The 71,817-nt window shown below is 41.5% G+C and overlaps 3 protein-coding genes, 1 long non-coding RNA gene and 1 pseudogene across 5 annotated transcripts in view; 3 read left to right on the top strand and 2 right to left on the bottom strand.

Moving 5' to 3' along the window:
- The window catches only part of LOC115138233 (WD repeat-containing protein 20), a 17,149-nt gene extending 11,085 nt beyond the window's left edge, over positions 1–6,064 (top strand). The window contains exons 2-4 of the mRNA XM_029674884.2: positions 1–36; positions 246–1,556; positions 5,144–6,064. The exon at positions 1–36 is cut by the window's left edge and continues 147 nt beyond it. Coding sequence (XP_029530744.1) covers positions 1–36; positions 246–1,556; positions 5,144–5,194 — 1,398 coding nt within the window. The 3' untranslated portion in view covers positions 5,195–6,064. The remainder of the gene's footprint in view (positions 37–245; positions 1,557–5,143) is intronic.
- A 7,275-nt stretch (positions 6,065–13,339) lies between these two features.
- LOC115138234 (MAPK/MAK/MRK overlapping kinase-like) lies at positions 13,340–21,445 on the bottom strand. Of its 2 annotated transcripts, none has more exons than XM_029674885.2 (12): positions 21,085–21,445; positions 20,167–20,281; positions 19,739–19,828; positions 19,569–19,639; positions 19,365–19,443; positions 19,178–19,226; positions 18,890–19,068; positions 18,560–18,661; positions 18,265–18,438; positions 18,010–18,133; positions 17,596–17,796; positions 13,340–13,675 (listed from the first exon to the last, which is right to left on the bottom strand). In XM_029674885.2, exons 1-12 carry the CDS (start codon positions 21,368–21,370, stop codon positions 13,598–13,600), a joined length of 1,548 nt encoding a protein of 515 aa, XP_029530745.1. In that variant the 5' UTR covers positions 21,371–21,445; the 3' UTR covers positions 13,340–13,597. The 2 variants fall into 2 exon arrangements, with proteins under 2 accessions (XP_029530745.1, XP_029530746.1); XM_029674886.2 differs by having other exon boundaries at positions 21,338–21,413.
- Positions 21,446–21,487: 42 nt separating this feature from the next.
- On the top strand, positions 21,488–55,907 carry LOC115138231 (ribosome quality control complex subunit NEMF). Its single transcript, XM_029674882.2, has 32 exons — positions 21,488–21,679; positions 22,068–22,136; positions 22,292–22,394; positions 22,488–22,613; positions 22,803–22,954; positions 33,980–34,047; positions 34,183–34,272; positions 34,402–34,475; positions 34,573–34,640; positions 34,774–34,849; positions 35,017–35,157; positions 39,362–39,570; positions 41,208–41,381; positions 41,535–41,598; positions 41,696–41,784; positions 42,029–42,132; positions 42,413–42,475; positions 44,203–44,315; positions 44,414–44,471; positions 44,571–44,629; positions 44,751–44,871; positions 44,964–45,231; positions 48,546–48,585; positions 49,816–49,871; positions 49,963–50,113; positions 50,284–50,361; positions 50,580–50,771; positions 52,173–52,211; positions 52,333–52,439; positions 52,691–52,734; positions 53,686–53,765; positions 54,450–55,907. Exons 1-32 carry the CDS (start codon positions 21,522–21,524, stop codon positions 54,525–54,527), a joined length of 3,312 nt encoding a protein of 1,103 aa, XP_029530742.1. The 5' UTR covers positions 21,488–21,521; the 3' UTR covers positions 54,528–55,907.
- Positions 54,660–60,453, bottom strand: LOC135574112 (kelch domain-containing protein 2-like; annotated as a pseudogene).
- A 3,637-nt stretch (positions 60,454–64,090) lies between these two features.
- On the top strand, positions 64,091–70,679 carry LOC135574328 (uncharacterized). Its single transcript, XR_010465354.1, has 2 exons — positions 64,091–64,818; positions 67,595–70,679. It is a non-coding gene; the product is annotated as an uncharacterized LOC135574328 (long non-coding RNA).
- Positions 70,680–71,817: the final 1,138 nt, after the last annotated feature.

Below are 71,817 nucleotides of genomic sequence, written 5' to 3'. Positions count from 1 at the left end.
ATCAAGAAGGAGACCAGCAAGCTCTTCAATGAGGAAGTAAGTCGGGACGGAAAGTAAAAAAGAAAATAAAGCAAAAGTAAAAAAAGTAGAGAAAAAAAAGTAGAGATGGAAATTACATTGGAACTAGCCTCAAATGTTATGTTTTTGACATATAACGCAATGAATGCCATTGTTGCTTACAATTGAAATGTAACATTTGTGCCTTCTCTCCCTCCTCACTTTCTATCCCAAACCGCTTTCCCCAGAGACTAATAGACAAATCCAGAGTAACTTGTGTAAAATGGGTGCCAGGCTCGGAGAGTCTGTTCCTAGTCACTCATTCTAGTGGAAACATGTACTTGTACAACATGGAGCACACGTGTGGCACCACGGCACCTCACTACCTGTTGCTCAAACAGGGTGAGAACTACTCAGTGCACACTTGTAAGAGCAAGTCCATGCGCAACCCCTTGCTCAAATGGACGGTGGGCGAGGGAGCCCTTAACGAGTTTTCTTTCTCACCTGACGGGAAGTTCCTGGCTTGTGTGAGCCAGGACGGCTTCCTTCGGGTCTTCAACTTTGATGCGGTGGAGCTGCACGGGACCATGAAAAGCTACTTTGGGGGTCTGCTGTGTGTGTGCTGGAGTCCAGACGGAAGGTACATTGTCACGGGGGGCGAGGATGATCTGGTGACCGTGTGGTCGTTTTTGGACTGCCGGGTTATTGCACGCGGTCACGGACACAAGTCGTGGGTGAGTGTGGTGGCGTTTGACCATTACACAACCAGTGTGGAGGATGCGGACCCTATGGAGTTCAGCGGCAGTGACGAGGACTTCCAGGACCAGATCCACTTCGGTCGCGACCGGGCCAACAGCTCGCAGTCCCGACTCTCTAAACGCAACTCCACGGACAGTCGGCCGGTACAGGTCACATACAGGTTTGGTTCAGTGGGCCAGGACACTCAACTCTGCTTGTGGGACCTCACAGAAGATATCCTTTTCCCCCACCTCCCGCTTTCCCGGACAAGAACGCACACCAATGTGATGAATGCTACCAGCCCCCCGGCGGGAGGGGACGTGGCTGTGGGAGGCGGGGTAGGTGGTGGCATAGAGAGTATTAACCCTAGCACTAACGGCACCAACACCCCTGGTAACCCCCTCCCTACTCCCCTGCCACGCTCCAACAGCTTACCGCACTCTGCAGCTATGACCGCCAACAGCAAGAGTAGCGTCATGGACAACACTATTGCCGCAGGCGTAAGCAAGTTTGCCACACTCTCCATTCACGATCGCAAAGAGCGGCACCACGAGAAGGACCACAAATGGAACCACAGCATGGGCCACATTATCAGCAAGAGCAGTGACAAGCTCAACATGCTCACCAAAACCAAAACAGACCCTGCAAAGACACTGGGTACGCTGCTCTGTCCCCGCATGGAAGACATACCCTTACTAGAGCCCCTCATCTGTAAAAAAATAGCACATGAGAGACTGACTGTCTTAATATTTCTTGAAGACTGTATAGTGACAGCTTGTCAGGAGGGATTTATTTGCACATGGGCAAGGCCTGGCAAAGTGGTAAGTTCTTTGAATAGAAATTAAGTTCTGCTAAATTCCTGTGCATTTCTTTGTAGTCTAAATTGCAAGGATCCATTTAGAAAAGTTAGTATTATTGTGGACATTTTAGACAGCATTGTGACATTACCTACTGTAGATGAGTATGGGAATCTCTTGCACTTGCAGTGTTACATCTCAAACTGTCTGCATGTACACTTCCCTACATATTTATTTGGACAGTCAATCTAAAATGTTTAATTTGGCTCTATACTCAGCATTTTTTATTTGAGATCAAATGTTTTATATGAAGCTACAGTACAGAATGTCACCTTTTATTTGAGGGTGTTTTCATGCATATCTATTTTACCATTTAGAAATTAAAGCATTTATGTATCTAGTCACCCAACTTTTAAGGTGTCAAGTATTTGGACATATTCACTTAGTGTATTAAAATTTGTCAAAAGTATAGTAGTTGGTCACATATTTCTAGCACTCAATGACTCCATCAAGCTTGTGACTCTACAAACCTGTTGGATGCATTTGTAGTTTGTTTTGGATTTTGCTTGCCTAATAGAAATGAATGGTAAATAATGTGTAGTCATTTTGTCAGTTTTATTTTAAATAAGAATACTTCTACATTAATGTGGATAATCATGAATATATTGTGAATAATGATGAGTGAGAAAGTTGGAGGCATAAATGTCATTCCCCCCCAAAATGCTAACCTCTCCTGTTATTGGTAATGGTGACAGGTGAGCATGTTTTTGGGGCATGATCTTTGCATCTAACTTAATCACCCATCATTATTCATGATTCATTCATGATTGTCTGTAATCATTTTAGCATCCACATTTATGTATTTAATTTTTTATTTGACCTTTATTTAACTAGGCAGGTCGGTTGAGAACAAATTCTTATTTACAATGGCGGCCAAACCCTAACCCCGGACGATGCAGGGCCAATTGTGCGCCGCCCTATGGGACTCCCAATCACGGCCTGTTGTGATACAGCCTGGAATCGAACCAGGGGCAGTAGTTATGCCTCTAGCACTGAGATGCAAGTGCCTTAGACAGCTGCTCCACTCGGAAGCCCCAAATGTAGAAGTGTTCAGAACATACAGTGCCTTGCGAAAGTATTCGGCCCCCTTGAACTTTGCGACCTTTTGCCACATTTCAGGCTTCAAACATAAAGATATAAAACTGTATTTTTTTGTGAAGAATCAACAACAAGTGGGACACAATCATGAAGTGGAACGACATTTATTGGATATTTCAAACTTTTTTAACAAATCAAAAACTGAAAAATTGGGCGTGCAAAATTATTCAGCCCCCTTAAGTTAATACTTTGTAGCGCCACCTTTTGCTGCGATTACAGCTGTAAGTCGCTTGGGGTATGTCTCTATCAGTTTTGCACATCGAGAGACTGAAATTTTTTTCCCATTCCTCCTTGCAAAACAGCTCGAGCTCAGTGAGGTTGGATGGAGAGCATTTGTGAACAGCAGTTTTCAGTTCTTTCCACAGATTCTCGATTGGATTCAGGTCTGGACTTTGACTTGGCCATTCTAACACCTGGATATGTTTATTTTTGAACCATTCCATTGTAGATTTTGATTTATGTTTTGGATCATTGTCTTGTTGGAAGACAAATCTCCGTCCCAGTCTCAGGTCTTTTGCAGACTCCATCAGGTTTTCTTCCAGAATGGTCCTGTATTTGGCTCCATCCATCTTCCCATCAATTTGAACCATCTTCCCTGTCCCTGCTGAAGAAAAGCAGGCCCAAACCATGATGCTGCCACCACCATGTTTGACAGTGGGAATGGTGTGTTCAGGGTGATGAGCTGTGTTGCTTTTACGCCAAACATAACGTTTTGCATTGTTGCCAAAAAGTTCAATTTTGGTTTCATCTGACCAGAGCACCTTCTTCCACATGTTTGGTGTGTCTCCCAGGTGGCTTGTGGCAAACTTTAAACAACACTTTTTATGGATATCTTTAAGAAATGGCTTTCTTCTTGCCACTCTTCCATAAAGGCCAGATTTGTGCAATATACGACTGATTGTTGTCCTATGGACAGAGTCTCCCACCTCAGCTGTAGATCTCTGCAGTTCATCCAGAGTGATCATGGGCCTCTTGGCTGCATCTCTGATCAGTCTTCTCCTTGTATGAGCTGTAAGTTTAGAGGGACGGCCAGGTCTTGGTAGATTTGCAGTGGTCTGATACTCCTTCCATTTCAATATTATCGCTTGCACAGTGCTCCTTGGGATGTTTAAAGCTTGGGAAATCTTTTTGTATCCAAATCCGGCTTTAAACTTCTTCACAACAGTATCTCGGACCTGCCTGGTGTGTTCCTTGTTCTTCATGATGCTCTCTGCGCTTTTAACGGACCTCTGAGACTATCACAGTGCAGGTGCATTTATACGGAGACTTGATTACACACAGGTGGATTGTATTTATCATCATTAGTCATTTAGGTCAACATTGGATCATTCAGAGATCCTCACTGAACTTCTGGAGAGAGTTTGCTGCACTGAAAGTAAAGGGGCTGAATAATTTTTGCACGCCCAATTTTTCAGTTTTTGATTTGTTAAAGTTTGGAATATCCATATCCGTTCATGATTGTGTCCCACTTGTTGTTGATTCTTCACAAATAAATACAGTTTTATATCTTTATGTTTGAAGCCTGAAATGTGGCAAAAGGTCGCAAAGTTCAAGGGGGCCGAATACTTTCGCAAGGCACTGTATTCTATTCTTATTTACTGTAAGGGACTCCAAAATGACACTACATTTTTTACCATTAATTTCAACATAATCTGAAACATAACCAAAACCTAACTGCAAATGCATCCAATACTTTAAAAAAAATGCAAGCTTGATGTAGTCACTGTTCTAGGAATATGGCACAAAATACTAAACTTGACTAAATTTAAGTGAATTTGTCTTAATACTTATTACACCTTAAAATGGGTGTGCTGGATACAATGAAGTGCATTCATTTCTAAATGGTAAAAACTAATATGAAAATACCCTCAAATAAAATGTGACATGCTGTACTGTAGCCTCATATAAAACATTTGATCTCAAATCCAAAATGCTGGAGTATAGAGCCAAATGAAACATTCTAGCTTCACTTTCCAAATAAATCAGTAGGGGAGTGGTTTGTGTTCATCTGCCACCCCATGCAAAGCCAATACATTTTCAAAGAAATCAATAATGGTAAGAATCTCGTATGTCAAGTACAATCAAGTCACCTGGTGGATAAGTAAGTGCCCTTAGGTAGCCCTCCTTATCAGTGGAAAGAAGACATTGATCCCAATTGAGTATATTTGTATGCATCGGCTCCATATTAAAACAAACATATTGGAGCATTACCATCCCACAGGGCACCGCAGCATAAATAAGCAAGTCATCTTTACGCTCACCCACAACACTCTCAGATTCTTTATGAGAGGACCTGTTTATTTGCCAAACAGCGTTCTATTAATGCATTACATTCACTGCGTCATCCACTAGCTAACTGCTGTGCACTGGCCATTTTGAAGGCAGGAAGATGGGTGTGCTGAATTTGATGCTTTGTGAACTTTCCCCAATGCAAATCTCCTTTTTCTTTCCAGGGTTTGTCATCCCAAAACCAAGCCAGCTCTCCTAGTGGAACTGTAGTATAGCCCACATTATTTATGCTGCTAACCTGCATCACAGAGCTGTATTGTCAACAGAGCCTGGTGCTGCTTTTCACCCTGCAAAGCACTGCAAGTTTATTTTATTTTTGGTTATCATACACATGGCCTAGATGGTGGAAGTATTCAAATACAGAAATGGAAAGGGTGTGGTGCAGTTTTGGACAGTGGCTCTGTCCTTTTCTGGAATTTTGTAAAATATTTTTTTATCATTTGTCTTCTCTCGCTCATATACGTTAGGCTGTTTTTATGGACTTCGAGCTTGGCTTAGTTGATGAAACCATTCATATTATGCTTGTGTTTAAAAGGATAGTTCACCCAACAACTTTTATCATTCCTGTTTCTTACCTTGCAAGTTGTCCATGGGCCAGGAGTGACTGCCACAAGCTGTCACAGGCTAAAGTTTACTGAATTACACAAAAACAGCAGTGTTCCATAGTGCCCACTATCCATTGTCTAAAAGTTGCACACTAAAATCATGTCCTTCATCTACATTAGCCTTTATGATTTGGAATATGTGCATTGTCAAAGGGTACTACAGTTGCTAAAGTGAAACTATGTTCTTGACCTACCTACACACTATCACATATTTTGGTGTGGCTTGTCTTCCGTTCAGAAGGTGGTTTCGGTCATCGTAGGTGTGGTTTTTGCAGTCAGTCCAGGCTCAGACTGCATTCAAGGTAAGAAAAAGATTAACCAAAATTAAATTAGTGTAAACTATCCCTTTAAGTCCAAGAATGTGGGTATCTAAGGATTTGCTTTCATCCAAAGTATTTTTAATTTACTGAACAAAAATTTAAACGCAACATGTAAAGTGTTGGTTTCATGAACTGAAATAAAAGATCAACGAAAAATGTTCCTTGTGCACAAAAGGCTTATTTCTCTGTTGTGCACACATTGGTTTACATCCCTGTTGGTGAGCATTTCTCTTTGCCAAGATAATCCATCCACCTGACAGGTGTGGAATATCAAGAAGCTGATTAAACCGCATGATCTTTACACAGGTGCACCATGTGCTGGGGACAATAAAAGGCCACTTTAAATGTGCAGTTTTGTCACACAATGCCACAGATATCTCAAGTTTTGAGGTAGTGTACAATTGGCATGCTGACTGCAGGAATGTCCACCAGAGCTGTTGCAAAATAATTGAATGTTAATTTTTCTACCATAAGCTGCCTCCGACGACATTTTAGAGAATTTGGCAGTGCATCCAACCGGCCTCAGAACCGCAGACCATGTGTAACCACACCAGCACAGCACCACATCCAGCTTCTTCACCTGCGGGATCGTCTGATCGTCCCGGATTGACGAAACTGTAGGTTTGCACAACCAAATAATTTCTGCAGAAACGGACTCAGGGAAGCTCATTTGCGTGCTGCTTGTCCTCACCGGGGTCTTGATTGCAGTTCGGTGTCGTAACCGACTTCAGTGGGAAAATGCTCACTTTTGATGTCCACTGGAGAAGTATTTATTATGGATCCCCATTAGCTGCCAAAGCAGCAGCTACTCTTCCTGGGTCCAGCAAAATTAAGGCAGTTTATACAATTTTAAAAACATTACAATACATACACATATTTCACAACACACTATGTTATCGTGTGTATGCATGTGTCTGTGCCAATGTTTGTGTTGCTTCACAGTCCCCGCTGTTCCATAAGGTGATTTAAAAAAATAAAAACATTTAAATGAAATTGTACTGCTTGCGTCAGTTGATGTGGAATAGAGTTCCATGTAGTTATGGCTCTATGTAGTACTGTGTGCCTCCCATAGTCTGTTCTGGACTTGGGGACTGTGAAGAGACCTCTTGTGGTATATGCATGGGTGTCCGAGCTGTGTGCCAGTAGTTTAGACAGACAGCTCGGTGCTCTTCACTGATCAATCCTGGTTTCAACTGTACCGGGCAGATGGCAAACGTATGGTGTCGTGTGGGCGAGCGGTTTGCTGATGTCAATGTTGTGAACAGCTTGCCCCGTGGTGGGGGTATGGGCAGGCATAAGCTACGGTCAACGAACACAATTGCATTTCATCGATGGCAATTTGAATCCACAGAGATACCGTGATGCCATTTTTCGGCCGCCATCACCTCATTTTTCAGCATGATATTGCACGGCTCCATGCCGCAAGGATCTGCAAACAATTCCTGGAAGCTGAAAATGTCCAAGTTCTTCCATACCAGACATGTCACCCATTGACTATATTTTCGTATGCTCTTGATCTTCGTGAACGACAGCGTGTTCCAGTTTAGGCCAATATCGAGCAACTTCTCACAGCCATTGATGAGGAGTGGGACAACATTCAACAGCTTGATCAACTCTGTGATGGAGAAGCAAATGGTCACACCAGTACTGACTGGTTTTCGGATCCACGCCCCTAAACAAAAAAAAATATATATATCTGTGACCATCAGATGCACATCTGTATTGCCAGTCATGAAATCCATAGATTAGGGCATAAAATATATTTCAATTGACTGATTTCCTTTATGAACTGTAATTCAGGCAAGTCTTATTTAAAATATTTTTTATATCTATATTTGTGTTCAGTGTAGACTCCCCTTTGAGAACTTTGCACTGATTTTAATTCGTTTTGTAACTACTGGAACGGAACAAAATACAGAGAGGTTTGAGGGTGGCCTTTATTATCATTACACTAGTGGAAGTTTGATCATTTAAGGAATTAGGGATATTTCTAAAGTAGAAAAAATGTATACTAATATTAAACCCTTGAATATGTAGGTTGCAGGTTTGTACATCCAGATGTACACTATATATACAAAAGTATGTGGACACCCCTTCAGAAATGACTGAATTCTGCTATTTCAGCCACACCCGTTGCTGACCGGTGTATAACATTTCTGCCCTGCTAGAGCTGCCCCGGTCAACTGTAAGTGCTGCTGTTGTGAAGTGGTAGGCCACACAAGCTCACAGAACGGGACCTCTGAAGCGCGTAGAGTGTAAAAATCGTCTGTCCAAGTTACAAACTGCCTCTGGAAGCAACGTCAGCACTAGGACTGTTTTTTTGGGAGCTTCATGAAATGGTTTTCCATGGCCCAACAGCCACACACAAGCCTAAGATCACCATGTGCAATGCCAAGCATCGGCTGGAGTGGTGTAAAGCTCGCCGCCATTGGACTCTGGAGCAGAGGGAATACATTCTCTGGAGTGATGAATCAAGCTTCACCATCTGGCAGTCTGATGGACAGATCTGGCTTTAGCGGATGCCAGCAGAATGCTACCTGCCTGAATGCATAGTGCCAACTGTAAAGTTTTGTGGATGAGGAATAATGGTCTGGGGCTATTTTTCATAGTTCGGGCTCGGCCCCTTAGTCCAGTGAAGGGAAATCTTAACACACCAAGCATACAATGACATTCTAGACGATTCTATGCTTCCAACCTGTGGCAACATTTTGCGGAAGGCCCTTTCCTGTTTCAGCAAGACAATGCCCCGTGCGCAAAGCAAGGTCCATACAGACGGTTTGTCAAGATTGGTGTGGAAGAACTTGACTGGCCTGCACAGAGCCCTGACCTCAACCCCATCGAACAACTTTGGGATGAATTGGAACACCGACTGCGAGCCAGGCCTAATCGCTCCCCACAGCAATATTTCAACATCTAGTGGAAATCCTTCCCAGAAAAGTGGAGGCTGTTATAGCAGCAAAGGGTGGACCAACTCCATATTAATGCCTCCGACGACAATATCATATTGGAATGAGATGTTTGAGTAGGTGTTCACATACTTTTGGTCATGTAGTGTGTTTTGATGTAGGAAATTTAACATATTAAATGCACTCATCTCCAGGAAGGAAACACCAAAAGGAACATGAAACACACTTTCACTATGCTTGTTCCCATACATTATTGTAAGTGCTGGGACACATGTATATACAATATGCATTGCATCTAAAGTGCCTTCAGAAAGTATTGGTTCCCCTTGACTTATTCCACATTTGTTACAGCTTGAACTCAAAATGGGTTAAACTGATTTTTGTTTCTCACTCAACACACAATACCCTATAATGACAAAGTGAAAGTGTTTTAGAAGTGTTTGCAAATGAAATACAAAAATAATTTACATAAGTCCTCACACCTGTGAGTCAGTACTTTGTAGAAGCACGTTTGGCAGTGATTAAAGCTGAGCTTTCCACACCTGCAACTGTGCAACATTTGCCCTTTTATTATTTTCAAAATTCATCAAGCTATCAAATTGGTTGTTGATCATTGCTAAACAACCATTTTAAGGTCTTGCCGTAGATTTAAGTCAAAACTGTGACTCGGACACTCATTGGTAAGCAACTCTGTCTTTCTTGGTAAGCAGCTCCAGTGTATATTTGGCCTTGTATTTTAGGTTATTGTCATGCTGAAATGTAAATTAATTTCTCAGTGTCTGGTGAAAAGCAGACTGAACCAGGTTTTTGCCTGTGCTTAGCTTCATTCTGTTTTTTTTTATCCTGAAAAATGTCCCAGTCCTTAAAGATTACAAGCATATCCATAACATGATGCAGCCACCACTATGCTTGAAAATATGGAGTGGTACTCAGTTACAGTTGAAGTCAGAAGTTACACCGAAGCCAAATACATTTAAACTCAGTTTTTCACAATTCCTGACATTTAATCCTAGTAAAAAGTCCCTGTCTTAGGTCAGCTAGGATCACCACTTTATTTTAAGAATGTGAAATGTCAGAAAAGTAGTAGAGAGTGATTTATTTCAGCTTTTATTTATTTCATCACATACCCAGTGGGTCAAAGGTTTACATACACTCAATTAGTATTCAGTAGCATTGCCTTTAAATTGTTTAACTTTGGTCAAACATTTTGGGTAGCCTTCCACAAGCTTCCCACAATAAATTGGGTGAATTTTGGCCCATTCCTCCTGACATAGTTGGTGTAACTGAGTCAGGTCTGTAGGCCTCCTTGCTCGCACACGCTTTTTCAGTGCTTCCCACAAATTGAGGTCAGGGCTTTTGGATGGCCACTCCAAGACCTTGACTTTGTTGTCCTTAAGCCATTTTGCTTCAACTTTGGAAGTATGCTTGGGGTCATTGTTCATTTGGAAGAGCCATGTGACCAATCTTTAACTTCCAGACTTATGTCTTGAGATGTTGCTTCAATATATCCACAATTTTCCTTCCTCGTGATGCCATCTGTTTAGTAAAGTGCACCAGTCCCTCCTGCAGCAAAGCACCCCCACAATATGATGCTGCCACCCCTGTGCTTCATGGTTGGGATGGTGTTCTTCGGCTTGCAAGCGTCCCCCTTTTTCCTCCAAACATAATGATGGTCATTATGGCCAAACAGTTCTATTTTTGTTTCATCAGACCAGAGGACATTTCTCATTTTCTCTTTGTCCCCATGTGCAGTTGCAAACCGTAATCTGGCTTTTTTATGGCTGTTTTGGAGCAGTGGCTTCTTCCTTGCTGACCGGTCTTTCAGGTTATGTCGATATAGGACTCGTTTTTAATGTGGATATAGATACTTTTGTACCCGTTTCCTCCAGCATCGTCACAAGGTCCTTTGCTGCTGTTCCGGGATTGATTTGTACTTTTCGCACCAAAGTACGTTCATCTCTAGGAGACCGAACACGTCTCCTTCCTGAGCGGTAGGGCGGCTGTGTGTTCCCATAGTGTTTATAATTGCGTACTATTGTTTGTACAGATGAACGTGGTACCTTCAGGCTTTTGGACATTGCTCCCAAGAATGAACCAGACTTGTGGTCTACAACTTTTTTTCTGAGGTCTTGGCTGATTTCTTTTGATGTCAAGCAAAGAGGCCCTGAGTTTGAAGGTAGGCCTTGAAATACATCCACAGGTACACCTCTAATTGACTCAAATTATGTCAATTAGCCTATCAGAAGCGTCTAAAGCCATGAGATTTTCTGGAATTTTCCAAGCTCTTAAAAGGCACGGTCAACTTATTGTATGTAAACTTCTGACCCACTATAATTGTGATACAGTGAAATAATCTGTAAACAATTGTTGGAAAGCTTACTTGTGTCATGCACAAAGTAGATGTCCTAACCGACTTGCCAAAACTGTAGTTTGTTTACAAGAAAGTTTTAATGACTCCAGCCTAAGTGTATATAAACTTCCAACTTCAACTGTATGTGTTGTATTGGATTTTCCCCAAACATAACACTTTGTTTTCTTGACCAAAAGTGAGTTTTGCCACATTTAAAAACAAAAATCTTCCTTTCAGGCAACTGAGTTAGGAATAACGCCTGTATCTTTAGTGACTGGGTGTATTGATGCACCATTCAAAGTGGAATTAATAACTTCACCATGCTCAAAGGAATATTAAATGTCTGCTTTTTTTTTACCCATCTACCAATTGGTGCCCTTCTTTGCGAGGCATTGGAAAACCTCCCTGGTCTTTGTGGTTGAATCTGTGGATGAAATTCACTGATCAACTAAGGGAACTTACAGATAATTGTACATGTGGGGTACAGAGATGAGACATAAAAATAGCATGTTAAACACTATTATTGCACACAGTGAGTCTATGCAACTTATATGACTTGTTAAGCAAATGTTAAGTCCTGGACTTCTTTAGGCTTGCCACAACAAAGGAGTTGACTACTTATTGACGTTTCAGCTTCATTAAAAAAAAATAATTTGTTAAAATTTCACAAAACATTATTCCACTTTGACATTATGGAGTACCAGTGACAAATCTACATTTATTTTTTTTTTGTATTCGGGCTGTAACGCAATACAATGTGGTAAAAGTAAAGGGGTGTGAATACTTTCTGAAGGTAATGTATGTACACTTTATATACAAAAGTATGTGGACACCCCTTCTAACTTGTGGATTTAAGCTATTTCAGCCACACCTGTTGCTGACAGGTGTATAAAATCGAGCGCAGTCATGCAATCTCCATAGACAAATATTGGCAGTAGATTGGCCTTACTGAAGAGTTCAGTGACTTTCAACGTCGTACCGTCATAGGATGCCACCTTTCCAGCAAGTCAGTTCGTCAAAGATCTGCGCTGCTAGACCTGCCCCAGTCAACTGTAAGTGCTGTTATTGTGAAGTGGAAACATCTAGGATCAACAACAGCTCAGCCACACAAGCTCACAGAATGGGACCACCGTTCTGTGTCCTCGGTTGCAACACTCACTACAGAGTTCCAAACTGTCCATGGAAGAAACGTCAGCACAAGAACTGTTCGTCGGGAGCTTCATGAAATTGGTTTCCATGGTCCAGCAGCCACACCCAAGTCTAAGATCACCATGTGTTGGCTGGAGTGTTGTAAAGCTTGCCGCCATTGGAATGCCAACTATGTCCATACAGATGGTTTGTCAAGATCAGTGGCGAAGAACTTAAACGGGCCTGCACAGAGCCCTGACCTCAACTCCATAGAACACATTTGCGATGAATTGCCCAACATCTTGTGGCTGTGGAAGCAAGTCCCTGCAGCAATGTTCCAACATCTAGTGCAAAGCCTTCCCAGAAGAGTGGAGGATGTTCATAGCAGCAAAGGGGGGACCAACTCCATATTAATGTCCTTGATTTTGGAATGAGATGTTCAACGAGCAGGTGTCCACAAAATGTTGGTCATGTAGTGTACCTCTGTCTCAAAAAGCTGTCACAGCTTTGGAAAATCTTATGTAATTTGACATCATTAAAAAAGGGAAAAACATTCACAGAACATGTTACAAAATACAGTTACATTTTATACTCCTTTGGCAATGCAGTAGTATATTCTACAGATCTTTTGTAAAAGGGGTGGTACTAATGCACATTCTGAGAGTTTAAGGAGTTTCTTTTGTAATTATTGTCATGCACATGACTCTTGCTTTGGAAGTCACTAGGAAATCTGCAACTTTTGATGTTATTATAAAGATATGCTCTGTGAGCAAAAAAGTGAATTTCCCAAAATCAAATTTTGTCAAGCACTAGCATACACTACACTGTGCTGAATCAATGAACTATAATGCTGGCTCTTTCATCACTTGATTAACTATATCAGAGCTCATCCTTGAATTTCTGCGTTGCATGCGAGTAGTCATTAGCTACATTTTGAGCAAACTTATCAACAGCTGTTAACATGACACCTAATTTAGTTAGGAAATGGCTGGGTAATTAATGGTTAATAGGCAATATCTCATTAGGCTAACACTGATGACAGAGTCAAATATACTTTGGGGATCATGTTATATTTCATCTGCAGGAATTATGACTTGTACAAATGAACCCTGGTAATTATTGCTATGTGATATTCCTTTGTCAAAAGCCCTGTTTGCATTTCTCACCAGAAAGTGGCAGGCTTTACAGAAGCTGAATAGCTTTGTTCAAACAATATAGTCTTAACATTTCAAACAAAGCAGATTAGAGTATGTACAGTAGCTACAGGTATGTTCTGTTAAACAGCAACGGTTCTTAAGAATTGGGGCTCTCAGTAGCCACCTCGTTTCCTGTCCAAAGGAGGCATGTAGTAGGTCTTGAAAGCAGAGCGGTAGGACTCATCCCTTGGCTGTTGGGAAAAGAGACAAAGGTTATTAACAGAAATATGAACAACACATGGGTGAGTCCTGATACTGTATGCATCAAGGGTCTCAGAGTAGGAGTGTTGAGCTAGGATAAGTGTTGCCTTTTAGATCATAATGCATAAAATTACAAGGACAGGGGGGGACCTGATCCTAGATCAGCACTTCTGAGACGCTTGACACTTACAGCCTCAGATGTTCTGACATTAGGGTGGTCTTCCATTAGCTCCGCCTTTGCTCACTGGTCAACATAGCAACACCCACCCGTAGCACACGCTCCAGCAGGTATATTTCACTGGTCATCCCCAAAGCCAACACCTCGTTTGGCTGCCTTTCCTTCCAGTTCTCTGCTGCCAATGACTGGAACAAATTGCAAAAATCACTGAAGTTGGAGACGTATCTCCCTCACTAACTTTAAGCGTCGGCTATCAGAGCAGCTTACCAATCGCTGCAGCTGTACACAGCCCATCTGTAAATAGCCCATCCAACTATCTACCTACCTCATCCCCATTTTTGTTTTTCTGCTCTTTTGCACACCAGTATTTTTACTTGCACATATCACTCCAGTGTAAATTGCTAAATTGTAATTACTTCGCCACTATTGGCCTATTTATTGCCTTACCTCTTTACTTCATTTGCAAACACTGTATACAGATTTTTCTATTGTGTTATTGACTGTACGTTTGTTTATCCCATGTGTAACTCTGTGTTGTTTTTGTTGCACTGCTTTGCTTTATCTTGGCCAGGTCACAGTTGTAAATGAGAACTTGTTCTCAACTGGCCTACCTGGTTAAATAAAGACAAAATAAAAAATAATTAATCCGTGGTCACCAACCTTTTGAGTACACTTTGTGTCAAAGTGCAAGCTGAGATCTCCTGTTCTGATTTTTTTTAAACTAAAAAAACATAAGCCTATGCAACATTAACCTATTAAAAACGGTACTGTAGCAATGAGGTTTGTGCAGTAGGCTATAGGCCCAAAACATGATCACCTCATATTGGCTTTGCTTGACTTGCCAATGAATGCATTGTTCTTCTCAGACTATTGAAAAAACCCATTTAATTTAATTTATATGATCACACCGGTAATCGATCAGTTGTTGTATTACTTGTGAGGCACAGCTGAGTGAGCATACATTTAAGTACTTAGCTTCTTTAAATTTTACTGGGCTGAAGGAGCCTGCATCTGATGGTCAGTCTCAGCAGAGAGAGAGGGCAGCAGACTGAGGGTCCGCCTCTCAACGTCCCTCTGCTCTCCCTTTCCTCCGCTGACACTGACTAAAAGGGGACACTGTCATCCAGCTGATGGCGAAACTCAAATCGCACCGCATTATTTCTACCTCATGCACAAATTCGTGTTGTTACTTCTATGACCAGAGAAAGTGAAATATTCCTCAATATAAAAAAGACCCAAGCTTATCGATACACTTTCCTACTCATTCATTGCCACTGCAGTGCTGGTTGTAGCATGAGTGGAAGTAGGGAGAACGCACATGTTATGGCTTTATAGAAAGTATTGACAGTAGAGGTTGACAGATTAGGATTTTTCAATACCGATACTGACTATTGGAGGACCAAAAAAAGCCGATACCGATTAATCGGACGATTTAAAAAAATAGATATTTTTATTTGTAATAATGACAATTACAACAATACTGAATGAACACTTATTTTAACTTAATATAATACATCCATAAAATCAATTTAGCCTCAAATAAATAATGAAACATGTTCAATTTGGTTTAAATAATGCAAAACCAAAGTGTTGGAGAAGAAAGTAAAAGTGCAATATGTGCCATGTAAGAAAGCTAACGTTTAAGTTCCTTGCTCAGAACATGAGAACATATGAACGCTGGTGGTTCCTTTTAACATGAGTCTTCAATATTCCCAGGTAAGAAGTTTTAGGTTGTAGTTAATATAGGAATTATAGGACTATTTCTCTCTATACCATTTGTATTCCATATACCTTTGACTATTGGATGTTCTTATAGGCACTTTAGTATTGGCAGTGTAACAGTATAGCTTCCGTCCCTCTCCTCACTCCTACCTGGGCTCGAACCAGGAACACAAAAGCCACCCTCGATGCAGCGTTACCCATGCAGAGCAAGGGGAACAACTACTCCAAGTCTCAGAGCGAGTGACGTTTGAAACGCTATTAGTGCGCACCCCGCTAACTAACTAGGCATTTCACATTGGTTACACCAGCCTAATCTCGGGAGTTGATAGGCTTGAAGTCATAAACAGCGCAATGCTTGAAGCACAGCGAAGAGCTGCTGTTAAAAAGCACAAAGGTTTATTCTTTCAGTGAAATACGGAACCGTTCTATATTTTATCTAACGGATGGCTTCCCTCAGTCTAAATATTGCTGTTACATTGTACAACCTTCAATGTTATGTCATAATTATGTAAAATTCTGGCAAATGAATTACGGCCTTTGTTAGGAATAAATGGACATCACACAGTTCGCAATGAGCCAGGCGGCCCAAACAGCTGCATATACCCTAACTTCTTGCACGGAATGCAAGAGAAGTGATAATTTCCCTAGTTATAAGAAATTCATGTTAGCAGGCAATATTAACTAAATATGCAGGTTTAAAAATATATACTTGTGTATTGATTTTAAAGAAAGCCATTGATGTTTATGGTTAGGTACATTGGTGCAAATGCGCTTGTTAAATCATCACCCGTTTGTCGAAGTAGGCTGTGATTCAATGAGAAATTAACAGGCACCGTATCGATTATATGCAACACAGGACACACTAGATAACTACACATGGTTGATGATATTACTAGTTTAACTAGTGATTATGTTAAGATTAATTGTTTTTTTATAAGATAAGTTTAATGCTAGCTAGCAACTTACCTTGGCTTCTTGCTGACCTCACGTAACAGGTAGTAAAAGCCTGCCACGCAGGCTCCTCGTGGAATGTAGGGCAGGTGGTTAGAGCATTGGACTAGTAAACGGAAGGTTGCAAAAACGAATCCCCGAGCTGACAAGGTAAAAATCTGTCATTCTGCCCCTGAACAAGGCAGTTAACCCACCGTTCCTAGGCCGTCATTGAAAATAAAAACGTGTTCTTAACTGACTTGCCTAGTTAAATAAAGGTGTAAAAAATAAAATAAAAAATATTTGGCAAATTGGTGTCCAAAAATACCGATTACGATTGTTATGAAAACTTGAAATCGGCCCTAACGATTAATTGGTCGACCTCTAGTTGACAGTACGGAGTAAAAACAAACATGAACTCATTCATAAAAACAGCAACTCAGCTGTAGTCGTTGAAGTCTCTCTCTAGTCATGGTTTTAAAAGTTTAGAAATCTCACAGTATCAATTTTGCTGTAGCTTTCATTTTTTTAGTAATTTAGCAGACGATCTTATCCAGAGCGACTTACAGTAGTGAGTGCATACATTTGAATACTTTTTCCCCCCATACTGGTCCGCCATGGGAATTGAACCCACAACCCCGGCATTGCAAGCGTCATGCTCTACCAACTGAGCCACACAGGACTTTCTTTTATGCCTTCTACATTACTGCAGACATGGTAATCTGAGCCATCTGATTGGCCAGCGGTGGGCATATAGTGCTCCCCCCCGGGAAGGCAGGATTTGTACCCTCTGACAAATAAAATGGGAACACGTTATCCACCCGGCGCACAGGACAGCTGAATCGGGTGCACATACCACCAAAAATGCTAAACTAATTCAAAAAATAGGAACGTAAGGTTTATCGACTTAGAAGGCCTTGGAGATCGACCAGTCAATAGCGATCGACCGTTTGGAGACCACTGTGCAATAAAGTAATGTCCATACAAGACTTTTGTCGTAGAGTAGCCTTAGGGATGTCTTAAAATAGGGAGTAGCCGTAGGGATGTTGTAAAATGTACATCGTAATGGAGTGTGTTTACCTTAGCCAACCGCAAGTGGCACTTTTTTGACGTGATGACTGGAAGGGGAGACCCACGGTGAGTGATGGTAAGAGCTGGCACTGTGGTAACAGGGTAGGTGATCTGGGGTGCAGGCACTACCACATTGAGCTTTGGTAATTCCACTGGATAATGTTGGATGTTGCGTCTGATCCGAGGCTCGGCAACATGCTTTATGTTGTGCTGCAAAACAAAATAATATTAGGCCATCATGAGAGACTAACCACATCATAGCAGGGCAAAGTGCATCGCAATGGTACTTTTGGTACTATTTCCAGTATGTAGCCTACTATTACATGTCATCCTAATCTTTGTAATGGGGTTTTCATTACTCATAAAATCTGATGTAGGGTCAACCTTTTGGACCTATTTTTAAGCGATGTGGCCATCTCTTACATGCCTCCTGCCCTGTCTGGCCATGCGCCACATGTGATCCACAGAGTTGGGGGTCCCACTGCTCTGTCCTCCCTCTACAGTCCCAATGGCCCTGTGCAGACTATCAGCTCTCCTCTCTGCCAGCCTGAGACAAGGACCAAAGAGGACAGGAGGGAAGATAGCATTTACCAAATGAAATAATGTATCTTACACACTACAATTTTAAGGCACAGTACAGTATGTCTGGATTTTCTATCCAGTACAGTGTGTGCTTACCGTAGCTCTCTAAAATAGGCGTGCTGTAGCGCCGCTCGTGAGCCAATGCGCTCCTCTGGGTCGTAGGCCAGCATCTGGTAGAGCAATGACAGACTGGGCGCAGAACAGTTTGGGATGAGCCGAGAGATCCCACTGCCCTTCCGTGGAGGGAAGTCAAAACGAATCGCCCTAGACCTGTCAACAATAATGTACAACAATGTCACTAAGGACAATTGTTTCCATTGAACATACTGTGAAGGTATTGGTCTCCATTACATGAGAAACGTATATAATGCAGCCAAAGTAAGAAACGTACTGCCTGAATTTTTGAAGAAGACTGCTGTCAGGTGTACCCAAAACATCATGGATCTTGGTCACCTGATCCAACTCGTTGGTACCCGGAAACAGAGGGCTGAGACTGAAATATAAAAACATGATAATCTGTGATGCCATCAAGGCTACTTACACAACAGTATGTGTTCATGAATGTCTGACTTTGACCATAGAGGAATACATATCACTAAGGCTATAACCTAATTATAATACTACATCCTATTTAGTCAGCTTTTTGGGTATGCAAGGATGGAAAGTACATAAGCAGTATGTAGTTTGAGAATTTGGTCACAACCAATGACAAGAGAGGTACCTGATGATCTCGTAGAAAACGCATCCTACACTCCACATGTCCATCTTGTGTGAGTAATAGCCATCTGTGAGGAGGCACTCTGGGGCTCTGTACCAGCGGGTGGAGATGTACTCTGTGTAGGGGGGCTTGGAGTGCAAACTCCTGCACGAGCCAAAGTCTCCTAGTTTGAGCACATCATGCTATGGAAGCAACCAACCAAATCATGGGCAACATATGGTAAATAATGTAACAGTAACAGTTCTTATTTACAAATTAGCAGGCAAGGTTTTCAGCATCATTTTTACTTACTTTGATTAGAATGTTCTCTGGCTTAACATCACGGTGGAAGATCCCATTGCTGTAGGAAGGTAACAAAAGAGTAAAACGGTTTACTTTTAGGGGAAGCAAAACAATTACCCTTAACCCCCCTGTAAGAAATGTAAACAAAAAAATGAATTATTTCATGGACAAGCTCCCATCCATATTTCATTCTTACCTATGCATGTGATCGAGTGACTTGCAAAGTTGATACATGTAGTGTCTGATTTTACTTTCTGGCAAAGGTTGTTGCCTCCCTGCAAGTGAGACAAGTTAGCAATACACAAGATAACAGAATTGGAAATAGTCTTTGATGTACTGTAGTTACAGTTATGGTAAAGGTTTCATGTCATTCACAGTAGCAGTTCCCTGTGTGTCTGACCTCGTATGTACTCATAGATGTTCATCTCCATCAGCTCACATACCAAGGACAGGGTCCCTGATTCTTTGTCACTGTAACACATTGAATGAATCAGACAAAATTATCATGTTATAATTCAGTTCAGGCTTCACACATACAATGAAAACAACTGTGACAAACATTGTACTCACAATATCAATTCATGCAGCTGAATGATGTTGGGGTGAGGGTTCAGTTTCTTCATGGCCTGGACTTCTCGTAGGTTGTTGGCCTGTTCCAGGCTGAGCAACAAAAAACAAAACATGTTTATTATGTGTAACTTTATCTTTCTATTGTAGAGAACATGTCTCATGACTCATTTTCAAAGATGTAGGCTTAAAAAATCTTGCCACAAAACTTCAAGCCACGTTGTCCCTCGCTGACCTCACTTGGTCAGGGTATGTTGAAACCAATATACACATCAATGGTTGACACCCAGTAGGATAGGTAGGGGTGTCATGCTGCTGCTGCTGGCTTTCGAGGCAAGGGTCCACGTACAAAGAGGATGCCATGCACCTGAAGGCAAGCAGCAGGCAGAAAGAACCATTATATATTTATGGGCAACACTCATGATAATTACCTGCTGAGTGACTGCTTCATCGTTTTACAAGCATAATATTTCCCATCTTTCAGGCTTTGAGCCTTCACCACTTCTGAAAATGTCCCTTCTCCAATTTTCTTGATTATCTTGTAATCTGCATAAGAACAAAGGAGTTGAGAAAAAAACATGCAGCTATCTACATTAGCTGTATCTAGCAAACGCTAGCGTACTGTACTAGTTTGCTAACGTTAGTAGGTAGCTAGCTCGTTAGTACAGGCAAACAATTCGATCAACTTACTATCCATTCTTCAAAGTGTACACTGCATATAAATAAATTATCCATAACGTTACTATCTAGGCCTATATTTAAATAACACATTGCGATATTTTCATGACACATTGTTGTCAAAGATTTGTATAACTAATCTCATTGTTCTATTTGTGGTGTTGTGGCATGTATTTCAGCTAACTAACTCCAAGATTGAAAGGCTTGGGGGAAAATACGCCTTTCTGGTCTCTAACCTAGGCTAATGAAGACATTTCTAATCTCTACTACGAGCTGGCCATGTTGGCTGGGCCGTCACCTTGGTAACCAGGCACGCCTCACCCTCAACTCTGACCTAAAAGGTGGATGATTTGAAACAAGAAACTTGTCTCGTACAGTGGCTGGCTATATATTTCTGACATTGGACTCACACTCAATGATGTATGCACACTTTTACTGTTATGGACGTCCAAATGCCTGTATTCTGCAAATAGTACAACAATTGTGTTTTTGCTCTATTACAAAAGGTCTGCACCCATCATCAGTCGCTCAAGCAGAGAGATGGAGCCAAATGCAACATAGCTTACCAAAAAATGCACAAATGAACCAAACATATATTTCCCATAACGTGGAGCATGTTCATGTAAACATGTTGTTCGTTTGAATGCCATTTTGCGAAGTATTGATCTCACCTTTTTTCCAAAGAAGCTTGCTTAAAATGAGCTCAGATCTATTTCGATTGTACGACGTTGTATTGTTATATAGGTCCATGAAGCTTTTCCAGTCGATACTATGCGTTTTGTTTGCTTTGCGAATGCATGCTCTATTTTTCACACCAACAAGCCAATTTGTGTAATACATAATTATACGATAGCTGACGAAGAGAACGCATTTAGTACAACAATGCCCAAAATCTACCGTTAATTTGTATCTTGAAACACTCACAAGTAGCAGCGGGTGACCATCACCTGGCAGCATCAACCAACAAAATTCATCATTGCGTAATGTAAATCATTTTCGTCCAATGTCTGCGCATGCACGTGCACAAGTGTGGGTTTGTGTGCGGAAAGTCCACGCTTGCGTGGTATTTTTTGATTCAAACAGGATTCCGTACAAATGTAGACCGCGCATGCGTGCTGTAAAAGCTAGCGTTTCGTTGCTGTGTGCTGCTCTCCTTGTCTGCCGTGTAAATGTTTCGGACAACGAATACAAACTACTAATTTTCACCATGAAAACAAGATTCAATACCGTGGATATCAGGGCGGTCATTGCTGAGATAAATGCTAAGTAAGTTAGTCTGGTTCATGCATCATGAAACGTGCTAATGTTGGCTAGCTAGTTAACGTTAGCTAGTTACTGTAGCAAATGTCGAAGTTAAAAGAGAGTTTTGGCTTGTTCGACATTGCAGGCGACTGACTGATCTTCAAATCACCTTGGGTCATAAATAACGACTCATTATTATTTGTAGCAAGATAAGTCACAATTTACCCACGAAACCTCACGGTTTTGACACTCGAACACGGCCATTGAATAACTAGCTAACTAAATAACTACTGTCAAAAATGGGTTTTTGATAGTACAGATATCTAGCTAAATATAGCTAGCTAACAAAATATGATTGGGACTTATGAATAACGTCAGCATGACACTAACTTAACTTGTTATGTTATCACAGTTACCTTGGTATGCGCGTAAACAACGTGTATGACATCGACACCAAGACCTATCTCATCCGTTTGCAAAAGTAAGTAATATCTGCTGCCTGTCAGTGGTACCAAGCTACAGCAACCATCCATGTTGTTTCCATGATGTTTCTTTCCAGAACTTGTCATGTACACGTAGTCCTAGGGATGACTGGTGTTCAAGGTTAGAATGGAAAACGTTTTTGTTTGTTTTCAGGCCTGACACCAAATCTATTCTACTGGTTGAATCTGGACTCCGCATTCATTCTACAGACTTTGAATGGCCCAAAAATATGATGCCCTCTGGCTTTGCCATGAAAGTGAGGATATGTTTTTTTTTTCAGTTGTCCATTCACTTGTCAAGCAATGATGGATGTCTTGGTAACTGACTGTATGATGACAATTCCCCACAGTGTCGAAAGCATCTCAAGTCAAGACGACTAACACAGGTGAAGCAGCTTGGGGTTGACAGGATTGTTGACATCCAGTTTGGCTCAGATGAGGCTGCTTACCATCTGATAGTGGAACTCTATGACAGGGTGAGAAATTACCATTCCCTTTTTCCTCTCTCCGAGTCTGAGGTTTTCATTGTACTCCTCAACTGTAGAATACAGTACTTGTTTCATATTTATATATAAATATATATATGATAATAGATAATCCATGCTGTTCTCTTTATGATCGTCATGTTGAATGCAGTGTAATGTGCACCCCCTGTGTATGTGAAGGGTAACATTATCCTGGCGGACCACGAGTACACCATTCTGAACCTGCTGCGCTTCCGCACAGCCGAGGGAGAGGAAGATGTGAAGATAGCGGTGAGGGAGAGGTACCCTGTGGAGAACGCCAGGCCCCCAGAGCCCCTCATCAGCCTGGAGAGGTAAGACATCCCCTGGAGGCAGATAGTGGGGTAGGATGAATTAATAATGGGTGAAGAGTGGGTTAGGATGAATCATGGGGCCAATGCAGGCAAAAGATTGGGAAAATGTAAATATTTGCAGATTAATTTGGTGAAATGTTGAGGGATTTGTCACAAGATGTTTAGTGATCTGAGCATTGTATTCAATTGTATATATATATATATATATATATATATATACAGTACCAGTCAAAAGATTGGACACACCTACCCTTTCAAGGGATTTTTATTTTTACTGTTTTATACATTGAAGAATAATAGTGAAGACATCAAAACTATGAAATAACACATGGAATCATGTAGTAACCAAAAAAGTGTTAAACAAATCCTAATATATTTGAGGTTCTTCAAAGTATCCACCCTTTGCCTTGATGACAGTTTTGTACACTCTTGGCATTCTCTCAACCAGCTTCATGAGGTACCGTGGGGCCAAAAAGTATTTAGTCAGCCACCAATTGTGCAAGTTCTCCCACTTAAAAAGATGAGGCCTGTAATTTTCATCATATGACAGAAAAAATGAGAGAAAAAAATCCAGAAAATCACATTGTAGGATTTTTTTATGAATTTATTTGCAAATTATGGTGGAAAATAAGTATTTAGTCACCCACAAACAAGCAAGATTTCTGGCTCTCACAGACCTGTCTTCTTTAAGAGGCTCCTCTGTCCTCCACTCGTTACCTGTATTAATGGCACCTGTTTGAACTTGTTATCAGTTTAAAAGACACCTGTCCACAACCTCAAACAGTCACACTCCAAACTCCACTATGGCCAAGACCAAAGAGCTGTCAAAGGTCACCAGAAATAAAATTGTAGACCTGCACCAGGTTGGGAAGAATGAATCTGCAATTGGTAAGCAGCTTGGTTTGAAGAAATCAACTGTGGGAGCATTTATTAGGAAATACAAGACCACTGATAATCTCCCTCGATCTGGGGCTCCACGCAAGATCTCACCCCGTGGGGTCAAAATGATCACAAGGACGGTGAGCAAAAATCCCAGAACCACACGGGGGGACCTAGTGAATGACCTGCAGAGAGCTGGGACCAAAGTAACAAAGCCTACCATCAGTAACACACTGCGCCGCCAGGGACTCAAATCCTGCAGTGCCAGACGTATCCCCCTGCTTAAGCCAGTACATGTCCAGGCCCGTCTGAAGTTTGCTAGAGAGCATTTGGATGATCATTTGGATGATCCAGAAGAAGATTGGGAGAATATCATATGTTCAGATGAAACCAAAATATAACTTTTTGGTAAAAACTCAACTCGTCGTGTTTGTAGGACAAAGAATGCTGAGTTGCATCCAAAGAACACCATACCTACTGTGAAGCATGGGGGTGGAAACATGCTTTGGGGCTGTTTTTCTGCAAAGGGACCAGGACGACTGATCCGTGTAAAGCAAAGAATGAATGGGGCCATGCATCGTGAGATTTTGAGTGAAAACCTCCTTCCATCAGCAAGGGCATTGAAGATGAAACGTGGCTGGGTCTTTCAGCATGACAATGATCCCAAACACACTACCCGGGAAACGAAGGAGTGGCTTCGTAAGAAGCATTTCAAGGTCCTGGAGTGGCCTAGCCAGTCTCCAGATCTCAACCCCATAGAAAATATTTGGAGGGAGTTGAAAGTCCGTGTTGCCCAGCAACAGCCCCAAAACATCACTGGTCTAGAGGAGATCTGCATGGAGGAATGGGCCAAAATACCAGCAACAGTGTGTGAAAACCTTGTGAAGACTTACAGAAAACGTTTGACCTCTGTCATTGCCAACAAAGGGTATATAACAAAGTATTGAGAAACTTTTGTTATTGACCAAATACTTATTTTCCACCATAATTTGCAAATAAATTCATAAAAAATCCTACAATGTGATTTTCTGCATTTTTTAAATTCTCATTTTGTCTGTCATAGTTGAAGTGTACCTATGATTAAAATTGCAGGCCTCATCTTTTTAAGTGGGAGAACTTGCACAATTGTTGGCTGACTAAATACCTTTTTGCCCCACTGTAGTTACCTGGAATTGCATTTCAATTAACAGGTGTGCCTTAAGTTAATTTGTGGAATTTCTTTCGTTATAATGCGTTTGAGCCAATCAGTTGTTCTGACAAGGTAGGGGTGGTGTACAGAAGATAGCCCTATTTGGTAAAAGACCAAGCCCATATTATGGCAAGAACATCTCAAATAAACAAAGATAAATGACAGTCCATCATTACTTTAAAACATGGTCAGTCAATCCAGAAAATTTCAAGAACTTTGAAAGTGCAGTCCCAAAAACCATCAGGCGCTATGATGAAACTGGCTCTTACGAGGACCGCCACAGAAAAGGAGACCCAGAGTTACCTCTGCTGCAGAGGATAAATTCATTTATTAACTGCACCTCAGATTGCAGCCCCAAAAAAATATATTTTTTTAACATTTATTTCACCTTTATTTAACCAGGTAGGCAAGTTGAGAACAAGTTCTCATTTACAATTGCGACCTGGCCAAGATAAAGCAAAGCAGTTCGACACATACAACAACACAGAGTTACACATGGAGTAAAACAAACATACAGTCAATAATACAGTATAAACAAGTCTATATACGATGTGAGCAAATGAGGTGAGATAAGGGAGGTAAAGGCAAAAAAAGGCCATGGTGGCAAAGTAAATACAATATAGCAAGTAAAACACTGGAATGGTAGATTTGCAATGGAAGAATGTGCAAATTAGAAATAAAAATTATGGGGTGCAAAGGAGCAAAATAAATAGATTAAATACAGTAGGGAAGGAGGTAGTTGTTTGGGCTTAATTATAGGTGGGCTATGTACAGGTGCAGTAATCTGTGAGCTGCTCTGACAGTTGGTGCTTAAAGCTAGTGAGGGAGATAAGTGTTTCCAGTTTCAGAGATTTTTGTAGTTCATTCCAGTCATTGGCAGCAGAGAACTGGAAGGAGAGGCGGCCAAAGAAAGAATTGGTTTTGGGGGTGACTAGAGAGATATACCTGCTGGAGCGTGTGCTACAGATGGGAGATGCTATGGTGACCAGCGAGCTGACATAAGGGGGGACTTTACCTAGCAGGGTCTTGTAGATGACATGGAGCCAGTGGGTTTGGCGACGAGTATGAAGCAAGGGCCAGCCAACGAGAGCGTACAGGTCGCAATGGTGGGTAGTATATGGGGCTTTGGTGACAAAACGGATTGCACTGTGATAGACTGCATCCAATTTGTTGAGTAGGTTATTGGAGGCTATTTTGTAAATTACATCGCCAAAGTCGAGGATTGGTAAGATGGTCAGTTTTACAAGGGTATATTTGGCAGCATGAGTGAAGGATGCTTTGTTGCGAAATAGGAAGCCAATTCTAGATTTAACTTCGGATTGGAGATGTTTGATATGGGTCTGGAAGGAGAGTTTACAGTCTAACCAGACACCTAAGTATTTGTAGTTGTCCACGTATTCTAAGTCAGAGCCGTCCAGAGTAGTGATTTTGGACAGGCGGGCAGGTGCAGGTAGCGATCGGTTGAAGAGCATGCATTTAGTTTTACTTGTATTTAAGAGCAATTGGAGGCCACGGAAGGAGAGTTGTGTCCAAAGAAGGCCAGAAGTATACAGAATGGTGTCGTCTGCGTAGAGGTGGATCAGAGACTCACCAGCAGCAAGAGCGACCTCATTGATGTATACAGAGAAGAGAGTCGGTCCAAGAATTGAACCCTGTTGCACCCCCATAGAGACTGCCAGAGGTCCGGACAGCAGACCCTCCGATTTGACACATTGAACTCTATCAGAGAAGTAGTTGGTGAACCAGGCGAGGCAATCATTTGAGAAACCAAGGCTGTCGAGTCTGCCGATGAGGATGTGGTGATTGACAGAGTCGAAAGCCTTGGCCAGATCAATGAATACGGCTGCACAGTAATGTTTCTTATCGATGGTGGTTAAGATATCGTTTAGGACCTTGAGCGTGGTTGAGGTGCACCCATGACCAGCTCTGAAATCAGATTGCATAGCAGAGAATCTATGGTGAGATTCGAAATGGTCGGTAATTTGTTTGTTGACCTGGCTTTCGAAGACCTTAGAAAGGCATGGTAGGATAGATATAGGTCTGTAGCAGTTTGGGTCAAGAGTGTCCCCCCCCTTTGAAGAGGGGATGACCGCAGCTGCTTTCCAATCTTTGGGAATCTCAGACGACACGAAAGAGAGGTTGAACAGGCTAGTAAAAGGGGTGGCAACAATTTCGCCAGATAATTTTAGAAAGAAAGGGTCCAGAATGTCTAGCCCGGCTGATTTGTAGGGGTCCAGATTTTGCAGCTCTTTCAGAACATCAGCTGAACGGATTTGGGAGAAGGAGAAATGGGGAAGGCTTGGGCGAGTTGCTGTGGGGGATGCAGTGCTGTTGACCGGGGTAGGAGTAGCCAGGTGGAAAGCATGGCCAGTTGTGGAAAAATGCTTGTTGAAATTCTCAATTATGGTGGATTTATCAGTGGTGACAGTGTTTCCTATCTTGTGGGCAGCTGGGAGGAGGTGTTCTTATTCTCCATGGACTTTACAGTGTCCCAGAACTTTTTTGAGTTAGTGTTGCAGGAAGCAAATTTCTGCTTGAAAAGGCTAGCCTTAGCTTTTCTAACTGCCTGTGTATAATGGTTTCTAGCTTCCCTGAACAGCTGCATATCACGGGTGCTGTTCGATGCTAATGCAGAACGCCATAGCATGTTTTTGTGTTGGTTAAGGGCAGTCAGGTCTGGGGAGAACCAAGGGCTATATCTGTTCCTGGTTCTACATTTCTTGAATGGGGCATGTTTATTTAAGATGGTTAGGAAGGCATTTAAAAAAAATATCCAGGCATCCTCTACTGACGGGATGAGATCAATATCCTTCCAGGATACCCCGGCCAGGTCGATTAGAAAGGCCTGCTTGCTGAAGTGTTTCAGGGAGCGTTTGACAGTGATGAGTGGAGGTCGTTTGAGGCAGTGATCGCTGAGATCTTGGTTGAAGACAGCAGAGGTGTATTTAGAGGGCAAGTTGGTTAGGATGATATCTATGAGGGTGCCCGTGTTTAAGGCTTTGGGGAGGTACCTGGTAGGTTCATTGATAATTTGTGTGAGATTGAGGGCATCAAGTTTAGATTGTAGGATGGCTGGGGTGTTAAGCATGTTCCAGTTTAGGTCGCCTAGCAGCACGAGCTCTGGAGATAGGTGGGGGGCAATCAGTTCACATATGGTGTCCAGAGCACAGCTGGGGGCAGAGGGTGGTCTATAGCAGGCGGCAATGGTGAGAGACTTGTTTTTAGAGAGGTGGATTTTTAAAAGTAGAAGTTCAAATTGTTTGGGTACAGACCTGGATAGTAGGACAGAACTCTGCAGGCTATCTTTGCAGTAGATTGCAACACCGCCCCATTTGGCAGTTCTATCTTGTCTGAAAATGTTGTAGTTCGGGATTAAAATTTCAGAGTTTTTGGTGGTCTTCCTAAGCCAGGATTCAGACACAGTTAGAACATCCGGGTTGGCAGAGTGTGCTAAAGCAGTGAATAGAACAAACTTAGGGAGGAGGCTTCTAATGTTAACATGCATGAAACCAAGGCTATTACGGTTACAGAAGTCGTCAAAAGAGCGCCTGGGGAATAGGAGTGGAGCTAGGCACTGCAGGGCCTGGATTCACCTCTACATCGCCAGAGGAACAGAGGAGGAGTAAAATAAGGGTACGGCTAAAAGCAATAAGAATTGGTCGTCTAGAACGTCTGGAACAGAGAGTAAAAGGAGGTTTCTGGGGGCGATAAAATAGCATCAAGGTATAATGTACAGACAATGGTATGGTAGGATGTGAATACAGTGGAGGTAAACCTGGGTATTGAGTGATGAAGAGAGAGATATTGTCTCTAGAAACATCATTGAAACCAGGAGATGTCATTGCATGTGTGGGTGGTGGAACTAATAGGTTGGATAAGGTATAGTGAGCAGGACTAGAGGCTCTACAGTGAAATAAGCCAATAAACACTAACCAGAACAGCAATGGACAAGGCATATTGACATTAAGGAGAGGCATGCTTAGTCGAGTGATCAAAAGGGTCCAGTGAGTAGAGAGGATTGGTTGGGGGTCACGGCGATTTAGACAGCTAGCCAGGCCATCGGTAGCAAGCTAGCATAGGATGGAGGTCTGTTATTAGCCACCTCTTGCGTTCCGTCAGTAGATTAGTGGGGTTCCGTGTGGTAGAGGGGATTAATCCAAATCACACAACAACAACAAAAAACAATAGATATAGTTATAGAGGCCCAAGAAGAATTAAAAAAAATTTTTTTTGTCCGATTGTCTATTCAGATAGCAGCCGATAAGACAGCTAACGGTTAGCGGGCCGCAGATGGGCGTTCAGGTAACGTCGCGACAGAGGAGCCAGCCGGATAACTCCTTCGGGTAGATAATGTCGGCAGTCCAGTTGTGAAGGCCCGGTGGGGCTCCGCGTAGGCAGTAAAACAGGTCCGGATAGGTGATTGGAGCCCAGGAGTGATTGATAGAACTCTTCAGCTGGCTAGCTCCGGAATAATTGATGTTTGCTCCGGAATCGACGAAAGCCGATAGTCACACGGATATCAGCTAGCTAGCTGTGAGATCCAGGTATGAATGTCCAGAGTTAGCGGTTGAAATCCAGGGACATGGAGAGAAAAATTGGTCCGGTATGTTCCGAGCCGCGCTGCGCCGTACAAAACTGGCTATAGATTTTCGAGCTAAAGGATAGCTGATGGTTGCAGGCAGGCACAAACCGTGGTTAGCTGAATACTAACGATTAGCCAGTAAAGAAGCTAACTAGCTTCTGATTAGCTTCTGGATTAGCTTCTGGCTAGCTTCTGGCTAGTTTCTGGCTAGCTTCTTGGAGGATTACAGATTTGAGGTAAATAATACTTTTTTTATAAATATAAATTGGTGAGGCGGGTTGCAGGAGAATGTTTTGAAGATGAGTTTATGGAAAATTTAAAAATAAATATATATAAAAGGTATGTGAAAAAAGTTTAAATATATATATATATATATACGGGACACGACAAGACGAGGACAAAAGACGTCTGAACTGCTATGCCATCTTGGAATCAATGAATCAAATGCTTCACAGAGTTCAAGTAACAGACGCATCTCAGAGGAGACTGCATGAATCAAGCCTTCATGGTTGAATTGCTTTACAGAAACCACTACTAAAGGACACACAAAAGAAGAAGAGACTTGCTTGGGTTAAGAAACACGAGCAATGCATATTAGATGGAAATCTGTCCTTTGGTCTAAGTCTAAATTGGAGTTTTTTGGTGCCAACTGCCGTGTCTTTTGTGAGATGCAGAGTAGGTGAACGGAGGATCTCCACGTGTGTTTCTCACCATGAAGCATAGAGGAGGTGGTGTGATGGTGGGGGGTGCTTTGCTGGTGACACTGTCTGTGATTTAGAGTTCAAGTCACACTTAACCAACATGGCTACCACAGCATTCTGCACCGATACGCCATCCATCTGGTTAGGGCTTAGTGGCACTATTATTTGTTTTACAACAGGACAGTGACCCAACATACCTCCAGGCTGTTTATGGGCTATTTGACCAAAAAGGAGAGTGATGGAGTGCTGCATCAGATGACCTGGCCTCCACAATCACCCGACCTCAACTCAATTGAGATGGTTTGGGATGAGTTGGACCGCGGAGTGAAGGAAAAGCAGCCTACAAGTGCTCAGCATATGTGGGAACTCTTTTGTGGTCACTACATGATTCCATATGTTATTTCATAATTTTGATGTCTTCACTATTATTTTACAATGTAGAAAATAGTACAAATAGAGAATAACCCTTGAATGAGTAGGTGTGTGTCAACTTTTGACTGTGTGTGTGTGTGTGCGTGTAATCTGACAAGGGGAACTGTTTTGAAAACACCACGCCTCCATCTTGACATTCCCCCACCATTGCAAAATGTTTTTGAAGCTATAGAAATGCATTTATTAATGTCTACATTTGTTTTTGTCACATGCATTCTGTTAGAGACACCTTAATACTTACTTTTTAAATTGTATTATGTCAGCTAAACATAAAAAATAAACATGAGAAAATATATAACATTTTCCTTGAAGTTATGCTAATATCCCCACTACAACAACAAAAATACTTGAATATGTGTAATTATCTCCTTTAAATTGAATTGAAATACTGTAGAATTATATTCATTACTATGGAGGACTGCTCCTTCTATTGGGAGTGACAATATCGCCGTCCGGTGGCTTCAAAGCTCTACAGAGGGTAGTGCGTACAACTCAGTATATCACTGGGGCCGAACTCCCTGCCATCCAGGACTTCATTACCAGGCGGTGTCAGAGGAAAGCCCAAAAATGGTCAGACTCCAGCCACCCAAGTCATAGACTGTTTTCTCTGCTACCGCATTGCAAGCGGTACCGGAGCGACACGTCTCTGACCAGAAGGCACTTGAACAGCCTATACCCCCAAGCTATATTCACTAGATTCTACCCACACACTCACATACTACACTGACACTCCAACACATACATATATTGACGCCACAGACACACTTTACATACTCTGCTTCTACTCTGTTTATTATACACTGCTCAAACAAATAAAGGGAACACTTAAACAACACAATGTAACTCCAAGTCAATCACACTTCTGTAAAATCAAACTGTCCACTTAGGAAGCAACACTGATTGACAATACATTTCACATGCTGTTTTGCAAATGGAATAGACAACAGGTGGAAATTATAGACAATTAGCAAGACACCCCCACTAATGGAGTGGTTCTCCAGGTGGTGACCACAGACCACTTCTCAGTTCCTATGCTTCCTGGCTGATTGTTTTGGTCACTTTGGAATGCTGGTGGTGTTTTCACTCTAGTGGTAGCATGAGACAGAGTCTACAACCCACACAAGTGGCTCAGGTAGTGCAGCTCATCCAGGATGGGACATCAATGCGAGCTGTGGCAAGAAGGTTTGCTGTGTCTGTCAGCGTAGTGTCCAGATCATGGAGTCGCTACCAGGAGACAGGCCAGTACATCAGGAGACGTGGAGGAGGCCATAGGAGGGCAACAACCCAGCAGCAGGACCGCTACCTCCGCCTTTGTGCAAGGAGGAGCAGTAGGAGCACTGCCAGAGCCCTGCAAAATGACCTGCAGCAGGCCACAAATGTGCATGTGTCTGCTCAAACGGTCAGAAACAGACTCCATGAGGGTGGTATGAGGGCCCGACGTCCACAGGTGGGGGTTGTTCTTATAGCCCAACACCGTGCAGGACGTTTGGCATTTGCCAGAGAACACCAAGATTGGCAAATTCGCCACTGGCGCCCTGTGCTCTTCACAGATGAAAGCAGGTTCACACTGAGCACATGTGACAGTCTGGAGACGCAGTGGAGAACGTTCTGCTGCCTGCAACATCCTCCAGCATGACCGGTTGGGCGGTGGGTCAGTCATGATGTGGGGTGGCATTTCTTTGGGGGCCGCACAGCCCTCCATGTGCTCGCCAGAGGTAGCCCGACTGCCATTAGGTACCGAGATGAGATCCTCAGACCCCTTGTGAAACATATGCTGGTGCGGTTGGCCCTAGGTTCCTCCTAATGCAAGACAATGCTAGACCTCATGTGGTTGGAGTGTGTCAGCAGTTCCTGCAAAAGGAAGGCATTGATCCCTTGTTATGGACTGGCCTGTCTGTTCCCCAGACCTGAATCCAATTGAGCACATCTGGGACATCATGTCTCGCTCCATCCACCAACGCCACGTTGCACCACAGACTGTCCAGGAGTTGGCGGATGCTTTAGTCCAGGTCTGGGAGGAGATCCCTCAGGAGACCATCCACCACCTCATCAGGACTATGCCCAGGCGTTGTAGGGAGGTCATACAGGCACGTGGAGGCCACACACACTACTGAGCCTCATTTTAACTTGTTTTAAGGACATTACATCAAAGTTGGATCAGCCTGTAGTGTGGTTTTCCACTTTAATTTTGAGTGTGACTCCAAATCCAGACCTCCATAGGTTGATACATTTGTTTTTCCATTGATAATTTTTGCGTGATTTTTGTTGTCAGCACATTCAACTATGTAAAGAAAAAAGTATTTCAAAAGAATATTTCATTCATTCAGATCTAGGATGTGTTATTTTATTTCCCTTTATTTTTTTGAGCAGTGTATATCCTGATTGCCTAGTCACTTTTACCCCTACCCATATGTAGTTGTGTAAAGTTCTTAAGTAAAAAATACTTTGGTGTATCTGTACTTTACTATTTATATTTTTGATAATTTTACTACACTACATTCCTAAAGAAAATAATGTACTTTTTACGCCATACATTTTCCCTGACACCAAAAAGTACTTGCTACATTTGGAATGCTTAGCAGGACACAAATGGTCTAATTCACACACTTATCAAAAGGTCCTCTCTGTTCATCTCTACTGCCACTGATCTGGCAGACTCACTATCCATAAATTAAAAAACAAGAAAATGTTGCTGTCTGGTTTGCTTAATATAAGGAATTTTAAAATATTTTTATTGTAAGTTTTGATACTTCAGTATATTTGATCAATTACACTTACTTTTGATTCTTCAGTATATTTTAAACTGAATACTTTTACTCAAGTAGTATTGTACTGCATGTTACTTGAGTATTATTCTATTAAGGTATCTTTTCCACAATTATGACATTTGGGTACTTTTTCCACCACTGCCCACATGTACGTACTGTATTGGCTCAATTACCTCAACTACCTTGTATCCCTGCGCATTGACTTGTATTTCTTACTTTTGAACTCTGCACTTTTGGGAATGGGCTTGTAAGAAAGCATTTAATTGTAAAGTATACACCTGTTGTATTCGGCGTTGTGGATCTCTGAGGACCAATAAAATTAGATTTCAATAAGCAGGACTTTTGCAATCATCCAGCCAGGATTTTTGGAAAACTTGGTTATTTTGGGAAAGTTTACCGGACTTTTGCAACCCTAGTTAGGCACAAGAGTTCATTGAAGAAATAATCCTTTGTTTTGGTTTGTTTTTCATGTAGACTCACTGAAGTCCTGTCGAAGGCCACGAATGGAGAACAGGTGAAAAGGATCCTCAATCCCCACCTTCGTAAGTAGTCTTCATCTCCTCAAAGTGGCTCCATCCATTGCTCATCCAGGTTTAGTTTAAAAATAAATGTTTTACACAATGTTATTATTGTAAACAGCAGACTTACCTTCTAATATGATCTATCTGCTCTTTCAGCATATGGGGCTACTCTCATAGAGCACTGTCTGATGGAAGTGGGACTCCCCGGCTTCATCAAAGTGGACAGCCAGTTTGATGCTGCACGAGGTACGTTTCTTTTAGACCAGCTGTAGCCTTTGGCAGATTACAAAGATATGCTGCTGGTATATATTATTCAATCAATGATCATCAGAATTGTGATATTCTGGATGAAATAGGCTTAATTGTTGTCTGTAGATGCACCCAAAATCCTTGATGCCCTGCAAATGGCAGAAGTTTATATGGAGAAAACGGCAAGCTTCGATGGAAAGGTAGGTCTCACGTCTTATTGAGAATATTCATTCATACATCAGATCCATTTGTCATAGCGAAATTATAGAAAACTGTTTCTCTCTTGTTTCGTTGCAGGGCTACATCATCCAAAAATGTGAGAAGAAACCAAGTTTAGCCCCAGAGAAACCTGAAGAATTGCTCACGTAAGTTATTTTATTTGACTCTCATTCTGTGCTTATGATATTATGTCTCCAAGTTCTGTTACTTGTTATGGAGGTTTTTGTTTGCTTGGTTGGTGAGATATGTTCAACTCTCCAACATTGTCTTCTTTTACAGATATGAGGAATTCCACCCCTTCCTCTTTGCCCAACATGCAAATAGCCACTATGTTGAGTTTGATACATTTGACAAGGTGAATTTTAGAATAGATGTCCTTTATATGTATTTATTTACCCTATGCATACGTTGGAAAAATGTCATTGTTTCCCATACGTACCTAGTGTACTAAAACTATATTGGTATTTTCACAAGACGTAAGGTATGAGATCACTTCAGTAAGTCTTGCTCCTCTGCGCTTAGGCAGTGGACGAATTCTACTCCAAGATGGAGAGTCAGAAGATTGACGTGAAGGCCCTGCAGCAGGAGAAACAGGCTCTGAAAAAGCTGGACAATGTCAAGAGGGACCACGTGCAGAGGCTGGAGGCACTGCACCAACTTCAGGTCAATACTGAAGAAATCTCGCATCACCACCTGAGCTGTGTTCGAATACTCATACTAACTGCACTAACTGTACTATTTGTGACGTGAATTGAGTACAGTTGAAGTCAGAAGTTTACATACACTTAGGTTGGAGTCATAAAAACTCGTTTTTTCAACCACACAAATTTCTTGTAAACAAACTATAGTTTTGTCAAGTCGGTTAGGACATCTACTTTGTGCATGACACAGGTAAGCTTTCCAACAGTTGTTTACAGACAGATTATTTCACTGTATCACAATTCCAGTGGGTCAGAAGTTTACATACCCTAAGTTGACTGTGCCTTTAAACAGCTTGGAAAATTCCAGAAAATTATCTCATGGCTTTAGAAGCTTCTGATAGGCTAATTGACATAATTTGAGTCAATTGGAGGTGTACCTGTGGATGAATGTCAAGGCCTACCCTGCTTGACATCATGGGAAAATCAAAAGAAATCAGCCAAGACCCCAGAAAAAAGACCTTCACAAGTCTGGTTCATCCTTGGGAGCAAACGCCTGAAGGTACCACGTTCATCTGTACAAACAATAGTACGCAATTATAAACACCATGGGATCACACAGCCGCCATACCGCTCAGGAAGGAGACGGGTTCTGTCTCCTAGAGATGAATGTACTTTGGTGCGAAAAGTGCAAATCGATCCCGGAACAGCAGCAAATAACCTTGTGAGGATGCTTGAGGAAACGGGTACAAAAGTATCTATATTCACATTAAAACGAGTCCTATATCAACATAACCTGAAAGACCGGTCAGCAAGGCAGAAGCCACTGCTCCAAAACTGCCATAAAAAAGCCAGACTACGTTTTGTAACTGCACATGGGGACAAAGATTGTACTTTTTGGAGAAATGTCCTCTGGTCTGATGAAACAAAAATAGAACTGTTTGGCCATAATGACCATCGTTATGTTCGGAGGAAAAAGGGAGAGGCTTGCAAGCCGAAGAACATCATCCCAACCGTGAAGCACGGTGGTGGCAGCATGTTGTGGGGGTGCTTTGCTGCAAGAGGGACTGGACTGCACTTCACAAAATAGATGGCATCATGAGGTAGGAAAATGATTTGGATGTATTGAAGCAACATCTCGAAGTCATCAGTCACAAAGTTAAAGCTTGGTTGCAAATGGGCCTTCCAAATGGACAATGACCCCAAGCATTCTTACAAAGTTGTTGCAAAATGGCTTAAGGTCATCAAAGTCAAGGTATTGGAGTGGCCATCACAAAGCCCTGACCTCTGTCCTATAGAAAATTTGTGGGAAGAATTGAAAAGCGTGTGTGAGCAAAGAGGCCAGAAACCTGACTCAGTTACAACAGCTCTGTCAGGAGGAATGGGCCACATTTCACCCAACTTATTGTGGGAAGCTTGTGGAAGGCTACCCGAAATGTTTGACCCAAGTTAATCAATTTAAAGGCAATGCTACCAAATACTAATAGAGTGTATGTAAACTTCTGAACCACTGGGAATGTGATGAAAGAAATAAAAGCTGAAATAAATCATTCTCTCTTCTATTATTCGGACATTTCACATTCTTAAAATAAAGTGGTGATCGTAACTGACCTAAGACATGGACCTTTTACTAGGATTAAATGTCAGGAATTGTGAAACTGAGTTTAAATGTATTTGGCTAAGGTGTATGTAAACTTCCGACTTCAACTGTATATAGTATGCTTATTGGTCATAGTATGGATATAGTTAGTATGCCAAAAGTTTCCGGATGTCGTACTAAATTTCCCAAAATACGAAGTATACATGCATAGGACACCATTTCCGTACTTTTTGGGCCCATTATGCACATCTTCAGAAAATGGGCGTGGCATCACAATGTTTTCAGATTTGGAGAAAATGTCGGACTTCAGCAGTATAGTTTCTGGCGAGAGCGAATTCAAATTCATTAAACTAACTAATGGCAAATGTTAATGTTGAGCAATGTAATAAAGTAATGACATTTCAAATAAGTTACGTTACACGTTATGTTGGCTGACAATTTGTTAGCTACGCTATCCTTACGAACCGCAAAGCATTACAGCACTATGTACCGGTATGTTAGCTAGTTACCTAACGTTAGTTGGATACTAATACATCGAGCTTTCCAGGCAGTATATTAACTCTCTGCTAACTAACCAACGTTTTATTGACTTGATTATTCACATCATTCTTAGCTAAGTGGTGTAGTCGTTTTGCGTTTCATCAGACGTTAATTAGTCTCGTGCACCATTGAATATGGCCGGTGTCAGTAAACGTTTGCAAAAAAAAAAAGAGTAATAAATTGTTGCCAGCTGCACAGTTAGTCACCAACGCTCTGGATAACATGAAAACAGCCTAACCAGCTCTGCTATGGTGAGTAAAATGGTCAGAGTGAGGTGTTCTCTCATTTGTGTCTGGAAGTAGCTAGCCAACATTAGCTTGGGTGCTTGACTGCTGTTGAACGCTCGGATCAGCCCTACTCCTCGTCAAGAGCGTCTAGTGTCGGCTCTGAACGCTCCGAGAGTGAAACGTTCTGAATTTACAATCTGACAACGCTCTGGATTTACGAACGCCCAGAGCACACTCTGGCACTGCAGATTTGAATTTACGAACACACCCAAAATTGTAAAATGTTTAGCTCGTCATTTGTTATGCTAGCAGAGGTTGCATAGCAACAGCATTGACTTCCGGTAGACAGGCGACGCTCTAGTACGCTCAACTGAAATGATACCGTTCGTTTACAGTATACTAAAATTAACTAATATATACTCATTAAGTATGTAGTATGTTAGAATGGGTATTCGAACACAGCCCTGGGTTCAACTAGTATTTGTTTTCTTTCAGATACGTAAACTGCTCTTGATTTAGCCTTCCTTGCTCAATGGAACCAATGGAGTAAACCCGACCCATCAACAGGCAGTCTCAATCAAGCACTCAAAGTATTTCAAAGATAACCGATGATATTTGAACTCTGGTCTGATCACCACAGTGAAAACAAATGGTCAGAGCTAAAGGAGTGCTAATGCTCAAGGAGTGCTAATGGGTCCGGCCAGAGTCATGTATTTAGAGAGTTGGGCAAATGCGGTTTTTACATTATGATGCGTTTACATGACACTTCACCATTCTATGGCAGCCACGTTAACTCCCAATTTACATTACATGGGGAATATTTAAAATATACTATAAAATGGAATGTCTAGAATGAACATTATGATGCATTTACATTACACTACAACATTGTATGTCAGCCATGTTAGCTCCCAATTACATTACATGGGGAATATTAAAACAATGTTATGTAACTGAATGTCTAGAATTAGAACAATATTCTAAAAGTTTGCCTCTCTCTAAATGCATGGCCCTTGGTTCCGCTAATCACCCCAAACAACCCAAAAGTACCCACAACTCAAAACAAACACAAACGGGTACACAAAAGAACCCATAACAACCACAAACAGGTTCTCTCTCCCCCTCGCTCTCGCCATACTACCTGTCTAATAAAGAGTCAGGTTATGGCTGGAATGAAGGATGACTGATAGGCTGTGTGGGGGGTAATGATGGGAGGATTGTCCTCCATGATGACCCACTTTGTGTATGTGTCCCAAAATGGCACACTATTCCCTATAAAGTGTACTTCCCACTTGGTCAAAGTAGTGCACTTTATAAGGATGGGGTGGCATTTGGAAATCCGCCTATGTAGTGGAGGAATATGTAGCTCCCAGGCTGTGGTTTACATATTGATCTGATCCGTAATGGGGTGATTGGGTTGATCACCTGATCGATCGGCAGTCACAAACCTTCTTACTGTAGCAGGTGACATGCATGGATTTCTATAATTTCATAGAGGTGAGACTACTCTGCGTCGCAAATGGCAACCTTTTCCCTGTATAGTGCACTACTTTTGGAACATAGTCACCTGGTGTTGGCAGCACCTTATCCCAACATCTGTGTGTGTGTAGGCAACACTAATGTACATAACCTGATCTCATTGAAGGAGGAGAGGTGGCTCTGCCAAGACATGTAGTTGAACACCTTCTGTGTGTTATCTAGTTATGATGGTAAGCATGTGTGTCCGTGCCAGGGTTATTTTGAAATGAAGATAGTCAATTCAAGAAGTAATTTTAATTTAAAACGGAAAGACTTTTGATATAAATAGCTTGTACTCAGTAATGCGAATGCTAAAGGAGTGCTAATGCTAACATTTGTTGCAGGAGGTAGACAGGCTTAGGGGCGAGCTGGTGGAAATGAACTTGCCCATAGTGGAGAGGGCTCTGCAGGTGGTGCGGAGCGCCCTGGCCAACCAGGTGGACTGGGCCGAGATAGGGCTGATCGTCAAGGAGGCCCAGGCTGCCGGAGACCCAGTGGCCTGCGCCATCAAGGAGCTGAAGCTGCAGACCAACCACATCACAATGCTTTTAAAGTGAGTTGATGCCCAAAATGGGGATACATTTCTAATTGCCCCTCCAGGGATTGATAAAGTCATATTGAATTGAACTGTCTTTGGTTCGGTTTAACTTGACTACTGCCCTTTAACTTTACAACTGAGCTGAGCTGTACTAAGCTAACCTGGTTACGCATCCATCCTATGCTGCTGCAATCTTGCTGGAAGGTTGTGGGAGCGTGGCGTTGCAGTTTCCCAGCATATATCGCCCACAGCGTCTAGGATTTGAATCACACGTCCTTGATGCTCCCCTCTATCACTGTGTCCCATCCTCTTTCAAACTGTCTAAATAAGCTGAACAATATGTAAGGGGGGCCGAACTCTTTACTGTAGGTGTCATATGTATGCATTTATAAAGCCTTGTATAAACAGTGTTGCCAAGAATCCCGCTCGAAAGGAAAAATGTGATATTGTATCCAGCACAGAACAGTTCAATAGTACTCCAAATACTATGAATCAACCACTAACCCACCTTTATCTGCCCTCTAGCCAATTAAATAGATGGATGCTGAACAGAAAGAACAGGGTCATGCTCATTAGGGCCTCCATTAGAGTTCCATGTAATACTGTGTGCCTCCCATAGTCTGTTCTGGACCTGAGGACTGTGAAGAGACCTCTTGTTGCATGTCTTGAGGGGTATGCATGGGTGTCCGAGCTGTGTGCCAGTAATTTAGACAGACCGCTCGGTGCATTCAACATGTCAATACCTCTCATAAATAAAAGTAGTGATGAAGTCAATCTCTCCTCCATTTTCAGCCAGGAGAGATTGACATGCATATTATTAATATTAGCTCTCTGTGTACATCCAAGGGCCGGCCATGCTGCCCTTTTCTGAGCCAATTGCAATTTTCCTAAGTCCTTTTTTGTGGCACCTGACCACACGACTGAATAGTAGTTAAGGTGTGACAAGACTAGGGCCTGTAGGACCTGCCTTGTTGATAGTGTTGTTAAGAAGGCAGAGCATTGCATTATTATAGACAGACTTCTCCCCATCTTAGTTACTACTGCATCAATATGTTTTGACCATGACAGTTTACAATCTAGTGCTACTCCAAGCAGTTTAGTCATCTCAACTAGCTCAATTTCCACATGATTTATTACAAGATTTAGTTGGGTTTAGTGAGTGTTTTGTTCCAAATACAATGCATTTAGTTTTAGAAATATTTAGGGATAACTTATTCCTTGCCACCCACTCTGAAACTAACTGCAGCTCTTTGTTGAGTGTTGCAGTCATTTCAGTCGCTGTAGTAGCTGACGTGTATAGTGTTGAATCATCCGCATACATAGAAACTCTGGCTTTACTCAAAGTCAGTGGCGTGTCATTAGTAAAAAATGTAAAAAGCAAGGGGCCTAAACAGCTACCCTGGGGAATTCCTGATTCTTACTCTATTATATTTGATATGCTTCCATTCATGAACACCCTCTGTGTTCTGTTAGACAAGTAGCTCTTTATCCACATTTATAGCAGGGGGTGTAACGCCATAACACATACGTTTTTCTAGCAGCAGACTATGATCAATATTGTCAAAAGCTGCACTGAAGTCTAACAAGACAATCATTTTATCATCAATTACTCTCATGCCGACTGAAAACTACCCTGTTGTTTCCCCGTTCAGGAACCCATACATTGTCCCAGAGGAAGTAGAGGAGGAGGATGTAGCCAAGATGGCTGAAGAGAAGGGGAAGAAGAACAAGAACAAAGAGAAGGGTCAGAAGGGCAAGCCCAAGAAGGACCAGCCCATGATGGTGGATGTGGACCTCAGCTTGTCAGCTTACGCCAATGCCAAAAAGTAGGCTCTCCACTCTCCCTGGCTTAGTGTATTCTTTGAACTGAAAAATTAAATAGAACAGTTATGTTTTATCTCTATGCTTTGAACAGTATGGCCAGATGTGGTTTTAGGTATCAAGCTGACGAACCCAAACGTTTATCTCCTTTTTTCCAGATACTACGACCACAAGCGAACCGCTGCTAAGAAAGAGCAGAAAACCGTGGAGGCAGCCCAGAAGGTGATGGTGCCACATGCATATGAAATTCCCTGTCGATTTGTGTTTGTGGTCAGTTTTTATATTTGTAACATTTTCCCCCTTTTTTATTTAATTCAAGGCTTTCAAATCTGCTGAGAAGAAGACCAAGCAAACCCTTAAAGAGGTCCAAACGGTTACGACCATTCAGAAGGCCAGGAAAGTCTACTGGTAAGACACTTAACCTAACTGAATTCACCCTCTGAAAACTTGCCATGTGTAGAGAGATGAGCAGTCATTGACAAATCTGAACTAATGCAGCCATTTTCAGCTAATGTAACACCTGTAAGAAGTAATTAAATGAGCGCAAAGTTCTCTCCACCTTTGTGTCAGATTTGTGACAAATTCATTTGGGCAATTACTTTCTCTATCTTTTTCAGTATGTGACAAATTATGTATCGTTGTGCTCTGTCAGGTTTGAGAAGTTCCTGTGGTTCATCAGCTCAGAAAATTACCTCACCATCGCCGGACGTGACCAGCAACAGAATGAAATTATCGTTAAGCGCTACTTGAGGGCTGGTAAGAGTGGAATACACTTATTATAGTCCTGCCTTACAACAGGCTATGGACAACTATCCAATGTCCATACTAGCATCAAATAAATGCCCAATACATTGTTTCGGACTTGAACGTATGCTAGTTTGGTACACAACACGCTATGTTCCACTATCCATACTAGCATACCACATAGAATGCAGTCACAATACATTGCTTCATTGTAGTTAGTATGCTAGTATGGATATTGGAACAGATTCTATCTCTACCTGTGTGAAAATCTCATGTTGGTGTCTCTTATCAGGGGATATCTACGTTCACGCCGACCTCCATGGAGCAACTAGTTGTGTCATCAAGAACCCATCTGGTAAGAGCTAGCCTAGTTCTGTGATCAACACACTGTTGTTCAGTCAAATGATGCTCTCTTATCCTCTGGAATTTCTCTTTAATATACAGTACCAGTCAAAAGTTTGGGCACACCTACTCATTACAGGGTTTTTCATTAATTATACTATTTTCTACGTTGTAGAATAATAGTTTCATATAGTAACCAAAAAAGTGTTAAACAAATCAAAATAATATTTGATATTCTTCAAAGTAGCCAACCGTTGCCTTGGTGACAGCTTTGCACACCCTTGGCATTCTCTCAACCAGATTCATGAGATAGTCACCAGCTTCATTAGGTGTGCCTTCATAAAAGTTCATTTGTGGAATTTATTTCCTTCTTAATGCGTTTGAGCCAATCAGTTGTGTTGTGACAAGGTAGGGGTGGTATACAGAAGATAGCCCTATTTGGTAAAAGACCAAGTCCATATTATGGCAAGAACAGCTAAAATAAGAAAAGAGAAACAACGGTCCGTCATTACTTTAAGACGTGAAGGTCAGTCAATCCGGAACATTTCAAGAACTTTGAAAGTTTCTTCAAGTGCAGTCCTAAAAACCATCAAGCGCTATGATGAAACGGTCTCTCATATGAGGACTGCCACAGGAAAGGAAGACCCAGAGTTACCTTTGCTGCAGAGGATAAGTTCATTCGAGTTACCAGCCTCAGAAATTGCAGCCCAAATAAATTCTTCAGATGCATCTCAACATGAACTGTTCATAGGTGACTGCGTGAATCAAGCCTTCATGGAAGAAGAGACTTGCTTGGGCCAAGAAACATGAGCAATGGACATTAGACTGGTGGAAATCTGTTCTTTGGTCTGATGAGTCCAAATTTGAGATTTTTGGTTCCAACCACAGTGTTCCAACCAGAGTAGGTGAATGGATGATTTCTGCATGTGTGAACCACATGTGAAGCATGGAGGAGGTGAGGGTGCTTTGCTGGTGACTCTGTTATTTATTTAGAATTCAAGGCACACTTAACCAACATGGCTACCATAGCATTCTGCTGCGATACGCCATCCTATCTAGTTTGCGCTTAGTGGGACTACCATTTGTTTTTCAACAGGACAATCACTCAACACACCTCCAGGCTGTGTAAGGGCTGTTTAACAAAGAAGAGTGATGGAGTGCTGCATCAGATGACCTGACCTCAACCCAATTGAGATGGTTTGGGATGAGTTGGATCGCAGAGTAAAGGAAAAGGAGCCAACAAGTGCTCAGCATATGTGGGAACTCCTTCTAGACTGTTTGAAAAGCTTTCCTGGTGAAGCTGGTTGAGAGAATGCCATGAGTGTGCAAAGCTGTCATCAAGGCAAAGGGTGGCTACTTAAAACATTTTTTTATTTAGCTAGGCAAGTCAGTCCTAGGAACCGTGCTTTGAAGAATATAAAATATATTTAGATTTGTTTAACACTTTTTTTGGTTACTACATGATTCCATATGTTATTTCATAGTTGTGATGTGTTGTTCACTATTATTCTACAATGTAGAAAATAGTCAAAATAAAGAAAAACAATTGAATGAGTAGGTGTGTCCAAACTTTTGACTAATACTGTATGTTCATGCAACTTAAAGTGAATTACCCATCTTAGCCCAAATTCTAGTAATAACTACCCGACTTTAATTCAAGCTTAAGTGTTGACAATCATCTGTGAACTCTCCATGTATTTTAATGGGGTGTATTGTGGCACTTATATCTCTTCCCTCTAGGTGTGCCCATTCCTCCACGCACCTTGACCGAGGCGGGCACCATGGCCGTGTGCTACAGTGCAGCCTGGGACGCCAAGGTTATCACCAGCGCATGGTGGGTGCACTACCACCAGGTGAGTTCTCCTGGGAGCCTACTTCAGGATTGGATGGTTGGATCAGGGTGTGGTCAGAGCTGCTCCAATTATAACTCTTCTCGTCTCTCTCTGTCTAGGTGACTAAGTCTGCCCCCACTGGAGAATACCTGACCACTGGAAGTTTCATGATCCGAGGTATGCCAACATCTTCCCAGTAGCCACCACATGGTGGTTATGTGTCAATTATGTAGTTTTGGATTATCGACAGCTAAAACAGCATTCCTATATTCACAGGAAAGAAGAACTACATGCCGCCCTCTTATTTAATGATGGGTTTCAGCTTTCTCTTCAAGGTGAAAGCTAATGTTTTAAACGTGTTTGCTCTGTCATAGTCTTAAAATATATCTGACTGCCTTTTGAGGAGTCAGTTGGTAAACCCTATCTTGGCTCAACAGTCTCGTCTTGTGTCCACAGGTAGATGAGCAGTGTGTATTCAGACACCGGGGTGAGAGGAAGGTCAAGACCATTGACGAGGACATGGCGGATGTGACGTCCAGCACAGCAGAGCTACTAGAGGATGGGGAGGAGCTTATTGGTACAGGGCTTCAAGAGCCACAGACACATACACACCTCTGTACGTGAATCTATTGGTTGTTGCATTTATGTACCATACATATGTTTTCCCAGGGGATGACAGTAGCAACGAGGGAGAGGGGGAAGACGGAGGAGGAGATGGAAAGAAGAATGGAGTGGAGGTAAAAGTAGAGAAAGCCACTGAAGGGGCAGAGGCTGAACATAAGGAGGATGGAGATGCTAAAGAACTGGACGACATGAAGGAGGAAGGAGAGGAGGATGAGGTGGAGGGGCTCGAGGCGAAGGTGAAGAGTGATGGGGAGAGTGCAGAGTTCAGTTTTCCAGACACCACCATCTCCCTGTCCCACTTGCAGTCCACCAGGTAATATTATGATGCTACTGTATGTCGCCGTTGTATGTGTGCCGGTCATGTTAATATGTTATTCCACTGTAGTTGAATACCAAATATTACCTTTTGAATTGAGTAAAGGCTGGTGTCTAGAGGGGTAGACCTAGGTCAAATATGTAGGTGAAATAGTTTAGAGATACAGTACCAGTCAAAAGTTTGGGGACGCCTACTCATTTCCTTTTCTTTTTTTTTACTATTTTCTACATTGTAGAATAATAGTGAAGACATCAACAATATGAAATAACACATATGGAGTCATGTAGTAACCAAAACAGTGTTAAACAGATCTAAATATATTTGAGATTCTTCAAAGTATTCACCCTTTGCCTTGACAGCTTTGCACACTCTTGCATTCTCTCAACCAGCTTCACCTGGAATGCTCTTTCCAACAGTCTTGAAGGAGTTCCCACATGCTGAGCACTTGATGGCTGCTATTCCTTCACTCTGCGGTCCAACTCCTCCCAAACCATGTCAATTGGGTTGAGGTCAGGTGATTGTGGAGGCCAGGTCATCTGATGCAGCACTCCATCACTCTCCTTCTTGATCAAATAACCCTTACACAGCCTGGAGATGTGTTTTTGGTTATTGTTCTGTTGAAAAACAAATGATAGTCCCAAATGATAGTCCCAACCAGATGGGGATGGCATATTTCTGTGGTAAGTGTGCCTTGAATTCTAAATCAATCACAGTCACCAGCAAAGTACCATCACACCTCCTCCTTCATGCTTCACCGTGGGAACCACACATGCGGAGATCATCTGTTCACCTACTCAGCGTCTCACAAAGACACTGCAGTTGGAACCAAAAATCTCAAATTTGGACTCCTCAGACCAAAGAGATTTCCACCGGTCTGATGTCCATTGCTCATGTTTCTTGACCCAAGCAAGTCTCTTCTTCTTATTGTTGTCCTTTAGTAGTGGTTTCTTTGCAGTAATTCGACCATGAAGGCATGATTCACGCAGTCTCCTCTGAACAGTTGATGTTGAGATTTGTTTCTTCCTTGAACATAAATTTGGGCTGCAATTGGGGGTGCCGTTAACTCTAATGAGCTTATCTGTAGCAGAGAGAACTCTGGGCCTTCCTTTCCTGTGGTGATCCTCATGAGAGTCAGTTTCATTAGAGCGCTTGATGGTTTTTAGGACTGCACTTTAAAAGTTCTTGACTTTTTCCGCATTGACTGACCTTCATGTCTTAAAGCCTAAACCTTGATGAATGTCATCAGAGTGCGACGTATGTTTGTTGTTGTCGACCGCTGAAACTGAAACCTGTCGAACACTGAAGCCTGAACTAAAGACCTTGGTTTACTGACAGTGTTTTTACTGACTGTTTACTGACAGTGTTTTTATATACTTTTATTTTGAATCCTACGGCTCTGTTGAGCTAAGTTGCTGTGAGCGCTGCTATCTGTCCTGCTGGGATCCTGACAGATTCTGTATAGGGGGAGAGACGCGAAAGCCCAGCTAGCCTAGCTGGCTCGGCGGTCTCAAATGGAGCGCCATTGAACGTTTCCAACGTTGCAGGAGCTGCGTTTACTTTGTTTTGTTCCGGGACAATGACTTTCAACGTAGCAACTGCTTGCTTGCGAAGGACTACAGGAGCGAAGTAGCTACTCTTAACAAGCAAATAGCAAACCTACATAAGCTACTGGGCCACGCCCACCTACTTTTCCCCACATGACACTGTCGTAGTCCATGTGGGGTCAAACGACATCAGGAGAGCTAGCTTGGAACGTTTTTGAAAAAGGATTTTAAAGAACTGATTTTAGCATTAAAAGACTCAAAAACAGCCAATAATTTCAGGTCCAGTACCATCGTCGGGCCGCAGGTGTGAAAGATTCAGCAGACTGCTGACATTACACATCTGGCTAAAAGACTACTGTAGTCACTTTTATTGATAACTTTGACACCTTCTGGAAACAGAAGATACTCTACAGGAATGACTGATTCCATCCAAATCATCTTGGCTCCTGAACTCTGTCCAAGCATTTCAAGGCTGTGTTGAAACAATGACTGGTAAATTATAAAAAAGTTATTTCTCACGACCGCTACGGAGAGCGTGATCACACAGTCGTCCGGAACAACTGATTCTCTCATGCATGCCTCGGTGTTGCTTGCCTCGAAGCGACTGCATGGCCAGGCACGACTACAGCACCACCATTAAGTTTACAGATGACACAACAGTGGTAGGCCTAATCTCCGACAATGATTTAGCTTGTCTGGTAGGCTCATGTCACTGGGCAGCTCGTGGCTGTTCTTCCCTTTGTAGTCTGTAATAGTTTGCAGGCCCTGCCACATCTGACGAGCGTCGGAGCCAGTGTAGTACGATTCAATCTTAGTCCTGTATTGGCGCTTTGCCTGTTTGATGGTTCGTCGGAGGACATAGCAGGATTTCTTAGAAGCTTCCAGGTTAGAGTCCCGCACCTTCTACAGTCCTGTAGTTTAGACCGAGTCACTGGTGCTTCCTGCTTAAATTTTTACTTGTAAGCGGGAATCAGGAGGATAGAATTATGATCAGATTTGCTAAATAGAGAGCGAGGGAGAGCTTTGTGTGCGTCTCTGTGTGTGGAGTAAAGGTTACCTAGAATTTTTTAAATGTGGTTGCACATTTAACATGCTGATAGAAATGAGGTAAGACTGATTTAAGTTTCCCTGCATTAAAGTCCCCGGCCCCTAGGAGCGCCGCCTCTGGGTTAGATTTGTGCACCAGCTGTTTTTTTTACAAATATACATAGAACCCTGCTCGTCTTACCGGACGTAGTGTGTTGTTCTATCTAGCCAGTGCAGCGTATATATCCCGCCAGCTAAATTTGATCCATGTCGTCATTCAGCCACAATTCAGTGAAACGTAAGATATTACAGTTTTTGATGTCCTTTTGGTAGGATATTCGTGATCGTACCTCATCTAATTCATTGTCCAATGATTGTACGTTGGCAAGTAATATTGATGGTAAGGGCAGATTTCCCAAACGCTGTCAGCGGATCCTTACGAGGCAAACCCGCCCTGTGTCCTCTATACCTGCGTCTCTTTCTCTTGCCAATGACAGGGATTTTGGCCTTGTTGGGTGTCTGAAGTACATCCTGTGCATCCTGCTTGTTGAAGAAAAAATATTTGTCTAATACGAGGTGAGTGATTGCTGTCCTGATATCCAGAAGCTCTTTTTTTGCCGTAAGATACGATGGCAGAATAAAGTGCAGCTCAAGTGTTTGAGATGTCTATTTGACCCAGGTCTGTTCAGTGCCCGAAAGTGCAACAGTATCAGAAAGGTTTCTGTTTGTTTCTCTCTCCAGGGAAACCCAAAGTGCTGGTTTCAAAAAGGTGTCCATTCAGGTAAAGCCATTGTGATCGGTGAACTTCTGACCGATCGATGTTAATAATTGATGTTTTATAGTATACGTTTTTATTTTGTAAGCGTAATATCATACAGTTGAAGTCGGAAGTTTACATACACATAGGTTGGAGTCATTAAAACACCTTTTTCAACCACTCCACAAATGTCTTGTTAACAAACTATCGTTTTGGCAAGTCAGTTAAGACATCTATTTTGTGCATGACACAAGTAAGCTTATTTCACTGTATCACAATTCCAGTGGGTCAGAAGTTTACATACACTAAGTTGACTGGTTTTAAACAGCTAGAAAAATTCCAGAAAATTGTCATGACTTTACAAGCTTCTGATAGGCCCATTGACGTCATTTGAGTCAATTGGAGGTGTACCTGTGGATGTATTTCAAGGCCTACCTTCAAACTCCGTGCCTCTTTGCTTGACATCATGGGAAAATCAACAGAAGTCAGCCAAGACCTCAGACATTTTTTTGTAGACCTCCACAAGTCTGGTTCATCTTTGGGAGCAATTTCCAAACGCCTGAAGGTACCACGTTCATCTGTACAAACAATAAACACCATGGGACCACACAGCCGTCATACCGCTCAGGAAGGAGACTCGTTCTGTCTCCTAGAGATGAACGTACTTTGGTGCGAAAAGTGCAAATCATTCCCAGAACAACAGCAAAGGACCTTGTGAAGATGCTGGAGGAAACGGGTACTAAAGTATCTATATCGACATAACCTGAAAGGCCACTCAGCAAGGAAGAAGCCACTGCTTTCAAATGGACAATGACCCCAAGCATACTTCCAATGTTGTGGCAAAATCGCTTAAGGACAACAAAGTCAAGGTATTGGAATGGCCATCACAAAGCCCTGACCTCAATCCTATAGAAAACGTGTGGGCCAAAATTCACCCAACTTATTGTGGGAAGCTTGTGGAAGGCTACCCTTAATGTTTGACCCAAGATAAACAATTTACAGGCAATGCGACCAAATACTAATTGAGTGTATTGTAAACTTCTGACACACTGGGAATGTGATGAAAGAAATAAAAGCTGAAATCACTCTCTACTGTTATTCTGACATTTTACATTCTTAAAATATAGTGGGGATCCTAAGACAGGGAATTTTTACCACGATTATATGTCAGGAATTGTGTGAGAAAAAAAGTTTAAATGTATTTGGCTAAGGTGTATTACGATTTAACTGTATGTACAATTTATTCTTCATTAGGTTGAGGTGGAGGCGCAAAAAAAGGGGGGAAAACACATTACAGCCAAGCAAAGAAGGTAAGCTAAATACATAGCAATGTAACCTTCCCTCGTGGCTAACATGCATGAATGCAATGGTTTTGTTTTGCTGCTTTCTTCTTGTCTAAAGGGAGGAGAAGAAGGGGAAACAGGATCATTCTGAATCTCAGGAAGAAGAGGGAAAGACTGAGGAGACACATGGTGTCTCCGCAGCCAATCAGAAAACCAAGAGTGGAGGAGGGGAAGGAGCCTCTCAGCATCCTCTTAAGAGACATCAAAAGGTGAGACATTTTCAAAGTTTTAAATTAACTAAATTAGTTGTATTCGACCAGAGATTGGTTCTAGTGCTGGCTAAGGTTATTGTCAGCTTTTCTGTCTTCGTGGTGGCATTAGTTAGAATAAACTGCTCTTGAAAGTCAAGCTTTTCATCTATGCTGTTGTTGAAATCTAGAACAAGCTGAAGAAAATTAAAGAGAAGTACAAAGACCAAGATGAAGAGGATCGGGAGCTGATGATGAAATTGTTGGGGGTGAGGAGTATGTTGTTGAACTTTCCCTCACACTGTTGAAATGTCTGGATTACGAACTGGAACACAAATTAATGATATGAACATATCTGTATACCAAAAAATGTATAAAAACACATTGAATTGAAACAAATGTTTTTTATGGCTGGTTACTGGTTACCAATAAATGTTTCCAATAAAGCAGTACAGTACAGGAATTTATTGAAATTTTCCGTCTGCAGTCTGCTGGCTCCACTAAGGAAGAGAAGCCTAAGAAGGGCAAGAAGGGGAAGGGCAAAGACGAGGTGTTGAGAAAAGCACCCCAGAAGCAAGCCCAGAGACCCCGTCCTCAGGAGGTCATCTTAAAGAAACCAGAAGGGGAAGAGGAGGGTCTAGCTGTGGAGGAGGGAGCAGCACCTGGACAGGATGACAAGGTAAAAAAAAAGTTTTTGTTTTTCTTTCTCCAGGGAACACGCGAATACTCTTAAAATGAATGATTCCTTCCTCAAAGTAATCACTAGGCAGGTTTCCATTGACCTGAGGTTTATTAGACAAAAATAGTGTCCCAAAATTGTGATTAAAAAAAACATTTAACTAGCCAAGTCAGTTGAGAACACATTCTTATTTTCAGTGACGGCCTAGGAACAGTGGGTTAATTGCCTTGTTCAGGGGCAGAACGACAGAGTTTTATCTTGTCAGCTCGGGCATTCGATCTTGCAACCTTTCGGTTACTAGTCCAGCACTAACCACTAGGCTACCTGCCGCCCCACTAGTATAATAGAAATAGGTCAAAAGTATAATAGAAATGTTCTAAAGATCAATACTGAACAAAAATATATAAACGCAAAACACACAACGATTTTACTGAGTTACAGTTCATAGAAGGAAATCAGTTGATAAAAGGAGAAATGCTCACTAATGGGGATATAAAAAATTTGTTCACAAAATTTGAGAGAAATAATATTTTTGTGCGTATGGTATATTTCCACTCATGAAACATGGGACCAACACTTCATCTTTTTTACATTTTTAACTATTCGACGGGTGGATTTTTCTTTCGTCAAACTCTCTTTTATTGCAACAAATGATGATGGAAACTGTTTTTTTTTTTTTTAAGTAATGCTGATTGCTTAATCATTTATGAAGGTACGTGTGGCACGTGATATCACGCAATTACAAAGCTTCACTCCACATTTAATTCTAAATGCCTACTGCTTTCTAAATATACATTTTTCCACAAGGATTGTCTTGAATTACGTTGGCTAGATGCAAGTTTCACCATGGCATGGTGTGTGGTGTTATGATGGCACATGAGACATTTTTGTAAATTCTTGCATTCTATCCATGGCTTTTGCGGGCTATCTGAGACATGAAACAGATAGGTGGGAGGGAATACAGGCTGCCTAAATGTATCATGGAAACACTTCATTTCTATTTGACACTAGATTTTTGTGAAAAAGTGCTTTCTTTTTTGTTGTGACGTCATTATGTCCAGCTGTTTTTGTCAACACAAGACTGTTAAGACTGGAAATGCACCGTAGAAGGCAATTGTCACATCTATTTTCTATGCAAACTGGCTAAATGTCGAGAAAAAAATCACTGGACAAGTTAATAAACGTAGCTACTGATCTACATGACATAATTGGTTAAAGCAATGCCATGGAAAACTTGCACCAATTATCAATCCATTTGTCAGATCAGTGATTACTTTAAGGAAAGAAGAATTCATTTTAAGAATATTTGAACAGGGCCTCTGAATCCATGTTTGCTTGATCTAAGAATTGAAACAAAGGTGACTGAAGAAAAGGGAGGAAGACTATTTATTTCTGTTGCAGGAAGGAGATGATCAGGACCAAGACAACCCTGGAGCAGAGGTGGGTTCTTTGAGATTACTGTATTACTGTTCAAACCTGGCCTATAAATATATTTTAATGAAATCCTTTGTTGCAGGGCCAACATCCTTGTCTTATTGTGTCTCTCCATTGACTTCCTTAGGAAGCAGAGAAACTGCTGAATTCTCTGACGGGCCAACCCCACCCAGAGGATGTACTGCTGTTCGCTGTGCCAGTCTGTGCCCCCTACACTGCCCTCTCCAACTACAAGTAAGGACAACATATCTACCTAGTTTTATAATATCTATGTAACGCCAGTAATTCCTACCATTCCATCGAAGCCAACCTAACACGAATGTTGATTAATGTTTTATTAATGTTTGTTTTGATTAATCCATTTACCCGTATAGGAGATATACTTATATTCTTATATTATATTATATATTCTGCTTCCATTTGCCATAGGAAATGGGACATGGCTATGTTTTCAAAGTTAGCTAAACAACAGTGTTTCCCACTAGGCACAAGGTGAAGTTGACCCCAGGGACCCAGAAGAAAGGAAAAGGTAATATCAGAGCAGTTAACGTGTTATAAATGATAAGAGGGCATGTGCCGAGTGATTAACCAAAATTTCGGTTCATTTTCAGTTTTTAAACAACTAATTGATCCGACGTCGTTTCAATTGACATTAATTCCATTTCGTTCTGTTTTTTTCTGAGCTCAATCCGCACATTGTTGTTTCTCTATAAATAAATCAGATCCAGCCTGAACTGTGTGAGGGAGTTGTAGTTTCCAACAGGTCAGAATTCTACATAGTTAAGTGCATAAAACGTAATTAACTCCAATGACCACAATCAATTGCGCATCTGGTTGGTTTCTTTTATGCCTGCTATGAAGAGGCAGAAGAAATCACGATCTTGAGGGGATATAGAGAGCAGCTGTTGCTTCACGAGGTATCTCTACCTGAAAATACATGATTTAAGTGATTGGTTGTTGGTATTCAGCAGTCATAAAAGTATGCCTTTACTTTGAAAAACTACAAAATTGTGGTTTTATCAGATAGCATATGTAGCAGTTCTATAGAGATGAGATGATGACTTGGAATTAAATAAAAAGTCATAAAACAAATGTAATACACAACTGAAGAATTTTATTAAAGTGAATAAATTATGGTCCATAAGTGAAAAGCAGTCAATACCTTCATGGGACTTTTTATTAATTGTTTCAGCGTTCCATCCAAATAATCTATATATATTTTTAATTGAACCAAAACAACCTCAAGCACTAATCGCTCAGCACTTGTGTCTTAAGGTCCTTACTACTGAATAGTGTCTGTTCCAGGTGCATAGGAGTCAAAATATTAATACTGGAAGAGGTGGAGACCCGCACAGTAACAAAAAAGTGAATAAATCCAAAACTTTTTTTGACAGTGTGCAGGTCTCTATCTTATCTAGTATTATAAATGATGACATGGCTGGATCCTAGGAAATTATGTATCTATATTTTGTCCTCCCAGCTGCCCGCACTGCAGTATTCAGCTTCATGAAGGCCAGGGAGGCTTCGACTAGAGAGAAGGACCTGTTTCGCAGTGTCAAGGTAAGGCGGAACGTGTTCATTAGGGTGCACTGTAACAAAACAAGTTATTTTTATTGGACAGAGTCCATTTTGAGACTACTGAATGGCAGGTAGCCAACGTGCTCAAGTTATTTTATGTAAATGGAATGTTATTTCTATAACATGCCGGTCCAGACAAATCTTTTGTGATTTCACATTTGAGAAACCCCAAACAGCAAATCACTTCCGAAAAATATGAACAAAGGCTCCAAATACATCCTTTTAGAAACAGCAAAGCAGGTATTTAGATGTTGTACACATGAAATTGTGTCATTCCAAACTTTATCCACAACATCTAAGTAAATGAAGAATACAAAGTATATTGAAAGCTACAGACAGTTGTAGAATCTATGCCAAGAGGCATAGTGGTGGCCAACGCCCTATGATCACTCGTAATTTAGTGTTTCCTTTACTTTGGCATGCAGCAGGCAACACGGAGAATTGAACAGCAAAATTAAGAGTCGCGCAAAAGGGAATATAACATTGCGTACAACATCTAAAGACTTGCATCACTATACTGAGAGCTTTGCCATTTATAAACGGGTGATTTATGTATATAAAATCAATTTGACATTCTAGAATATGTAAGCACCTTAGCTATTACTTGATATGAATGACTGCGTAGCCACTTGGCACAAAACAACAACCATCCTTTTCTCATTTCAGGATACAGATTTATCAAGAAACATCCCAGGCAAAGTTAAAGTGTCAGCACCTAACCTAATGGCAGCCAAGAAGAAATAGACCTATACAATTTAGTCGACATGGACTTTCTTCACGAAACAATGAGTTAACCCCACCCTTAATAGTACTATGATGTCTGCAATTGGATGACAGGAAAAGCTTGTGCACCGAAGCATTACATTTTCCTGGATCTTTACTTCAAGATGACAGGGGGGGGGAAAGCAATGCAAAATGTCAGAACAAAATCTGATTTTACATTTATTTTTTCTTGATTCAAAATTAAGATTTTTATGAAACTTGTGCAAATAATAGAAAATGAGAAACTTTTTGTGGTAACTTCAGTGCAACTGGTATTATTACCTGATTAAAAACAGAAAATACTACACAAGCCTCTTCTGACTAACATGGTCACCTTTCCAGCAGGACTGAACATGGTACTTTCACTTTAAAAATATATATACATTTTCAAACACTGGCATGACAAATTCACACGTAAGGATAATGAACGTTGCCATGCTTGCTGACTGGCCAACACCACTCCCATCAAAAGCCTACAATTTTGTCACTAAATTAATAACACTTGTGACAAGATGGGTTGAGCTTTGTTCAGCTAGCACCAAGGTCATGGCTGTCCACACACACCCCGGCATCCCATAGAATGTGGTGGTATATGCCTCATGACCCCAGTGCATTGATGCCTCCCATCCTCTGTTTGAGACTGTGTAGCAGGTGTTTAGGCAGGCAGTTCCATGACGCAGCCAGCAACTCTCTGTGCTGCAATGCTGCTTCCATACAGAACCTAGAGAGGGGGACAAGCAAGTTTTACATTGACTAAAAGATGTGTTCATTAGGCACCAAACGGACTGACTACTGAACCTTTGTTGCATGCCCTCCCTAATAAACAAAACCCAGTAGTTAGGGCCATGTTTTTGTCTGGGTTCAGGGTTGTTTCTCTACTCACCAGACAAGTGACTTGGGTTGAACTGTGAACACCAGCAACTCTTTGCTGTGAGCCTGTTAAAGGCAATTGACATATCTTTATGCAAACCATACTTGGTAGTAAACCTTGTTATCAATCAGTTTATAGTTCTAATTTTAAGTGACACTTGTGGTCTCACTGTACTCACTGCTCGCTGATGGGACAGCAGGTTATTGGCACAACCGCCAAACACAAAGACCTCCCCATCAGGACCGGAACAGGCCGTGTGCCAGAGCCTGACACAAAAAAAGAGGAAAATGACTAAGGACACACACACACAAACAGTGAAACAAGCAGCTCCCATTCATTACCACTAATTGGTTTCTCTCTTGTGATATTACCTGGGGCTCTGTGTATGATTGTGCTTGTACTGCTGCCACTTTTTCTTGCTGATGCAGTACAGCCAAGCGTCACCTGTATATATTACAAAAGGATGGAGAAATAAAAACATTTGGTCATGCCATGGACTCAAGGAAAATGGATAAGGAAGTATTCTTCACTCACTCAGAGTCTCTCTATATGTTGTGAAGCCTCCGAACAGGAAGATGTGATCAGGTGACACGGGGGTGAGGGAGTGCCATGAGCGTCCCACAGGACCCTGCTGAGGAACACTCCTGTAGAGGGGCAAGGGAAGGTCAAGGGGAAATAGGACCGGGGTAAAGGGTTAGTCCCATAAAGGTGAACAGAGGTACATCTATGGGTTAGAGCACAGCCCCCTCCCCTAAAAAAAGGTGTTTAATGCTATAACATGCATGAAGACATTTTGGATGAGGACTACATTTCATGCCACTCCCAGGAATCCATGTCGATGTAGTGCAAGTCGTTCAGGCGGTAATCCTGTTGTAAAAGAGACAAAGCATCAAACATTTAGAATACAAGATCCTTTATGTGATAAGTCATAGAAATGAACATGGTCAACATCTATCTACAGGCCCATGATACAATTTCACATTAGACAGTGTGACCGTAAACTCAGCAGGAACTTGAGTAATCTCTTTTCAGAACATTCCTACTTACCCTGTTGCCCACCTTGGCACAGGCATGTGCTGCCCGGGGAGATGGGGCATTACCCTTCAATAGAAAAGGGGCATGGAGAGGTGAGACTGGAGCTCCCATTGAAACAGATGTGCAAAATGGCTTCCAACACAGAAAGTTGTGACATGATTTAAGGGAATGCTGTTACCGTGGTGACTGGCTGGCTCCGGGTGAACAGGTCCAGGATGTGAATGTGGTTGTTCCAGCCCCGCCCCGGATTATCTCCCTGTTACAACACACAGAAGGGATTGTTTTCATTAGGGCATGCAAACATTTAACTACGGAACAAAAATTTGCGTTTCTTATTGGTTATCCAGGTTGTCCATCCCCGTTTCAGTAAAAAAAAAAGTTTGGTGCTTAATTAACACGACCAAGAACTTTACAATTATTGACAACTCCCTTTGCTGCAGACAAATACACTTAACAGACCATTTTCATACTGGTGTTAAAAGCAGCTGAAGGTTTCAAGGGTTGTGCAATTAATTGACCATACCATGAATGAAGTTTCATCGTATTCAAATGTCCCTCTGTGAGCTCCTTGTGCCATATATCCGTAGCCACCGAAGAATACTAGCCTGTGAACAGCCGGCAGTTAATGGAGAAATGGTTTGAAGTGACATCAGAAAGGTATTGGGAAGATCATCAGTCAATTTTGTATGATCTGTGTAGAATTTCTCTTGCAACCCCATAGCTTGGTAAAGGCTGCTTTAGAGGTAATGAGATGCAGCAACTCGAAGACCTATTACATAAACATACTGCCTGCCAATAGACCAACTCACCTATTCTTGTGAACCCAGCAGCCCAGTTTGTCCTTGCAGGACGGGGCCAGGCCCTTGAGATGCTTCATCTCCTCCCAGCAGAGGAGAGGGAGCCGAAAGACCTGAAGGGCAGACGGTATAAATGGAAGACTAGTCTCTTGTAACAGACATTAACATTTTAAAGGCCCAGTGCAGTCAATTCTGTTCTGTGTTTTGTATCATTGTACAGCAAATGTAGCGATTAAAAGTTCAAATGGGCTTCCATCGCAAAATGTTTTTTGCGGGTGCCCACTGGTATTGCTCTCCAGCCAACAGCTTTATTGGCACACTGTTGGCTAGAGCGGACGTATAGCCTACATGATGAGATTATTATTAAGGACAAAAGATTGAGATTTGTGAAATGGCAGCCAAGCATCGATTTAAGATATCACCAGAATAAGAACCTCAATATATATTGGAAAGGAGCATCACCTTGCACTTTCACCACTCTGTGAAGTTCATCATTCATTTGATCTGTAGCCTAATAAACCGCATGCTTTCCTGACGAGTCGTAGTGGGAGGACATGTCATCGCGTGACTCCAAGTTTACTTCGATATGTTATAATATCAATACTTACGCATAAAAGCATTTCCACCGATATTTCTCGCTAAAATATATTTTACAAACACAAAAAGATCACACCTAGTGCATTTAGTTTTGTCGACATTTGGGAAGTCCATCATGTGTTTCCATCATGCTGGTCATTAAATGTTTTACTTCATTACTTTACTCTAAGGTTGGCTGGAAACCTGGTTACTGTAAAAAAAAATGTTATAGTGGAAAATACAATCTACATACGGCCATCTAATCAGCCTGTTTGCATGGGCAGGAGTTTAGGCTTTCCTGGTGATGTCACCAGGCCATAAATAGATTAATAGACCAATAAAGATTTCCAAACCTGTATCCCAGGTTAACTTAATAGTTACCCAGAAATGATTTGGCTGCATTGGGCCTTTAAGTCAAACAGGCTTCTGAGGTGAGATAGCATAAATCATGCCATGGTGAATGTCCTGCTGTGGTGCTTAAAGGAACAATCAGCAGTTGCTACATCCATTTTTGGACTTAATAAATTAATGATATGTACCCCATTGATTCTTTCAGAACTTATAAATGCCTCATGAACTTAGTTCAACCCCATTAGAAACCAAAATAAAATCTTGTTTTTACTCCAATGTTTGTAAATAAATAAACTGTAAACAAACACTATATAGCCTCAAACCAGGGTTAAAACTATCATTTTTATATCATGGATGGTCAGTCCTTGCATATTCATAGCTCTCTCTATGAATTTGAGTGGTTACATTTTTCCAGAACCATCCCTCAGCGGTTTACCAAACCAGGGTTGGGGAGCCGCTTTGGGATTGTTGCTTTAAAGTGGGAGCAGGGATTTTAAATGGAAAATTCTGTAATTCTCTAATCATCACTGCATCGAAAGATATCTCCATGTTGGTAGCATGCAGCACAAAATATTTCCAGTTTCTGGAAAGGGAGGGGCTGGGAACGGCTTTGGCAGAAAGGGAGGGGTGTGGACTTTGAAATCCTTTGCCCCTAGAATACTACTGCAAATACAGCATTTGGCCAGCGTGCACGAGAAATTTGGTTCTGTGTCCCGAAATTATACAAGACGTAACACGCATGCACACACCCGGTTAGTGTTTCCTCTGGCATGGTAGCCTCCAAACAGATAGAGGACGCCGTCCACACACACCCCACAGCTGCCAGACATGGCGGCATGAAGGTTACCCCCCGCCATCTGCTTCTTCCTGCAAATACAGACAGTAGATAGTGCCATTCAGAAAGTATTCACACCCCTTGACTTTTACCACATTGTGTTGTAGCCTGAATTTAAAATGGATTACATTTAGTTTGTGGCATTGGCCTACACACAATAGCCCATAATGTCAAAGTGGAATTATTTTTTTCAAAATGTTTACAAATTTAAAAATGATGAAAAGCTGAATTGCCTAGTCCAGGAATAAAAATGTTGCATGGACACTGTACAATAATAGTGTTTAACATGATTTATTAATGACTACCTCATTGCTACCCCACACATAAAAATTATCTGTAAGGTCTCTCAGTTGAGCAGTACATTTCAAACAAAAGACCAGGAAGGTCTTCCAATGCCTCACAAAGACGGCAACCTATTAGTAGATGGGTTAAAAAAAAACTGATATGGAATATCCCTTTGAGCATGGTGAAGTTATTACACTTTTGATGGTGTGTCACTACAAAGATAGAGGCGTCCTTCCTGCCGGAGGGGTGAATACTCAGGGGTGTGAATACTTATATACATTATATCTGTATTTCATTTTCAATAAATTTGCTAAAGTTTCTAAAAACATTTTCGCTTTGTCATTATTGGGTATTGAGTTTTAGTCTAATCCATTATTTTATTCAGGCTGTAACAACAAAATGTTGAATAAGTCAAGTGATATGAATACTTTCTGAAGGCACTGTATAAAGTCTGGTCAAAAGTTGTGCACAATATAGGGAATTAGGGTGCCATTTGATTTGTGACAATCTAGATTTCACAGCTAGAAACAAAATTAAGTTAAAATCCTTATTACCATCGTTCTGTCTCCATGTTGTATATCCAGATTTCATTCCTTGGCAAGTATAAGTCAATGAAGCCAGTGGTCTGGGAATTCTAGTGAGAAGACAAGCAAGAGGGAGGTCAATGGAATTACAAGAATCTTGACACTGTTTTTGGTCCACTTGACCCATGTCACACTTTCCCTGGTAATAGATAACACAGTAAAACTCCAGACAAAATGCATAGGAAGGTCAAAGTGGATGCCAAATCTCCCAGTAAAAATGATGGTTAAAGACTGATTGGAATGGTATAGTTCAGAATCCTATTATTTAGATACACTATAAACTAACATCTAAACAAAGGTCTTAATAAATATTACTGTTCATCCGACAGCAAATTCCGAATGTCTGTCAGTCATACTTGCTTACCTTATATCCTCCCCAAACATACATGCAGTGGCCATCCACCACTGCTATGTGGCCACTGCGCTCAGCTGGCTGGTCCAACTCAAAGGGCTCTTCTTCAGTGTCCAGAAGAACTGCATCCTCATCGAGTTCATCAGCCTTGTCCACCACCCAGTCAAATTCTCTCTCCTCTTCAACAAGCAAGCGGTCAGCAATGTCCTTCATTTCTGCCATGATCACCTGGATTGGAGAAGAGGGCTACTTCGGTTTGCATGCACAAGGATTTTGAGTAAGAGAGTATAAGGGTTATTGGAGCGATAGACATTCACTGTAGTTAATAATTCCCATCCCCAACATGGGGCTATAAGCAGCTAACTACACACACACACACACACGTTTATTAGGTACACTCATCTACACTGAACAAAAATATGAACACATGTTAGGGGTTGGTTTCATGTTTCATGAGCTGAAATCCCAGAAATGTTCCATATGCACAAAAAGCTTATTTCCCTCAAATTGTATGCACAAATTTGTTTACATTCCTGTTAGTGAGCATTTCTCCTTCGCCAAGATAATCCATCCACCTGACAGATATGGCATCTCAAGAAGCTGATTAAAACAGCAAGATCATTACACAAGTGCACCATTTCTCAACCGTTACATTAATTTATCTCAAACTTCGATTTAGAGAATTTGGCAATACATCCAACCGGCCTCACAACTGGGCGAGCGGTTTGCTGATGTAAATGTTGTGAACAGAGTGCCCCATGGTGGCGGTGGGGTTATAGTATGGGAAGGCATAAGCTACGGACTTCAAGCATTTTATCTATGTCACTTTGAATGCACAGAGATAACGTGACAAGATTCTGAGGCCCATTGTCGTGCCATTCATTTTCCGCCATCACCTCATTTTTCAGCATGATAATGCATGGCCCCATATCGCAAGGATCTGTACACAATTCCTGGAAGCTGAAAATGTCTCAGTGCTTCCACAGCCTGCATACTAGAGGTCGACCGATTATGATTTTTCAACGCCGATACCGATTATTGGAGGACCAAAGAAGCCGATACCGATTAATCGGCCGATTAAAAAAATGTATTTATAATAATGACAATTATAACAATAACGAATGAACACTTATTTTTAACTTAATATAATAGATCAATAAAATCTATTTATTTACATTTACATTTAAGTCATTTAGCAGACGCTCTTATCCAGAGCGACTTACAAATTGGTGCTTTCACCTTATGACATCCTCAAGTAAATAATGAAACATGTTCAATTTGTTTTAAATAATGCAAAAACAAAGTGTTAGAGAAGAAAGTAAAAGTGCAATATGTGCCATGTAAGAAAGCTAACGTTTCAGTTCCTTGCTCAGAACATGAGAACATATGAAAGCTGGTGGTTCCTTTTATTAACTTCAATATTCCCAGGTAAGAAGTTTTAGGTTGTAGTTATTATAGGAATTATAGGACTATTTCCCTCTATACCATTTGTATTTCATTAACCTTTGACTATTGGATGTTCTTACAGGCACTTTAGTATTGCCAGTGTAACAGTATAGCTTCCGTCCCTCTCCTCGCTCCTCCCTGGGCTCGAACCAGCAACACAACGACAACAGCCACCATCGAAGCAGCGATGCAGAGCAAGGGGAACAACTACTAGAAGGCTCAGAGTGAGTGACGTTTGAAACGCTATTAGCGCGCTCTAACTAGCTAGCCATTTCACTTCGGTTACACCAGCCTCATCTTGGGAGTTGATAGGCTTGAAGTCATAAACAGCGCAATGCTTGACGCACAACGAAGAGCTGCTGGCAAAACACAAGAAAGTGCTGTTTGAATTAATGTTTATGCGCCTGCTTCTGCCTACCACCGCTCAGTCAGATACTTGTATGCTCAGTCAGATTATAGGCAACGCAGGACACGCTAGATAATATCTAGTAATATCATCAACCATGTGTAGTTAACTAGTGATTATGATTGATTGTTTTTTATAAAGATAAGTTTAATGCTAGATAGCAACTTACCTTGGCTTACTGCATTCGCGTAACAGGCAGTCTCGTTGTGGAGTGCAACGAGAGAGAGAGGCAGGTCATGATTGTGTTGGACTAGTTAACTGTAAGATTGCAAGATTGGATCCCCCGAGCTAACAAGGTTAAAATCTGTCGTTCTGCCCCTGAACAAGGCAGTTAACCCACCATTCCTAGGCCGTCATTGAAAGTAAGAATGTGTTCTTAACTGACTTGTCTAGTTAAATAAAGGTATGAAAAAATAAAATGTATTTAAAACATTTTTTTTTATTGGCACCCAAAAATACCTATTTCCGATTGTTATGAAAACTTTAAATCTGCCCTAATTAATCGGCTATTCCGATTAATTGGTCGACCTCTACTGCATACTCAGACCTGTCCCCCAATGAGCACGTTTGGAATGCTCTGGATAGACATGTACGACAGCATGTTTCAATTCCTGCCAATATCCAGCAAACTTCACACAGCCATTGAGGAGTGGGACAACATTCTACAGGCCACAATCAACAGCCTGATCAACTTTATGCAAAGGAGATGTGTGTCGCGCTGCATGAGGCCCCCATAGTCAGTATCACACCAGATACTGACTTTTTGGGGGGTATCTGTGACCAACAGATGCATATTTGCATTGCCAGTCATGTGAAATCCATAGATTAGGGCCTAATTAATTGATTTCAATTGACTGAATTCCTTATATCAACTAACTCGGTAAAATCTATGAAATTGTTGCATGTTACATTTATTTTTGTTCAGGATAGTACCAGGTTGGACCCCCATTTGCCTCCAGAACAAATTCTTATTGTTTTTAGCTGATAGGAGTGGAACCCAGCGTGGTCTGCTACTGCAATAGCCAAATCGTGACAATGCTCGACAAGTTGTGCATTTTGAGATGTTGTTCTACACACCACTGTTGTACTGTGCTATTATTTGTCTGTTTGTGGCCTCCCTGTTAGCTTGCACGATTCTTGCCATTCTCCTTCACCCACAGCACTACCGCTAACTGGATATTTTTTGTTTGTTGCCCACCCTAGACCTGTGGTCACTGTGGTCACTAACTGGTTAATCTTCAAGGCATTCCTAATCACCAAACATTTACATTCCTATTTATTTATTTTTTCGTACCGTTGGCGGTAGGTGCAGTTGATTCAGCAGTCTAACAAGGCAAAGTGTTCCCATTTTGAACCATTTCATGTCTGAAGGTAGAACTCTGCCTACCCAGCAGGCCCAGAGAGCAAGTCAAGTGCAGCCATAGGCCTACCGCTGGCCGCTCAGATCAGCACATCTGCAGTTTCCTCGAGGCATAAACTGTAAAAAGAGGCCTCAAACGCACAGCAAAGTTGATACTGAGATTTCAAAAACATTACTAGAACTCAACAAATACAGCAAAGAGCTGCTGTTTTTATGAGTAAGTTGATGTTTAGGTTGTTAATCAGCACTGTCAACACTTTGTTCAACACTTTTATAAAGCCATAAAATGTGTGTTCTCCCTACTTCCACTCACGCTACTACAACCAGCACTGCAGCTGCAATGAATGAGTAGGAAAGTGTTCCGATAAGCTTGTGTTATTATTTGCGGCTTGTCTTTTTTAATAGAGGAATATTTAACTTTCTCTGGTCATATAAGTAACGTTAATTGGCGCATGATGCAGAAATAATGCAGCGTGACTTGAGTTTTGCAATCAGCTGGAAGACTGTGTCCCCTTTTCTCAGCGGAAGGAGATTTGCACAGGGACGGTGAGTGGCAGCCTCACTGCTGCTCCCTCCCTCCCCTCAGGCTGACCATCAGATGCAGGCCACCAGTCCAGTAAAAAGACACTCAGCTGTGCCTCACAAGTGTTGGATCCTGTATTTTACATTATAGCCATTACCATATATATGATTGAATATTATCTGCTGTTGGCTTATGTGGATGTATGTATGTGTTATGCAACATAGCTGACTTGAAACATTGTTAAAAGTATCAGGGCCATGGGACTTTCTCATGATGGAAAAATACAGAGAAGCATGAAGACAGGAACTGTTCAAATTAGTTGGGAGGGGGGCACATTCAGAGCGGGGTGTTGCGAGAACAAGCGGTCTTTTGTTAGATAACAGGAGCCAGGTGCGAGATAACTGTATGGAGCATGAGAGCCTGGATGTTCTTCACAAGCAAGTTACATCTATCAACAGAAGCGCCAAGAGGCGGGGACCCGCCTGAGCGCCTGCAATAGGCTGAGCAAGTTTAAACCACGCCCAGTCTCTACTGTGATAGGCCAACAGACGGGTTGGAACTGTCTATCACAGTATAAAGAATACTGTTTTACCCTGTTCTGCCCTGCGTGGTATTACAGTGAGCCCGTATATACGAAAGTTGCATTTGCCATTTATTACTTAGCTAATAAAAAATACATAGTATAAAATCGGTGACTCATTGATATATTTATCCTGATACCAGATTCGAATTTACGCAACCCTAACAATTTGGTGACCCCGACGTGATCTGGTAGTAGGACGACGCTGCCGATTGGCCAGTACTGTCGTCGGACAGTGTGTCTCACAAATCCTGACCGGTCAACTAAAAGAGGTAAGCAGACACCTGTTGTGAAAAACTAAAGTTCTGCACATTAGACTTATCCAAATTTAGTTTTGTGAGACACCTGTTTGATGTAAGTTACTAAATTTCAACTATTATGATGTGTGAGATTGGAAAATAGTTGAGAAAGTAATATCTCCATTGGCAACTGCAATTTTATTATTGATCAACAATACTTAATGGTGTATTGTGTATGGGATGTACTAGTATGCCTGGCTGGTAGGTGGTAACAGAGAACACTTACTACATGTATGAATGGTGGGTAACGGGTGACCACCAAAGCTTGAATGGATAGTCTGGGTCTACATGTATGAGTGGTGGGTAACGAGTGACCACCAAAGTGCGAGTGGAAAGCCATATGATGCGAATGTGATGTACTAGGCAGGGCCAAGTGTGAATGACGGATATTTAAATGGATTGATTGGACTTGAGACCGATTTAGCCGTATGGAGAGGGTCTCTCTAAGGTCCTAACAAATTATAGGTGTGTGTGAAGTACATCGGGGAGTAAAGTCGTCGCACTGACTTCCAAGTTTGAATGAGACATTAAGTTGTACTAGAAACGTGATCCGGTTGACACGTTAGTCATATGGAGTGATTGTATTTTGTACATTTGGTAAAGGTAATAATCCGGGGGACACTAGACTACTTAATACCCTAGGGGACCCACAGTGCATAATTGAGTTCTTACTTTAGACCTAATTGGGGGCCGATTTTAGCCGTATGGAAAGGGTACCACTTGGGTTTTAGTAAAGGCATAGGTTGTTGACAGTATTGTAGTGTACATAAAATGTCGTTGGAAATAGAAAAGGTGTTGAAAATGCTGAAGTCCACTCTAGAATTGAAGGCAGAGAGGGTAAGGAGTGGAAGAGACGGGGTGAGAAGCTGTACAGAGAATGGACAGACCACTGGTCTGCTTGCTGGCGTGAATGAAGATTTGTGTGTGTATGGTGTAAATTGAAGCTTACTGGCATGAATGAAGATTTGTGAGACATATCGTGTGCATGAAATACGCTTGATATTCAGTCGTGGACTAATATTGGTATGAATGAGGTTGGGGAACAAGCAAGTGTGGTACATTAGGTATTTCAGTTGGAGCTGGTACCGGTGAGAATGTTGAAAAAGTCGCAGGCTTGCTGATGAGATGTTTATATCATAGAATATTGAGGGTGTGTACATGACTGTTGGAAAAAGTGTTAAACTCTATTAACGTAAAATTCTGTGTGTAGATTTATATTATGAGGTTTAAACTATACTAATATTGTAGAATTACATAATAAACATCTGAACATACTTACGTTAAACATTAATTGAGCCACTGAGTAATAGATAAGATATAGGTACGGGGCGACGGGTGTGGTCGATGAAAGAAGGGAGTGGTGTTCTAACCAAGTGCTGAGAAATAAGGTAGATTTATTTTGTTATTTTAATTAATTTACACAAGTACTTCCCGGTTATTGATTTTGGTTTGATTGTTCAGATAACACCACTGAAATTAAACAGGAGGTTAAGGTATACTAACATTAGAATCTGTTTTCATTATGGGGAACAATGAAAGGCCCGCAGAGTGGATTGCAGGCTGAGGTTTTTATGTTAAAGGGACAGTGCACATTTATCACAGTTGTGTGTGTGTCTAATGGCTGGGTATTTAAGAAGTATTTTGGGGAGACAATTTGGAGAAACACAAACATCGAGACAAATTATTTGAGTTTGAGGGGATTATCATAATTATTAGTTTTTTTTTTTGTAGTAAACATTTGGGTTAAGGGGATTTCCACGTTCCCAGAGACATGATATCTTAAAGGGGTACACTCACATATGGAATATTAGGAGTTTTATTTTCTGAGTTTTAATTACACAAGTGAATATTTTAAAGATAAAGGGTTCTTTAATATGTCTAATATGGTATGGAACACGAACGTAGAGGGATGGTGTAACCTTTGACCTGCTTTCATGACTCTCCCGGGTGGTCTGATCAGCCACAAGGGGGTGCCATTTGAATAATTAATTTGTGGTCATGGGTAATAATGTTAAAACATTTTTTTTTTTTTTTTTTTTTTTTTTTTTAAGGTAACTTAATTATAGTGGAGTTTAATTAACCTATATAAGGACTTTAGAAATTGCCACCATAGACATGTTTTTCTAAAAATAAAAATAAATCCATGAGTTTAGATGAAGCCAAACAGTGAGACATTGTGGAAACATGAGAAAAAGAGCTACAGACAGATAGGGGAAAAGGCAGACAGAAGATCCCTCCCCTGCACTGCAGAGACCTTGAGGTTGGAGAGCAGAGAGGAGAAGTTTTAGAAGGGGAGCCAGGACAGGCAAAGATAACAGAATGTGTAGATAACAGTTACTGAGTGGAGACAAAAGGGAGAATTGGACATGTGGAAAATGAAAGGGGCGCTCCTACATGATAATGTCAGAACAGAAGGATAATATACTAATCTTACCTAAGTCATTATTTAGAGTAGGTAAGGCTGTTACCTGGGCAGAGCCAGGTATCAAAAGGGGGATGGGTAAATTGTGGTCTAGGATAGGATGGGGCCTATTGGATAAGAAACTAATCATAAAAAAAAAATGTAGCTAACAAATGGGCATAGAAGTTAAAGATATAATCAGATAAAACATATGAGAAACTGTTTGTTAACCAAGCCTGTATGTCCAGGATTTTATGCATTTTACTATTTTACTAAGGTAAATTGTTAATATTCATCTATGCATGTGATGTCATCTAGTAACATCCCTATGATATTGATGTGTACAAGTGAACTACAGGTGAAGTCACTCAATCCAGTCCCAGAGGCTTGTTGGGGGGACCATACCAAGGACTCCTGGTGACAGCTAGCTGAAAGAACTACCCGGATTCATATCACACGGCGGGAGGGTAAGACACAATGACACTATCGAACAATAAACAGTGTTCGAAAGGAGAACTGGAATTAACAGAATTCCGGGGGCCATCTCTCGAATGAAGTAACCCTCCCTGTCCTGTCACCCCTGTTTTTGTTCATAGAAGTGAAGATGTGTCTGGCTCTTGCTAAGTGATGTGTTCTCGGGGAAAGGGTGGGGCTTCACATGGAAGCTGTTCGTCTGAGCTGTCTTATCGTGGGTGACATATTCCTGATACAGCATGTCCTACTTGAGTATGCGGAGAGTGGTAATTTGACCCATGGTTTAGACGATGAGGATTTTGTTCCAAAATAAGCATAAGAGATCCCTAGATCTGGGTAGACAGGAAGTTAGAGTAGAGGTTGGGAAGGATCTCTCAATGGAGTTTTATGTAGACCAAAATGGAGTCTCTAACTACATGGCAGTCTAGGACACTGAGCCATTATGGCATATATCGGTGCAGGTTCCCATATTGATCGTGGACACAGGTCATAGCTCATTTGGAGAGAGAAGGCTATATGAATCCACTCACCCAGTATGGAAGGACAAAGTATACATTGATAACATTGGGGTTCCACGGACATGGACTGGATTAATTATATTTATTATAATCAACAGCGCTTTAACAATTATACCAGAGATGCTATTAAAGGTTTTGCAGAACAGACTGAAGCAACCAGCCTGGTGGCTTGGCAGAATAGAATTGCATTAGATATGTTATTGGCTGAAAAGGGAGAAGTATGTGTGATTATCGGGACCATGTTTGCTTACATCCCAAATAGCACAGCTCCGGACGATTCAGTGCCCGAAGCCTCAGCTGGTTTGACCACCCTGGCTCACGGTTTGGCAGAAAACTCTGGGGTGGATACTTCTCTGACTAATATAATTTGATAGCATGTTCGGAAAATGGAAAAAATATTATGATCACTGTATTATGGGCTACATTCACCTGTGTGACTGTTTTAGTTTTATGGGGCTAATTCCCTGTGTATGAGGCCTTATTTCCAGGACTCTGGAGAAATCGATGGGAATAGATGGTGATGTACCAGCGGATTCCAGGTTCTGAACCGTGGAGTGCTGAATGTATGTCTACAGAACAAGTGGACGAAAAGGACCGGGACAGACACGATGGGTGTGTTTTCTATTAAGGTGCTGCCAAAACCAGAGGTCCCAGATGAAACATTCCATCCCATTGGAGACATAGACGTAGTGCTCCATGGACAGATGATGTAGTTGACATACACACTAACCTGTTGGGAGTGCCAGTGGGGGTTCCTCATGAGTTTCAGGCCCTGGGTAGGAATGATGGACTCTGGCACTTACTACCTATTATAGGTCCAGCCATAGTGGATGCTAGACAGACTGCATGGATTAATTATATCTACTATAATCAACAGCGTTTTGTGAATTACTCCCGTGATGCACTCACTGGTATGTCTGAACAGCTTGAGGCCACATCTAGGGTTGCCAGACAGAATATACTTGCTTTGGATATGCTTCTTGCCAGTCAGGGGGGCGTCTGCAAGATGTTCGGTGAACAATGTTGCACGTATATTCCTAATAACACCACTCCAGATGGTAGTATATCTAAGGCCCTTAATGGGCTTGATGCACTATCTGCTGAGATGAGGACCATGGCGGGGGTGGAGGAGTCGGGACTGTTCTCTTGGTTGGGAGCCTGGTTTGGTAAGTACACTGGTATGGTGGTTACTGGATTTCTGACCCTAATTCTTGTATTTTTGTTATTGCTTATGTGTTGTGCTGCTTGCATCATACCGTGTTTTAAGAAGTCTGTTACAGATATGGTGAAGGCTTCAGGCATGATGATGCCTTTGCTTGATGCTCCAGTTGGAGATGCTGATACTGAATCATGCTTTCAGGGGAGGATGAGACTGACTGAGGATGACCCATGGTATGCTGTGGGTGAGGTAGTAGAATCAATTTTACACCACCACAGTTCCTTGTTATACATTTTTTATGATAGGTTTTCTTTCCAGTATGTTTGTTCTCCCTGTTGTGAAGGTTTCGAGTCCCTGGGTGGCATGGTGCCCACCTGGTACAGGATAGGAGTAGCTGAGAGGACCAGATGGTTTATAATAATGCTTTGCTCTGTTTTCCATGATAAAACCAAAGTTTTATCATGTCAATAAACAATAAAGTCTTATCCTGTTTTTGTCAACAGGGGGAGACATAAGCATATATCACTTGATTTTTATTTTTTCTTGGTTGATTTTTATTTTCTGTTTTTCTGTAAAAAATAAATAAAAATAAAAATAATAATAATTATGTTTTATTAATAATAAACTTTTTGTTATTTTAATGAAATGCTATTAACACATTACTATGTTGGGACTGATGAAATAAGGGTAATGAGTGACACCCTGGCGGGTGTCAACAGGGGGATTGTTGGATAGCCATTATAGCTATTACCATATATATGATTGAATATTATCTGCTGTTGGCTTATGTGGATGTATGTATGTGTTATGCAACATAGCTGACTTGAAACATTGTTAAAAGTATCAGGGCCATGGGACTTTCTCATGATGGAAAAATACAGAGAAGCATGAAGACAGGAACTGTTCAAATTAGTTGGGAGGGGGGCACATTCAGAGCGGGGTGTTGCGAGAACAAGCGGTCTTTTGTTAGATAACAGGAGCCAGGTGCGAGATAACTGTATGGAGCATGAGAGCCTGGATGTTCTTCACAAGCAAGTTACATCTATCAACAGAAGCGCCAAGAGGCGGGGACCCGCCTGAGCGCCTGCAATAGGCTGAGCAAGTTTAAACCACGCCCAGTCTCTACTGTGATAGGCCAACAGACGGGTTGGAACTGTCTATCACAGTATAAAGAATACTGTTTTACCCTGTTCTGCCCTGCGTGGTATTACAGTGAGCCCGTATATACGAAAGTTGCATTTGCCATTTATTACTTAGCTAATAAAAAATACATAGTATAAAATCGGTGACTCATTGTTATATTTATCCTGATACCAGATTCGAATTTACGCAACCCTAACACAAGTTATACAAATAATTACCAGTGTGATCATATACCTACATTCTTTTTAAATGTCATTTGAAAATGGTCTGAGAAAACCATTGGCAGGGCAATTCAAGCATAGACAATATGCACAAACATTGCTACAGAACTTTTAATTTGGTGAATGTGTTTTTTAAGGGTGTAGCTCAGCTTTAATATTGCAGATAAATTGTCGCTTCCATCAATGTAATTGTCGGCATCATTTCCAATCCCCCAAATATATTGTTTTAATTGGTTAATGTTGCATAGGCTTACTTTTTTTAAAGTCATGTTTAAATAAATCTAAGAGGTAGATCTCTGCTTGCATTTAGACTCAAAGTGATGTTTCTGAGATACTGGATCCGTCGTGCCTGCCACCAAAGATCCATATCTTGCTTAGAACACTCATTTTGCCTATTCCAACGTTTAATCGAACAGTAACAATGCCTCTGCCTGCTGTATATAGCAAGCCACGGATACCTGACTCACTGTCTGTAGGAGCTAACTATTTTCGTAAACTGTGTGGTGTACCTAAAACTGGCCAACAAATCCAGGCTGTATCACATCCTGCCATGATTGGGGGTCCCATAGGGAGGCGCAAAATTGGCCCAGCGTCGTCCGGGTTTGGCCATCATTGTAAATAAGAATGTGTTCTTAACTGACTTGCCTAGTTAAATACATGTGTATACATGCCTAAAGAGAAGATGTTTTACAATCGGAATTCTAAGAGAGAAAAATAATTCAGATTGCAAAAAGCAGTTACTGGGTAATACTTGGATTGTTATTGCCTGTTAACTAGTATGAACCTGCAAGTACTGTGTACCAACTGTGTACTGTGCCAGATCACAAAAACATTTGACAACTTTTTTGCACCGTGGAGGATGGTTTGTTTACATGGGAACGCAAAACGTTAGCTTTCATGCTATCATTAACATAATATAAATACGTAGCTCGTGTATAAAGACTAGTTTGCAGTAAGCATAATTTTAAACATATTGATTGTGCGACACTACCAACGTAGCCTAGCTAGCTAACGCGCTAGAAAGCTTGCAGAAACAGCTGACATGAACGTGCTAGT

Source organism: Oncorhynchus nerka, linkage group LG12 (genome assembly GCF_034236695.1).
Source record: "Oncorhynchus nerka isolate Pitt River linkage group LG12, Oner_Uvic_2.0, whole genome shotgun sequence".
In the NCBI taxonomy this organism is placed as follows: domain Eukaryota; kingdom Metazoa; phylum Chordata; class Actinopteri; order Salmoniformes; family Salmonidae; genus Oncorhynchus; species Oncorhynchus nerka.
Note: the sequence above shows the minus strand (reverse complement) of the source record. Positions and strands in the feature narration are given on the sequence as shown.

Excerpts from the sequence above, each read along its gene's own strand:
- LOC115138234 (XM_029674885.2), bottom strand. The coding sequence starts at position 21,370 with ATGCTGCCAGGTGATGGTCACCCGCTGCTACTTGTGAGTGTTTCAAGA. Across the intron at positions 20,282-21,084 it reads CAAGCTTCTTTGGAAAAAAG|ATTACAAGATAATCAAGAAA; the intron begins GTGAGATCAATA and ends GTTCTTATGCAG. Across the intron at positions 19,227-19,364 it reads TCACTCGATCACATGCATAG|CAATGGGATCTTCCACCGTG; the intron begins GTAAGAATGAAA and ends ACCTTCCTACAG.
- LOC115138231 (XM_029674882.2), top strand. The coding sequence starts at position 21,522 with ATGCGTGCTGTAAAAGCTAGCGTTTCGTTGCTGTGTGCTGCTCTCCTT. Across the intron at positions 42,133-42,412 it reads TAAGCGCTACTTGAGGGCTG|GGGATATCTACGTTCACGCC; the intron begins GTAAGAGTGGAA and ends GTCTCTTATCAG. Across the intron at positions 49,872-49,962 it reads ATTACAGCCAAGCAAAGAAG|GGAGGAGAAGAAGGGGAAAC; the intron begins GTAAGCTAAATA and ends TCTTGTCTAAAG.